Source organism: Somniosus microcephalus, chromosome 7 (assembly GCF_052327205.1).
Source record: "Somniosus microcephalus isolate GS21.2 chromosome 7, FLI_Smic_1.0, whole genome shotgun sequence".
NCBI lineage: Eukaryota > Metazoa > Chordata > Chondrichthyes > Squaliformes > Somniosidae > Somniosus > Somniosus microcephalus.
The window spans coordinates 82,070,027-82,142,115 of NC_140993.1; positions in this window are offsets into that span (position 1 = coordinate 82,070,027).

The window sequence follows — 72,089 nt, forward strand, 5'->3', positions numbered from 1 at the left end:
ATGGTGGACTCCTTGAGAGACCGTGGGGCCCCAGACCTCATGACACGTGTCATGGGCGATGTGGCAGCAGCTATTGCAGCACAGGCAGAAGCCACGCAACGTCTTAGTGCTGTAATGCAGTCAATGGTTGCTGCTATCAAGTGTCAGGCTGTTCTCAGGCAGTCTCAGCTTGATGCTACTAAAGCCCTGACTGCTGCCATCATCGCTGGGTCCACCTCAGTCCACTGGGGATCTCACGGTGATGCAGCAGGCCAGCAATCTGTGCTGCAGCAGATTGGTGGGGATGCTGAGGTGCTGCCCCAGGGGAGTGGCAGTGTGTCAATGGAGCAGGAAGCTGCTGTCATCTCTCAGGATGACAGCATTCCTGCTCCCACCACTGCCACTCCGCCATTGCCCTTGCCGTTGCCTGTCATCTATCCAGCCCAGACTGTCGCCGCCCATCCTGAGGTGGCGCAGTGTAAAGTCGGGCCTTGCAGGCTCAGAGCTGGTTGAGGGCATCCTGCAAGGCCATCTGTATTCTCTGGCACTGACAGTCAGCAGCCTTCCACCAGCCCTGCTGCAACTACTGGGGATACGCTACGTAGGAGCAGTAGCTTAGGAAAAGGCACTGTAAAGAGGGCAAGTAAAGGTTTGCATAAGGGTTATTAGTTAATATTGTTGTTGTATATATGTGGTTACTGATTTTGGATACATTTAGAACATAAGAACATAAGAAATAGGAGTAGGAATAGGCCACTAGGCCCCTTGAGCCTGCTCTGCCATTCAATAAGATCATGGTTGATCTTGGACTCAAAGCCACTTCCCCGCCCGCTCCCATAACCGTTCACTCCCTTACCTTGCAAAAATCTGTCTATCTCCACCTTAAATGTATTTAATGACCCAGCCTCCATGGCTCTCTGGGGCAGAGAATTCAACATTATACTCCATCTGCCAAATGTTTGCCCACTCACTTAGCCTGCCTATATCCCTTTGCAGATGCTTGGGGGTGATTTTCATTCAGAAGTCGGGAAGGAGGCGGGACTATAACTTTCGGGGTTGTAGTCCCGCCTCCATCGAGATGCGGCCAATCCACACGATTTTAACTTGATTGACCTTGTTGAGCCCGCTAATTAAGGGCCACCCGGCAACAGGTAACATCACAGGCTGAAATTTCATCTGTCAAGACGTTTTGACAGATGAAATATCAGTGTTTCACAGCTGTTTGAAGCTGTGAAACACTGACAGTCTTACTTCTAACCTGAGCCATTCTACACAGACTCAGTTAGAAATCTCACTGGCACAGAAAGCTGCAGGCTGTCACTTTTGACAGTTCGCAGCCATTCTGCTTTCTGTGCCGGTTAGATGATGGACTCCTGAAAGCTAGAGGAAGGAAGGCTGAAAAGGTAAGTACAGGTAATTTAAACTTCTTTACACACTTTAGACACACCAAACACAATTAACTTTGCACTCATGCACCCATCACTCACCTGAACACCGACATCGCGACCCCTCTAAGTCCTTCAACCCGACGGCACGACTCCTCTAACTTGGCGTGGTTTGGAGCCATCGGGAATCCCACACTTCAAGCTTTAAAATAGGGATTAGGCTAAAAACTGCCTGTTAACTACCAGTTAACAGGCAGTTAATTGGCACTAATCCCTTCCCGCCTCGGGTAGGCGGGTCCCAGTGTGGGGCGGGTACCCGCCTCCTTTGAAACTTACATGAAGGCGGGTTGGGGGCGGGATGGTGCCGGGACCTCCGAATTCAGGACTTTAACCCCCTGCACGCCTCCAATCCCGAATCCATGGGTCAATGAAAATCGACCCCTTTGAGTCCTCTGCAAAACTTGCTTTCCCACCCATCTTTGTATTATCCGCAAACTTGGCTACATTAAACTCGATCCCTTCATTCAAGTCATTCATGTAGATTGTAAGTAGTTGAGGCCCCAGCACCGATCCCTGTGGCACCCCACTAGTTACTGTTTGCCCTCTGGAAAATGACCCATTTAGCCCGACTCTCTGCTTTCTGTTGGTTAGCCAATTCTCTATCCATGCTAATATATTGGCCCAGAACTTGGTGTCGGGGGCTTGCCGCGCGTGCAAGCCCCCGATCTGCACTCACCCTGCGCGCTGACATCTGAAGCCCGGGCCTGCTTGCATTTCCTGTGACAGGCCCGGTTCAGATGTCAGCGCGCAGTGCTTACCTGATCCAGCGGCGTAGTTGGTGCGATGTGTCGGCTGGGATCAGGTGAGCACTGTACAACCAATCAGGGGAGAGGAAGGTTCATTCATGAGTTTGAGAGTAAGAACTGTCAAACTCATGAAAATTATGGGGGCCCAAAACACTATTTAAACTTTAAATAAAAATTTAAAAAACATCCCAATCATTAAATTAAGTATGAATAAGTTTTAAAAAATAATTTAAACAATAATTTTTTTTTTTGAAATTTTTTTTAATAAAAAGGGTCTATTGTAGATTCTTTAAAATAATAAACCTGTGGGAAAAAAAATTCTAAATTACACTAAAACACCACTTACCTGTAAAAATAAATACTTACGTGTGCTTTTTACAAGCGTAAAGACCGGAGGCCTTTAGACATGCGCAAATCCCCCAAAACAGAGGAAATCCAAGACGCACGCGCTGCCCCCTACAGCGCACGCGCTAGCCTCTTCACCTCTTGGGTTAGAGGAGAGGAAATGCCGGTTTTCAGCGCATGCTGAAAACTGGCATTTCCTCCGGCCAGACGCGTGAGTACCCCTTCCGTACTCGCGCGTTTGGGGAGGAATTACTGCCCCATTACCCCCGATTCCGTGAGCTCTTATCTTATGCAGTCTACCGTGAAGACAGATACAAAATATTTGTTCCGAGTCTCGGCCATTTCCCCGTTCCCTATTATTAATTCCCCAGTCTCATCCTCTAATGACCAACGTTTACTTTAGCTACTCTCTTCCTTTTTATAAACCTGTAGAAGCTCTTACTATCTGCTTTAATATTTCTTGCCAGTTTACTCTCATAATTCATCTTCTCTCTTATTATTATTTTTTTAGTCATCCTTTGCTGGTTTTTAAAAATTTCCCAATCCTCTGGCCTCCCACCAATCTTGGCAACATTGTATGCCTTTGTTTTCAATTTGATACCATCCTTTACTCCCTTAGTTAGCCATGGATAATGTTCAATTCTCTTAAAATCTTTCTTTCTCACTGGAATACATTTTTGTTGAGAGTTATGAAATATCTCCTTTAATGTCTGCCACTGCATTTCAACTGTCTTACCATTTAATTTATTTTTCCAGTCCACTTTAGCCAGTTCTGCCCTCATGCCATTGTAATTGCCTTTGTTTAAGGTCAGGGCACTGGTTTGAGATATAACTTTCTCACCCTCCAACTGAATTTGAAATTCAACCACGCTATGAACACTCTTTCCTAGAGGATCCTTTACTATGAGATCATTTATTAATTCTGTCTCATTACATAGTATCAGATCCAAGATAGCCTGCTCCCTGGTTGGTTCCATTATATGCTGTTCTAGGAAACCATCCCGGATAAACTCTATGAACTTCTCCTCAAGGCTACCATGGCCAATTTGATTTGTCCAATTAATATGGAGATTAAAATCACCTATGATTATTACCATACCTTTTTTACAGGCCTCCACTATTTGTTGATTTATTATTGGAATGTTGCAGAAATGGTGCTGTGTTTCATTTCAGCTTTGGGGTGTGGTATGGAATGAGAAATTGATGGAATGATGGGGACTGGCTGAGCAACCGGGAAGTGGCCTTGAATTCATTGGAACTGAAGTCTGATGAGGTGGTCACAGACTGCCCTTCCACAAGGCCGATGGAGTGGCTCACTCCTCCGTCGCTGCTGTTCATGCTACTGTTCCTGATCCTCCTCCTCCTCCTCCTCCTCCTTCTCCTCTTCCCCCTCTTCCTCCTGAAGTGGTCCGGCTATGCCTGGTGGCAAGGTCTGCGCCCTCATGATGGCCAAGTTGTGCAGCTTGCAGCAGTCGACGGCCAAAAGGGACACTCGCTCAGCCGATTACTAGAGGCCTCCTCCCAAGCGGGCAAGGCAGCAGATCCATTGCTTGAGCACTCCAATGGTCTGCTCAATGATGTTCCTGGTGGCAGCATTACTCTAATTGTATGAGTGTTGGGCAGGAGTGTTGGGATTGCAGAGGGGAGTCATGAGCCAGGTGGAGAGCAGATAGCCCTTCTCTCCCAGCAGCCATCCGCGAGCTTGATGTGGTGGCTGGAAGAGTGTTGGCACACTGGACTGATGCAGGATGATGGCATCGTGGCTGCTGCCAGGATAGCGGGCATTGACAGTTAGGATTCGCTGTGTGTGGTCGCACATCAACTGCACATTAAGTGAGTGGTAGCCTTTGCGGTTAGGGAATACCTCAGCACTGTTATGAGGTGCCCGCAAAGCGACATGAGTGCAGTCAATGGCACCTTGCATGATGAGGAAGCCCGCTATCCTGGCAAAGCCAAATGCACACTCGCGCTGCTTCTCTCTGGTCATGGGGAAGGAAATGTGGTCCATTCTCCTTCTGTGACCTCGCGGATGCAAACTGCGATATGGTGGATATGTCTCCTGTTGCACCCTGGAAGAATCCGCTGGCATAGAAATTGAGGGTGACGGTGACCTTGACTGCCACTGAGAGAGATGTGGTGCTCCTGATGTGAGGCTCGAGGTCTGGCTGCAGGAAGAGGCAGAGCTCCGTGACGACGTCCTTGGTGAAGAGGAGATTTCTAAGACACTGCTCCTCAGTGAGACTGATGTAGGAGAAATGCTGCCGGAAGACCCTGGGAGGATAAGGCCTCCTGTTGAGAGCCCTGTTGGCCCTCCTCCCTCTGGCCACATTTTGCAATCTTTCTCTCTGCCTCCACTGCCTCAGATAATGACGCTGGAGGGCGAGGTCCAGTGCCAGTACAGACCCCATTAAATTATGGAAATGTTGCACTTGAAAATTTCACCAAAATCAAAGAGATTCATTTTTCTGAGGCAGAAGACTCCTTCAAGTGGAAAATGCTGAAATTGCTCAAAACGCTTGTTTGCCTATGTCAAACTGACAAGGCAGCATTTTTTGCCGACTAAAAATAAACCGGATCTTGATGCCTTTATATACCGTTTCCCCAGTGCTCATCTGACTGCACACCGCCTCCTCTACCTGCTGTTGCTAATGGCATGCGCTCAGGCAGGGGGCGGGAGTGAATTTCAGAACGGGGCACTACCGTGGTGCTGCGCAGCCAATGACATCACGATCTCCGGGCGCAGGAGATCGTGGCGCTAATGGTTACCGCAGCCCCAAACCTCCACCTCAATTTCACAGGCATCGGTACTGTCGCCGCGCCCGGTCGCCGTAACTGAAGGCGCTAAGGTACTGAATTTCTCCCCTTAATTGTTTGAAATTCTTCAACTTAAGGAGAAGAAAAATGGTTAAATCAGTCTTGCCCTGCAGAAGTTCACTTTGTGTCAGATAATTATCATAAGGTAGTCTGTTGGGTCAGGTCATTCATGTAATTACTGCTGACGGTGGGAAAACCACACATATCCTGTTGCTGCCATTCTCTCATGGTAAAAGTGCATATTTTTTGTATTCGTTTCTGGGATGTGGGCATCGCCCATATCTAACTGCCCTTGAGAAGGTGGTGGTGAGCCACCTTCTTGAACTGCTGCAGTCCCTGCAGTGAAGGTACTCCCATAGTGCTATATATATAGGGCACCACTGACAGTGCTGTGAAGGAATCTGTGTGCACTGAAGGAGAAAGGCATGATAGGTGGATTACAGCAATGAAGAATCTAAATGAGGAACCCAGGTTAACATGGTCATCAAGGAGATTAAAATTTACGCTGTCGGACAATTACTTGAAATTTGCATGTGGGATTTTCTGTATTTATTAGGGGGAGATTTTAGCCACCTCCGTCCAGTAGAAAGTGAAAGACTCATGAATACATGTAACTCGTGGGCCTAATAAAACTGAATTCAATGGGGATCAAGAGGAAAACTCTCCAGTGGCTGGAGTCATACCTGACACAGAGATAGTTGTGGTTGTTAGAGGCCATTCATTTCACAGATATTGCTGCAGGAGTTCCTCGGGGCAGCGTCCTAGGCCCAACTATCTTCAGCTGCTTCATCAATTACCTACCCTCGATCATAAGGTCAGAAGTGAGGCTGTTCTCTGATGATTGCACCGTGTTCAGTTCCATATCATAATTTCTTAGATACTGAAGCAGTCTATGCCCACATGCAGCAAGATCTGGACAACATCCAGATTTGGGCTTATAAGTGCCAAGTAACATTCGTGCCACACAAGTGTCAGGCAATGACCATTTCCAACAAGAGGGAGTCCAACCACCTTCACTTAACATTCAGCGGCATGAGTCAGAAGGTTGTGGGTTCAAATCCCACTCCAGGGACTTGAGCACAAAAATCTAGGCTGACACTCCAGTGCAGTGCTGAGGGAGTACTGCACTGTCAGAGGTGCTGTCTTTTGGATGAGACATTTAACCGAGGCCCTGTCTGCTCTCTCAGGTGGATGTAAAAGATCCCATGGCACTATTTCAAAGAGGAGCAGGTGAGTTATCCTCGGTGACCTGGCCAATATTTATCCCTCAATCAACATAATATAAAACAGATTATCTGGTCATTATCACATTGCTGTTTGTGGGAGCTTGCTGTGTGCAAATTGGTTGCTGCATTTCCTACATTACAACAGTAACTACACTTCAAAATACTTCATGAAAAGCGCTATATAAATCCAAGCCTTTCTTTCTTTCTTTCTTACCACCACTGAGTCTATCACCATCAACATCCCAGGGGTCACAATTGACCATAAACTCAGGAGTTGGATATTCTGCAGTGATTGGCTTACCTCCTGACTCCCCAAAGCCTTTCCACCGCCTACAAGGCACAAGTCAGGAGTGTAATGGAATACTCTCCACTTGTCAGTGTTGGGTCTGTGTTTTCAAATGCAGTTATACTGAATAACAGGACACAGACGACAGAAGTAAGTAAACAGGTCTTTAGTGATTGAGGGTCAGGGTTGAACTGAGATACACTTTGCTCCGCAGGGTTTATATACCGGTGTGGTCACCACCGGTACTACAATGTACAGGAGCCATCAAAAAGTAGTCCATCACCTTAAGGTATCCTCTTAAGGTGGTACAGGTTACATACACTACAATTCCTCCCCTTTTAGCTTAACAGCGTACACCCCAATTTAAACATTACATGGATAACATATATACAATTTACGCACAAGAATTGTTCAAAGATTCAGTCTCTGAGGAGGCCTCCAGATCCGGCCCGGATAATGCCTTTCAGGGGTCTCTGGTTCTCGTTGCTGGGGTGACTCATCCACTTGATCTCCTATGGTTTTAACATCATCATATACATTAGAGTCTGAGGTAGATGCTACAGGCTCAATAAGTTCTTCAACTGGTGTCTCTGCCGTAGACATGGGGTTGACCCTTGTTCTCGATTCCACAAGTTGGTCAGCATGACGTCGTATTACGTTCTCTCCAACGTCTACCGTGTACATCAAGGGTCCTTGTCGTGCACGAATTGTTCCAGGTTGCCATTTATCATCCCTATAGTCCCTGGCCAACACTGGTTGTCCTATTTCAAAACTACGAGTGGCCTTCTTATTTACATGTTGGAATTGCTTGTTTTCGACTTCCCGTCGCACATTGGGTTTTAACAAATCCAACCGGGACCACAACCTTCTGTTATAGAACATTATGGCAGGGCTTTGATCTGTCACTGCATGCGTGGCGTTTCGATACACCATCAGGAAATTGTCCACCTTGTGTTGTAGTGGAATATGATCTTCACTCATGGCCTTTATCGCCTTTTTGAACGTTTGTACAAATCTCTCGGCCAACCCATTTGTAGCCGGATGATATGGGGCAGATGTATAGTGTTTCACCCCATTCTTTTTCATGAATTTCTGGAATTCTTCTGACACGAACTGTGGTCCGTTGTCTGAACATATTTGCTCCGGCAACCCATTCCTTGCAAATATGGTTCTTAGAACTGCGATCGTCTTCTCAGAGGTAGTGGTCGACATCTTAATCACTTCTAGCCATTTAGAATGTGCGTCTACTGCTATCAAAAACATGGAATCCATGAATGGACCTGCAAAGTCGATATGCACACGTTGCCATGGGGCTGAAGGCCATTCCCACGGATGCAGCGGTGCAATTGGAGGTGCATTTTGAACTTTCTGGCACCCTGAGCAGCTTTTAGTCAGATCCTCTATTTGTTTGTCGATACCTGGCCACCACACATAAGCCCTAGTAAGGCTTTTCATCTTAACTCCCCCCAGATGACCTTCGTGCAATTCTTTCAGAACTCTCTCCCTTAATTTAGGAGGAATAATCACCCTTGTTCCATACATCAATGTTCCTTGACATACGGACAGCTGTTCTCGTCTGGCTGAGAATGCTGGTAACAGTGGTTTGCCATGTGCTGGTCATCCCTTCACTGTCAAGTCGTAGACCCGAGACAGTGTCGGGTCGTTTCGGGTCTCTCTCTCAATACCCGCATTGGTGACTGGTAAGCATTCGATGATGGTCGAGTGAAATATCTCGACAGGATCAACTGCCGGTGCCTCTTCCGCTGTAGGTAGTGGCAGGCGCGACAGCCCATCAGCATTACCATGTTGCTTTGTACCTTTGAATTCAATATCATATTGATGTGCCCCTAGGAAAAGGGACTATCTCTGAAGCCTCTGCGCCGTCATTACCGGAACACCCTTCTTAGGGTTGAAAATGGAAACCAACGGCTGGTGATCTGTCAGCAGCGTAAACTTTTGGCCTTGCAGGTAATGGTTAAATTTCTTAACTCCCCACATGAGGCTGAGAGCCTCCCTATCTATCTGAGCATAGTTGCGCTCAGCGGAGGTCAATGATCTGGATGCGAAAGCGACTGGCCTTTCCGAGCCATTTGGAAACTTATGTGAGAGCACTGCCCCGATACCATATGGAGAAGCATCACAAGCTAAGCGAATAGGCAGCGTTGGGTTAAAGTGAGCCAACACTTCCTTTGAGGTGATCAGTGCCTTGCTCTTTTGAAAAGCCCGCTTACAATCATCGCTCCACTTCCATGGTATTCCCATTTGCAAAAGAGTGTTTAGCGGGTGTAACACCGTGGATAAATTTGGAAGAAACTTGTGGTAATAGTTAACCAACCCGAGGAACGACCTCAACTGGGATACATTTTCCGGTGCAGGAGCTTTTACAACAGCTTTGATCTTGTCAGGTGACTTATGGAGCCCCTCCCGGTCAATGACGTGGCCGCAGTACGAGATTCGCTTTTGAAAGAACTCGCATTTCTGGCGATTAACTCTGAGCCCATATTCTTTCAATCTGATGAGCACCTGCTCCAAATTCGCGAGGTGATCCTTATCGTTATCTCCTGTAATCAGGATGTCATCCAGGTAGCATTGTGTGCCTGGGATTCCCTGCAATACCTGCTCCATGGCCCTTTGCCAAATCGCTGGAGCCGATGCCACTCCAAAAACCAGTCTATTACACCGATATAAGCCCTTATGCGTGTTGATCGTGAGATACTGACGTGACGCTTCATCAACTTCCATCTGTAGGTACGCCTGCACCAGGTCTATCTTAGTGAAGTGTTTCCTGCCAGACAGCGAAGCGAAGATATCTTCAATCCGTGGAAACGGATATTGCACCGTGTGAAGAACCGGATTAACAGTGATCTTGAAATCACCACAGATGCGAACCTTCCCAGGTTCCCCCGGCTTGTTGCTCAACGAACGCTTCATGACAGGAACAATGGGTGTAGCCCATTCGCTCCAGTCCACCTTGGACAGTACCCCTGAACGTTCTAGCCCTTCCAGCTCTGCTTCCACAGCAGGCCGTATCGCATAAGGCGCCGGCCTGGCTTTGAAAAATTTTGGGTTTGCATGTTCTTCAACCTTGATGGTTGCCGTAATTCCTTTCAGTGTTCCAAGTCCCTGTTGGAAAACCTCCTTAGCATCGTTTAAGATTTTGGACAGTCGTTTAGGTTTGACGTCGTCCTCCTTACAGGCATCCACAGTCAGTGCTTGTATGGAATGCAGTCCACATTTATTCTCCGGATCCATTCCCGTCCCAGTAGTGGCGGACCTCCATCAGGTAACACATACAAGTCCATTTTCTGACTTTCTTTACCATTGTAGACCACATTTACTTTTATCTTTCCTTTGGGGTATACTATTTGCCCCGTGTATGTTTTCAATACAATCTCCGTATCCCTCAGGGGAATGTGCGAGAATAACCTTTTGTAATCTTGCTTATTCATGACTGTTAATGCCGACCCAGTGTCCAATTCCATCTTCACTTGGACTCCTGCTATCCGAAGCATGACCCAGATAGTTTGGTGGTCTGCTGTGTTACACACATTATGTATTTTCAGACAACCCAGTTGCTTACTGCTGGAGTCTGAATCCGTCTTCTGTTCATCCGAACTGTTCTCTGTCACCTTGTATACTTTTTGTACTTCTCCTGCGGTGACTTTTTGCTGCTGGTCTTCTTTCCTGACCGGCATACTCTCGCTATGTGACCAAGTTTGCCACATTGCCTGCATTCTTTATCTTTGAACCAGCACTGGTTCTGGTCATGCGTTGTCCTTCCACAACGATAGCACTTTACTGTGCCCAATGCCATTTCATTGGTGCTGAATTCCAATGGCCTTTGCTGTCTCTCTGCAGCTCCCCGTGCTGCTGCCTCGTGGGATGCTGCAATGCTGAAAGCTTTGTCCAGCGTAAGGTGCTTTTCCTCTAGCAGTCGCTTCTGGGTTCCTTCCTTTAGGAGCCCACACACAAACTTATCTCTCAGTGCGTCTGCTAGTCCTGTACCGAACTGGCAGTACTTTGATAACTTGCGCAGTTCTGTAAGGAATTCCGCATTGCTTTCTTCTTTAAGTTGAATTCTTTTGTAGAATTTAAATCGTTCCGCTATCAGCAGCGGCGTGGGGTTTAAATGCTCTTGCAGGATAGTAACAATATCCGCGAAACTCTTCCCTACCGGTTTGTCTGGTGTTACAAGGTTCCTTAATAACCCGTACGTCTTCGCACCCATCGAGTTTAATACGGTTAGTGCTTTCTTATCATCCGGTACCTCATTCGTTGTACAGTAAACTTCGATGCGTTCCACATAAGTGGCCCAATCTTCCACATCGCTATCAAAAGCAGTGATGTTACCCGTTTTTGGCATCTTTGCTGAGTTTCTCCTTTCCCTTCGGATATTATTATTATATTATTTTTTTATTTTTTTTAAATTTAAGATGGCGGCTTTTCCCGCACTTGGCGGCTTTTCCCGCGCTTGTCTTCTTCCCCCGCCGACTGAAAATGGCGATTCCCGCGCTGTTGCCGTCCACGCCTCCCAGCGGTCCTTTATTTTCCCCTGCGCTGCTGCTCTTGTTCCCCGCCGCTCCCGCGGTCCTTGTGGCCATAAACGCTTTCTGGCTGCTGCGCGTCTCTGTCCCGATTGCAGCCCGGCCCCTGACATCGGCTGCGGTCGTGTTCTCCACCCTTTTTGTCGTTTTCCCTCCTCTTCTCCCACTGACAATTCGGCCGACTTCCCCCCCATGCCGCTCGATCGGGCTTAACGCCGCTGTCGTCGAAGGGATGATCACTGATGTTTGACTTCGTGGCCAGAAACCAACCCGGGTTCCCGATGGCCTCCCGTGCGATGCAGTGCTCAGCAGGATGTTGAGGTCGGATGCCCTTGTTCGACGCCCGTTTCTGAGGACGAAGCTTCCTTTGATGCAAAACTGCCGCTCGGTAAGATCAGACTCGTCGCCACTGTTGGGTCTGTGTTTTCAAATGCAGTTATGCTGAATAACAGGACACAGACTACAGAAGTAAGTAAACAGGCCTTTAGTGATTGAGGGTCAGGGCTGAACTGAGATACACTTTGCTCCGCAGGGTTTTTATACCGGTGTGGTCACCACCGGTACTACAGTGTACAGGAGCCATCAAAAAGTAGTCCATCACCTTAAGGTATCCTCTTAAGGTGGTACAGGTTACATACACTACAGTCAGGATGAGTGCAGCTCCAACAACACTCAAGGAGCTCGACACCATTCAGGATCAAGCAGCCCGCTTGATTGGCACTCCATCCACCACCTTCAACATTCACTCCCTCCACCACCGGCGCACTGCGGCTGCAGTGTGTACCATCTACAAGATGCACTGCAGCAACTCGCCAAAGCTCCTTCAACAGCACCTTCCGAACCCGCGATCTTTACCACTTAGAAGGACAAGGGCAGCAGACGCATGGGAACATCACCACCTACAAGTTTACCACCAAGCCACACACCATCCTGACTTGGACCTGTATCGCCGTTCCTTCACTGTCGCTGGGCCAAAATCCTGGAACTCCCTTCCTAACAGCATTGTGGGTGTACCTACACCATATGGACTGCAGCAGTTCAAGAAGGCGACTCACCACCATCTTCTCAAGTGCAATTAGGGATGGGCACTAAATGCAGGCCTAGTCAGCGACGCCCACATCCCAGCAATGAATAAAAAAAAGGCCCATCACCACCTTCTCAAGGGCAAATAATATTGGCAATAAAATGCCAGCCTAGTTGGCAATACATCCTGAGAATGAATTTTTAATAACAGAACCCCAAAGCTATTTTAACCCCCATTGGGCAGAGCATCTGCCGCAGACCCTACTTGTAGTGTATGTAACCTGTACCACCTTAAGAGGATACCTTAAGGTGATGGACTACTTTTTGATGGCTCCTGTACATTGTAGTACCGGTGGTGACCACACCGGTATATAAACCCTGTGGAGCAAAGTGTATCCCAGTTCAGCCCTGACCCTCAATCACTAAAGACCTGTTCAATTATTTCTGTAGTCTGTGTCCTGTTATTCAGCATAATTACATTTGAAAACACAGACTCAACAGTGGCGACGAGTCTGATCTTACCTAGCGGCAGTTGCATCAAAGGAAGCTTCATCCTCTGAAACGGGCGTCGAACAAGGACATCCACCCTCAACATCCTGCTGGGCACTGCATCACATGGGAGGCCATCGGGAACCCAGGTTGGTTTCTGGCCACGAAGTCAAACATCAGTGAACATCCCTTCGATGACAGCGGCGGGTAAGCCCGATCGAGCGGCACGGGGGGGAAGTCGGCCGAGTTGTCAGTAAGAGAAGGGGAGGGAAACGACCAAAAGGGCGGAGAACACGACCACAGCCGGTGTCAGGGGCCGGACTGCAATCGGGGCAGACACGCGCAGCAGCCAGAAAAGCGTTTATGACCACAAGGACCGCGGGAGCGGCGGGGAACAAGAGCAGCAGCGTAGGGGAAAATAAAGGACCGCTGGGAGGCGTGAACGGCAACAGCGTGGGAATCGCCATTTTGAGTCGGCGGGGGAAGAAGACAAGCGCGGGAAAAGCCACCAAGCGCGGGAAGCCGCCATTTTGAAAAAAAAATAAAATAAAATAAAATAAAATAATAATCATATCCGAAGGAAAGGAAGCTCAACAAGGATGCCAAAAACAGGTAACATCACTGCTTTTGATAACGATGTGGAAGATTGGGCCACTTATGTGGAACGCATCGAAGTTTACTGTACAACGAATGAGGTACCGGAGGATAAGAAAGGACTAACCCTATTAAACTCGATGGGTGCGAAGACGTACGGGTTATTAAGGAACCTTGTAACACCAGATAAACCGGTAGGGAAGAGTTTCGCGGATATTGTTACTATCCTGCAAGAGCATTTAAACCCCATGCCGCTGCTGATAGCGGAACGATTTAAATTCTACAAAAGAATTCAACTTAAAGAAGAAAGCAACGCTGAATTCCTAACCGAACTGCGCAAGTTATCAAAGTACTGTCAGTTCGGTACAGGACTAGCAGACGCACTGAGAGATAAGTTTGTGTGTGGGCTCCTAAGGGAAGGAACCCAGAAGCGACTGCTAGAGGAAAAGGACCTTACGCTGGACAAAGCTTTCAGCATTGCAGCATCGCATGAGGCAGCAGCACGAGGCGCTGCAGAGATACAGCAAAGGCCATTGGGATTCAGCACCAATGAAATGGCATTGGGCGCAGTAAAGTGCTATCGTTGTGGAAGGACAACGCATGACCAGAACCAGTGCTGGTTCAAAGATAAAGAATGCAGGCAATGTGGCAAACTTGGTCACATAGCGAGAGTATGCCGGTCAGGAAAGAAGACCAGCAGCAAAAAGTCGCCGCAGGAGAAGTACAAAAAAGTACACAAGGTGACAGAGAACAGTTCGGATGAACAGAAGATGGATTCAGATTCCAGCAGTAAGGAACTGGGTTGTCTAAAAATACATAATGTGGGTAACACAGCAGACCACCAGACTATCTGGGTTATGCTTCGGATAGCAGGAGTCCAAGTGAAGATGGAATTGGACACTGGATCGGCATTAACGGTCATGAATAAGCAAGATTACAAAAGGTTATTCTCGCACATTCCCCTGAGGGATACGGAGATTGTATTGAAAACATACACGGGGCAAGTAGTATACCCCAAAGGAAAGATAATAGTAAATGTGGTCTACAATGGTAAAAAAGTCAGAAAATGGACTTGTATGTGTTACCTGATAGAGGTCCGCCACTACTGGGACGGGAATGGATCCGGAGAATAAATGTGGACTGGCATTCCATACAAGCACTGACTGTGGATGCCTGTAAGGAGGACGACGTCAAACCTAAACGACTGTCCAAAATCTTAGACGATGCTAAGGAGGTGTTCCAACAGGGACTTGGAACACTGAAAGGAATTACGGCAAACATCAAAGTTGAAGAAAATGCAAACCCAAAATTTTTCAAAGCCAGACCGGTACCTTATGCGATACGACCTGCTGTGGAAGCAGAGCTGGAAGGGCTAGAACGTTCAGGGGTACTGTCCAAGGTGGACTGGAGCGAGTGGGCCACACCTATTGTTCCTGTCATGAAGCGTTCGTTGAGCAAAAAGCCAGGGGAACCTGGGAAGGTTCGCATCTGTGGCGATTTCAAGATCACTGTTAATCCGGTTCTTCACACGGTGCAATATCCGCTTCCGCGGATTGAGGGTATCTTCGCTTCGCTGTCTGGCGGGAAACACTTCACCAAGATAGACCTGGCGCAGGCGTACCTACAAATGGAAGTTGATGAAGCGTCACGCCAGTATCTCACGATCAACAAACATAAGGGCTTATATCTGTATAATAGACTGGTTTTTGGAGTGGCATCGGCTCCAGCGATTTGGCAAAGGGCCATGGAGCAGGTATTGCAGGGAATCCCAGGCACACAATGCTACCTGGACGACATCCTGATTACAGGAGATGACGATAAGGATCACCTCGCGAATTTGGAGCAGGTGCTCATCAGATTGAAAGAATATGGGCTCAGAGTTAATCGCCAGAAATGTGAGTTCTTTCAAAAGCGAATCTCGTACTGCGGCCACGTCATTGACGAGGAGGGGCTCCATAAGTCACCTGACAAGATCGAAGCTGTTGTGAACGCTCCTGCACCGGAAAATATATCCCAGTTGAGGTCGTTCCTTGGGTTGGTTAACTATTACCACAAGTTTCTTCCAAATTTATCCATGGTGTTACACCCGCTAAACACTCTTTTGCAAATGGGAATACCATGGAAGTGGAGCGATGATTGTAAGCGGGCTTTTCAAAAGAGCAAGGCACTGATCACCTCAAAGGATGTGTTGGCTCACTTTAACCCAACGCTGCCTATTCGCTTAGCTTGTGATGCTTCTCCATATGGTATCGGGGCAGTGCTCTCACATAAGTTTCCAAATGGCTCGGAAAGGCCAGTTGCGTTCGCATCCAGATCATTGAACTCCGCTGAGCGCAACTATGCTCAGATAGATAGGGAGGCTCTCAGCCTCGTGTGGGGAGTTAAGAAATTTAACCATCACCTGCAAGGCCAAAAGTTTATGCTGCTGACAGATCACCAGCTGTTGGTTTCCATTTTCAACCCTAAGAAGGGTGTTCCGGTAATGACGGCGCAGAGGCTTCAGAGATGGTCCCTTTTCCTAGGGGCACATCAATATGATATTGAATTCAAAGGTACAAAGCAACATGGTAATGCTGATGGGCTGTCGCGCCTGCCACTACCTACAGCAGAAGAGGCACCGGCAGTTGATCCTGTCGAGATATTTCACTCGACCATCATCGAATGCTTACCAGTCACCAATGCGGGCATTGAGAGAGAGACCCAAAACGACCCGACACTGTCTCGGGTCTACGACTTGACAGTGAAGGGATGGCCAGCACATGGCGAACCACTGTTACCAGCATTCTCAGCCAGACGAGAACAGCTGTCCGTATTTCAAGGAACATTGATGTATGGAACAAGGGTGATTATTCCTCCTAAATTAAGGGAGAGAGTTCTGAAAGAATTGCATGAAGGTCATCTGGGGGGAGTCAAGATGAAAAGCCTTGCTGGGGCTTATGTGTGGTGGCCAGGTATCGACAAACAAATAGAGGATCTGACTAAAAGCTGCTCAGGGTGCCAGAAAGTTCAAAATGCACCTCCAATTGCACCGCTGCATCCGTGGGAATGGCCTTCAACCCCATGGCAACGTTTGCATATCGACTTTGCAGGTCTATTCATGGATTCCATGTTTTTGATAGCAGTAGACGCACATTCTAAATGGCCAGAAGTGATTAAGATGTCGACCACTACCTCTGAGAAGACGATCGCAGTTCTAAGAACCATATTTGCAAGGAATGGGTTGCCGGAACAAATATGTTCAGACAACGGACCACAGTTCGTGTCAGAAGAATTCCAGAAATTCATGAAAAAGAATGGGGTGAAACACTATACATCTGCCCCATATCATCCGGCTACAAATGGGTTGGCCGAGAGATTTGTACAAACGTTCAAAAAGGCGATAAAGGCCATGAGTGAAGACCATATTCCACTACAACACAAGGTAGACAATTTCCTGATGGCGTATCGAAACACCACGCATGCAGTGACAAATCAAAGCCCTGCCATAATGTTCTATAATAGGAGGTTGCGGTCCCGGTTGGATTTGTTAAAACCCAATGTGCGAAGGGAAGTCGAAAACAAGCAATTCCAGCATGTAAATAACAAGGCCACTCGTAGTTTCGAAATAGGACAACCAGTGTTGGCCAGGGACTATCGGGATGATAAATGGCAATCCGGAACTATTCGTGCCCGACAAGGACCCTTGATGTACACGGTAGACGTTGGAGAGAACATAATACGATGTCATGCTGACCAACTTGTGGAATCGAGAACAAGGGTCGACCCCATGTCTACGGCAGAGACTCCAGTTGAAGAATTTATTGAGCCTGTAGCATCTACCTCAGACTCGAACGTACATGATGATGTTCAATCCAAAGGAGATCAAATGGATGAGTCATCCCAGCAATGAGAACCAAGGACCCCTGAAAGGCATTATCCGGCCCAGATCAGGAGGCCTCCTCAGAGACTGAATCTTTGAACAGTTTTGTGTGAAAATTGTATATATGTTATCCATGTAATGTTTCATTTGGGGTGTACACTGTTAAGCTAAAAGGGGAGGAATTGTAGTGTATGTAACCTGTACCACCTTAAGAGGATACCTTAAGGTGATGGACTACTTTTTGATGGCTCCTGTACATTGTAGTACCGGTGGTGACCACACCGGTATATAAACCCTGTGGAGCAAAGTGTATCCCAGTTCAGCCTTGACCCTCAATCACTAAAGACCTGTTTAATTATTTCTGTCGTCTGTGTCCTGTTATTCAGCATAACTACATTTGAAAACACAGACTCAACACTACTCTCAGTAAAATCTGGTGGGCAAGATATGTTACGTGCAGAAGTTATTTTGTGGGGCCAGGAGGAGCAAAGAAAAGTTTAGGCACTAGAAGGCTAAACCCTTCCACGTTCGTGAAACCCTCCTAAATCCACTTTTTGTGGTATATATCAATGATTTAGACTTCAATGTAGGGGGAACGACTAAGAAGTTTGCAGATGATACAAAAATTGGCCGTGTGGTTGATAGAGAGGACGAAAGCTGTAGGCGGACAGAAAAGTGGCGAATGGAATTCAATCCCGACGACTTACCTGACTGCCAGCTGAGCGGCCTCTGGGCTACCCAATATTTGCTGGCCAGAACCCAACGAGTTGCCTCTGGAAGCCCATTTCAGGTGGGCATCTCGCCATGCCTATGTTAGGAAGGCCTGTTGTTAAAATGGTCAGGGCCTCTTACAGCACTTCCCAGGTGACAGGCCATGACTTTCTAATGACCGACCGCCCAGGAGTTAAAATTCCTCCTCTTATATTTCATAGCAAGTCTGTGTATGGACCATTCATTTTCAAAGATTTCTGTCTGTGTTATTGAAGATACTTTGTGTCCCTTCATTACAATTTATTGGAATCTACTTTTCACATATATGTGTGTACTCGAAGATGGTTTAGAAACACCAGTTGAAATTATTGCCCCTTCGTGGCGTACAGTCTATGCCCAGCTATGCCCAGCAAGTACTGCTTCAGATTACAAAAAGTATAAAGTACAAAGATATGCAAACAATTTTATTACCACCATAATTAAAATAAGATTATCATTTTCACAGACCAAATTTGGAAGCATTTTTTTTGTTTTCAGCAACCAGTCTTCAAAATCCATTGAAGTGATGATCTAAAAAGGTGCCAATATCACAGTAACCCGATTGATACAAAAAATAAAACTGATACATATCTAGAATGTTTCAATTGGAATTGCTGATTTAGTGGCATACCTTTTACAATGCTAAATATAATGTTCCCACTAACAGTATGAGTTCTCAACATTTAATAGCACTGGGATTGTACACTTTCATAGTTGATCTTTGAAGCTTTCAGTGTTAGTCATGCATGACGAGATTTAAAATGACACTGCTGTTTGTTATTGCTAAAATAACGGCACCTCAGTATTTTCATGTTTGTTTGTGCTTTTTGCATTAAAAAAGAGATTTGCAAAAAGCAATCAAGAACCATAGAATGTAGACGGTACTGTAAATACTCCTGAGTAACTAGAAATGTTGAAATAATTAAATGCAGGATGCATGTCAGGATATGAAGAATAAATTATTGAACACCAAATGCATAATTGAAATAAAGACAGAAAATGCTGGATATATCTAGACTGTCAACATCTGAAAAGAAAAATCATAGAGGTAAGAACCTTCATCAATTCTGTCAGCCATTGTCATATCTGGGATTCATGGCTACCCACATAGCCACTCATCCCGGTCGCCTAGCTTTTCAGATACCATTAAAATTAATTCTGGTTTATTGTGCTTTTTCTCTAGTAGCATCCTGAAGTTGCAGATGGAAGGGGAAAGTTTGTTAGTGTTGATGTTGTGGTCTGCATTTAGTTGCACAGCTCACATTAGGGAGTTCAATAAAATAGAAAATAAAATTGACAGCAGCAGGAAAGGGGGATAAGTAGAATTATTGAGAATGAGAGGTACGGACCCAAATTAAAACAAACACATGCAGCTGGGGAGAAAGTATAGCTCCGATTTAAACTCAGGGCTGGGGTTCATGTGGACGGAGGTCGAGGCAAACAGCAAACCATCCAGACCTCTAAAGCATGAGACCTGGGATATTTTAACCCCTGGACCTCATCTGCATAGGTCCTGCCTGAACACAACGTAAACTGGCAATTTGCCAGTATGGGAGTGGGATATCAGGTGGCAGGCCTGAAGGATCTGTGCCCGGTACTCAGTTAAGTGGTTTGGAGGGGGATTGTGAGGGCCTCATGGTCCAGGAAGGGGGAAGTCCGGGGGTGGGGGGCGGGGGGGAAGGCAGAGAGGGGGCATCAGAGGCCGAAACTTTCCTTGTGGGCTGCGGAGGAGCACTCCTGCACATCCCTAAAACCTCTTCTTCCACTTTAACAGGCTGATACCTTTCCATGTCACTTGGCACACACTCCCCAACTGCCCCTCATTTACTCTTTCTTCTTGCAAGAGAAAGTGGCATATAATTCCCGCCAGAGATAGGCTGCCGGAGGGGATATTCTTACCCTTAAACTCTACTTTCTGCTTTTGCCCTCAAACATGGCAAGGTCAGCGGCATATTACCAGTGCCAGGTTAGTGATTGAACACCTACACTGTCTCCGTATGAAGAACCACATAGACACAACCTTCCACCCTCATCTTAATCTCAAGGGGGTAATACTTACCCATTCTTAGCTTCTACCCTCCTTATTGCAGATCCATCACAGCATCATCATCTCCTTGTTCATCATCATCCTTGTGATCATTATTGTTGATGAGGAGGTAGTTTAGTCTCTGTTTTCCTCCTCATCATCATCAGTATCATCATCCTCCTCCTGCTGTAGTGGGCACAGAAGCATCCACACTAATTGTGCTTGCCGTTAAGCCACCAACTAGCAGGTCTTGACATATCTACCTGTCAGTGACCAAGTAAATTGCATCTATAGGCATCATGTCAGCAAGGAGTCAGTTGAAGAGCATTACCATCTGTTGGAAGGTCACCTGTAGCTAATCTGCAGCATAGGCACGGTACTGCCAGTGGCAAGCATGGTCACCATCACCCTTAACTTTGTGCTTCTGGCTCATTCCAGGCTAACACTGCTGTCCTAATGTGTTGACCACACGTGTAGCAAACAGGACTGATGCATGTCTAGCACATTCATCTAATTTTCTACTCAATAGTACCTGGGGTAAGATGTGGTAGACAAATTTCACCACACTACTAGATTTGAGAAAGTTCATGAAGTAACTAACATGGCCATCCAGCTAGAAGTTCCTTCTCCTTCTCTGTCACCACCGTTTGCTATTCCTCACCTGTGCACTATAATTCACTCTGTGCTAACCCCTCACCTCCTCCAAGAGATTCAAGGACTTGAGATTCCTAGCACTCTCTCCAGTTTGGATATGGTCCTTGTATTATGTGCAATCTTGTTTTTCAAGCAGTGAAGTATTCTTGAGATATTGCAAGTTGAAAGGGAACATGTACAGTGACAAACCTGTGCCCAATCAACAGCCCATCCTGTATCCATAAAGTGACCATGTAGTAAGCAGCTAGGTTGAATTATAGTGATTTTATGTGTGAAATGTGAGTGTGCCAAGGTTTTCAATTGTAAGGTGCAGCTTGAATGTGTGCCCTACTGAAGTATAATATACTATGCAAGAGCTGTAAGTTTGTACAAGGGTTTAGCATGGGTGAACAGTAAATGTGAAATAGATTGATAGGCAATACTTTGCAGCATGTAATCTCGGGCCACCGACTTAATACATGGTACAGTTGGGTAGACTTACCTTGCTAAATTCCTTAAATTATATCATCTTCTTCCACATCTGTTTCCACGTCCTGCAGGTAAAATATGTAGCATTGGGCTTGGGCACCACCACCCTATTCAGTCATTTACCTTTAAGTGGCCACATCCCATAAAATTCTTCCAGCATCCATAAAGGGCTCAGTTACATTGGATAATCCATTCACAAATCAATCATGCTCCTTGTGTTTGAGTCAATGTGTGCAAGGAGCATATTGCATTTATTTAAATGAGCTGACTGTAAAACTTAAACAAGATCAGTTTCTATATTCGTTGTGTTCTGTGCAGACTTTGCAATGTGACTTATTACAATTTTAACCTGGAATGCCTCAGCAATAACATTTTTAATATCAATAGTATAATTTGAAGCCATTTTCAAAGGCGACTACCCTAAGCCACACCAGCCACTTCATACATATGGCATACCTTTCCATGTGAAACAAAAAATATAATTTTTGCATACTTAATTATTTGTAGAAAAAACAATCCTAGTAAGTAGTGGTTGGGCCAAATAGTCTGTTTCTGTGTTGTAACTTCTATGTATGTATGAGTAAAACTGTTGTACTATTACCAACCTATCCCAATAAGTACTACTAAAACTATGGTGGAGTTTGGGTCAGTTAGGCAGGCAGTGCTTTGTTTTTTTGTTCAATGCTGAAATTGGTTCGGCTGCTGCCAGTGTTTGTAATTGATGCTAGAGCAACGTCTGAAGCTACCTCCAGTGCCTCTAACTTTGGGAAACCCATCCAAAAAATCAGGTTTTATTTTAAATCACCTTGGAATTTATGCCATTTATAGTGGCAAACTGAAAACAAGTTATGCATTCATTCATCTCCTGTTAGCAGTTATAAATTGGTTACTAAATTTTATGCATTAACCCAGCTCCCTCACACTGTCAGATTCAATAACTACTCCAAGAAAGTTTGTCCTCATCAGTATTAACTGTTTAATCAAAAAATATTCCAGAAAAGTGGTGGCATAATAATCTTTTGTAGCCGATTATTTTTAAAAAGGGCACTTGCCTTTCTAATAATATGCCATAATTTTCTTCAACATTAGAAACTGTAGGAAATATAAAGACATAGAAATAGTTAATTGATCAATATTTATTGCTGTCGACCTTAGCGATATGCACCAATGCACATTACAGATTAAGATCATCTGTTTTAATTCAGTAGCCAGATACAAGACGATAGCAATTAGAAACTCGCTGCAGTCTTTTCATCAGATTACTCTAACCTTCATTGTCAGCTTGATTGATCAGAGTCTTGTAGAGAGTCATATACCATTTGACACAAGACCGATAATCTTATGTCTTTTTGAATGGTTGATAGCCTTACCATTGCGCTATAAGAATCAGCATTCTCCATTCCTACTAAGCATTCAATCCATGTGAATTTTTTTAGAAAATAAACTGAGAAAGCTTTAAGAAGCAACAAGAAAATGCAAACCAGTGGAAGAAAAAATCACTGTGCCATGCGGCCAGGGCACCTCGAACACAGTTTACACAAATTTTCAAAAAAGATGATGATTTTTTCCCATGAGGCCTTTGGTCTTCCATATGACCACCTTCACACAGTGAAGACAAGTGATCCAGCCTTGAGAATTGTCTGCTACTGTTTGCACTAATGTTGGGTGGTTCGCCAAGAGGAGGCATGGTCGTTGAAGGGTAAGACAGTTAGTGTCCATTTTTATCTTCATTGAGATGAATAACTCTGCTTCCACAACATGCACCTGCTGGTTTCCTGGCTGAAAACTAGTGAAACATATTGCAACTACAGCAGATGGATCTGATTTATATCTATGATCAGGAATGTGCATCGGATGGGGTCGCAGGAAAAGACAGACTCTTCAAAAAAAATTATGACATCCTACAATCCTTCTAAAAAAAATTCTAAAATGCATAAAATGTATACGTTGTTCAGAAATATTTTAGAGAAGCATATTCTTATTGCCATTGTTGGGGAGGGAAACAAGAGAGGGGATTATGGCAATATAATCATGAATACTAATTCGGTACTTGGCTCTGAGGCATTTTTCGCTGAACCTTGCTACCTTCCTATCTTCCTTTGTACTGTACAATCATTATGTTTTACTAATGTTTTGGGTTTTAGCTTTTGCTAAGCACAAGGTTCAGTTATAGGACATTTATTATGTAAATTTGCTGTCTATAACAAGTCCCAGTGTTCCTTTTGCTTGAAAAAGTCAATAATGTGATTGTTTGAACAATACAACCCATTAAATATGTTGGTGTGGTTTTTAACAATTCTTTGATGGCTTTATCTGATACAGTCTTGGCACCAGTCAAGTTACAGCACCATCCTGAGTCCCAGAGGCCCTGGGATTAATGGTTGCAGCTTTCTGTTGTAGTGAGCTGATACTGTTTTACAGAATGTATTCACACATCTGGCGTACCACAGTTCCCCACTTGGCACGAATGCCAAGCTTTCACTATGCAGCAGTAGAATCTCTCACCAGTGCCTAGTTAACTGTTTCCATCAAGGGAACGAGATAGAGCTAGCTACTAACACTCACTGTGCCCGCTGGATGTCACTGTAGTCGTCCTTATTTTTGCTTCTCGGGGGTCTTCCCATTTTACACGGAAACATTACATTTAAGCAATAACTGTAAAATATACACAGTTCTTAAATAAGGAGCTATTTGCATAGGGTTTCTCATAACTACTTTAATTACACTTCTTGCTGTAATTTTACTTGGAAGCTGCAAACGTCACATAGTAAAACAAGCAAAACAACAGTCCTGAAATTCTGGCCCAGATTAAGGGAGGAGAATGGAGAGATTGGCCGCCTGTAGCCAAAATTTGGGTAAGAACCTGGTTCCATTTGGATTTCACCCAACTTTTTGCTTGCAGCCATTTTTCAGCAGGAATCTACTACCTGCAACCCCCACATCTAGGGGGCATGCATCCCTCTGAGGCCTGTATAAAGCCCTCAAACCTTTAGCTGGGGAAAAGTATTCGATCCTAGAAGGAATCAGTTATCTTTCTCAAGAAGCCTGCTTGCTCCATTAGGAACAAAAGTCTAGAAGAGGCCACTTCTCTTCAGGACCTTGCTGGTCTTCTCGCTGCTGTTGGAGTGCCATGGGGCCGCTCCAACTTGCTGTCAGTGGTTTAGGGTGTGTGCACTGATGTGCCCTCGCAGGTGGCCGACCTTGCCCATGCAGATGATCCGCCCCTGGAGCTAGAGTGGGCAGGTGTTCCGCTCTACTTTGCGCTAGTGGACCAGACACACAGGATTTTCAGCCCAATTATTTGGTGATCAATTCTGCCATATCAATATTTTAGGAACATAAGATGGAATGAGTCAAATTTGTGAGTGTCAGTTTGGATTTTGAAAGGCTTAGCCTATGGCCAACAATATTGCAGATGTTTTAAGGGATAACATTTAATATCAGATTCAATTTTGGGTTAGACCACATTTCAGACTACTATTTATAATAAGAAACAAAGTATGCAAAATTGTAATTTTTTTAAACTATAGAACATACAACATGAAAAACAGTCTTATTGTTATTGTTATGGTAACTGGATCACTGAAATTGCTGTACTAGTGTGCTTTTCTGTTTTATATTTCTTAAAATTATCCAGCTCACTACACTATTGCATGCATGGGTACCTCGAAACACTTTGCCAGACAAGCTGGGGCAAGCTTGTGATATCTTCTGAATAGTACATTTCATGTTTTGCCTCCCAAATGCCTCATCCCAGATGCGGTCTGGAACATTTGTTCCCATTTCCAATTAGTAAAATATCCATGTGGTTTATGATTGGGGTGATGGATCTGTCGGTGAGCAATGGAGGCGATTTCTCAACTCCTCTGCATTCCCATAGGCATGCAGCATTTGACAGATTGGACATAAGTACCATGGAGGAGTCTGACACAGATGGTGTAATTAGAAAATGCGAAGTGAGGGTGTGAAATTTATCTTTGATCAGCACCTTCTTGCCAGATTGTCATCTATGTTAATATTAAGCAGTTTCTCAGATATATAAAAAAAGCAGCCTTGAGGAAGAATATATACTATTGTGATATGCTTTTGAGTCACAAAATGTCATTCATTTTGTCAGATTTGTGTTCTTCGTGACAGCTGATTATTTTAACGAGTCTAAAAAAATTGTCTTATGTTTTATGGTAAATATTACTGAATGAATAATCAGAGAAGATGCAACGGGAAGTGTTTAATTGTTCTCGCTGTGTGAGTACATTTTAAACGAAATCCATAGCATATAAAACTGGGAATTTAAATAAATGTTTTTCCCTGAAATCTGTACCCCAGAAATGTTCTTTAGTTTGTACTTATAGACACCAGACAATCACATTTTAATGTTCATTATTTACTTGATCCAAATATTTAGTTTGCTTGAGAAAAATAGCATAATAAATTGTTGGTCACATTTTTAGATGTTCCAGTATGTAATTAACATTACAACATTCTGATGTAGCTCTTCTCTCTTGTAATTGCTTAAGGGTGCAGAAGATACATGAGGATGTTTTTCCCTCTGCTGTACTGGGTAGAGAGCAGCTTTTTGTCAAAATAAGCCATTAGCTATAATGGCATGTAGGTGTAATGGAATGTGCTTTAAACATCTGTGCTGAGAGCAGGGGAGAAATTGCCGCATGCAGACCTGGGCCTTTGGGGAGCATGATTAAGGACTGCTTCAGAGAACTTGAGATCTGGCATGGGATGCAAAAAATGAAGAAAGAAAATAGTGCTAATAGAATTATAGACGCTCTGCAGGGAGAACAAAAAATTTAACATTTTTTCTGTGTGTGTGCTGTTGTTTCTGCTACATCAAACCTTTTGTGAAATAGATGATCTTACTGACAGCGATACAATATGTTGAAGTTCATATGATGCTATACTGTGTTTAACAAAGAAAGCAATTTGATGGTTCTGTGACTCCTATATTCCTGATACCGATTTAGATGAGTGACTGCATTATCAGTATTTCATTATAAAATTGTATTATATAAACAATAAATAATTTATTATTTGCTAAATACCATAATCTGATGTGCAACTATCTCAGCAGATCTTCAAGACATCAGACTGAGCATTGATTAATATGTGTTTTCCGTACTGTAGAATGTGATGTGTCGACTGCTGTATGTATTCTTTAATGCTCAATCATTTTTCCCTTAATAGATTTGGAAAGCAATGACCCAGTCAGTGGTAGCAATGAGACTTATAGGATTTTGCTTACTCACAAAGGGAGGGAATAAATTGCCTAACAGGAATTTTTAATTATCTGATCTAAACATATCAATAGTTACATATATTTATATATATATAGCACAGTTGTATACATCATTCAGTGGGTGTAGAGATAGCCATTTAATTAATGTCAGGTGCTTTACTATTGCTTTTGTTTTGTTGCCAAAATAGGAAAATGTACCAAGTAACAGTCAGAGTTATTGCCAAAGAATTTTAAAAATTGCTTTGTTGCAAAAGATAAAACGAGTGCACAGCAAATGTAATTCTGAGATCAAATCTACATGCCCATTTTAATTTATTTTTGGGCTCACCTGCATTTGATCTAGGCCTGTGAGTTACTATACCATTGATTATTATGCGACACTGAAACAACGACAAGCAATTATAAACTAAATTTGTCTGACAAAAAGTAGTCGTGGTTATTAGATAAACCTGTGAAACTATTTTATGCATCAATATAAAATGCATGTCCTGTAGATAATAATTTCAGTTGCAACAATATATCCAGGTTGAGGAGGTGTATGGAGTTTCCATTGTTAAGATTTCACATTTTTCTTTCACCACCAACAGCAGTATGGGGAAAGGTAAAGCTTGAGTTTGTATGTATGCATATGTCCAAAATATAACGTGAAAATGCTTTGAGCTTATAGGATGCTGTGCATGTAAAGAAACCATAAATTAATTTAAAAGGTGGAAATAGTAAGATACATAATTTTAACAGTAATATGATTGCTGTCCATTAGTTATTTATTAAGATTATTAAAAATGTAAGCAAAATTTGGATGCCAGTAAGTGAAGCTCTGCCCATGTGTGCAAGCAGAACACTTGCACAGAAAACCTCCATTTTCCTCTCTGGCAGAGAGCATCAACAACAACATGCATTTATATAGCACCTTTAACGTTGTAAAACATCCCAAGGCACTTCACAGGAGCGCTGTCAAAGAAAATTTGACACCGAGCCACATAAGGAGATATTAGGGCAAATGACCAAAAGCTGGTCAAAGAGGTAGGTTTTAAGAAGCATCGTAAAGGAGGAAAGAGAGGTAGAGAGGCGGCAGAGAGGTTTAGGGAGGGAATTCCAGAGCTTAGGTCCTCGGCAGCTAAAAGCACAGCCACCAATGACAGAGAGATTAAAATCGAGGATGCGCAAGAGGCCAGAATTGAAGGAGGGTTGCAGGGCTGGAGGAGATTACAAAGATAGGGACGGGTGAGACCATGTGGAGATTTACCAGAATGGTTCCGGGGATGGGGGATCTTAGCTACAAGGACAGATTGGAGAAGCTGGATTTGTTTCCATTAGAGCAAAGGAGGTTGAGGGGTGATTTGATAGAGGTATACAAGATTATGATGGGTTTGGAGAGGCTAGACGGGGAAAGGCTGTTTCCACTAGTTGATGGTACAAGGACTAGGGGACACAGATTTAAGGTTTTGGGCAAGAGATACAGGGGGGATGTGAGGAAAAACCTTTTTACACAGCGAGTGGTGATGACCTGGAATTCACTCCCGACGGAAGTGGTGGAAGTGGAAACACTCAATGTTTTCAACTGGAGACTGGATAAGGAATAGAGGGAAATAAACTTGCAGGGCTACAGGGATAGAGCAGGGGAATGGGAGTGACTGGATTGCTCTACAGAGAGCCAGCACGGACTCGATGGGCCGAATGGCCTCCTTCTGTGCTGTTATGAATCTATGAGCTGGATTTTCATTCAGGTGCGGGTTGGTGTCGTGTAATCCGCATTTCGTGTTATCCACACAAATCTAAATGGAAGTGGGAGATTGATGCAATTTTAACTTAATTTTCCAATTGATTTCCAACGTGCGGGAACCCATCGCAAAAGAGTTTCTTCTGACTGAAAGTTGCCTCTGATGACGTCATCATTGTTGCTGCATTGAAGGGCTACAGCAAGCCTTGCTTTTTCTGCAGACTGCCAAGCTTTTTGACTGTGGTGTGAGAGGGACCTGGAGGCACCATGAGCAGCGGGAGACCCAGATCAGCTTCTCGTTTTGACGAGGTGGCCTTGCAGGCTTTGGTAGATGGGGCTGCAGCCAACAGGGAGGTGCTCTTCCCTTCTACAGGGAGGAAGAGGCCTCCCAAGCAGACCAACGCAGTGTGGATGCAGGTGGCTGAGGAAGTCAACTCCTTGGGAGTCACCCACAGAACTTGGATTCAGTGCCGCAAGAGATTTCATGACCTTCTCCGCACTGGAAAAGTGAGTATGATTTTCCCATCACCCTCATCTGATCCCCATTGCCTTTCCTCACCAGCACTCAGCTTCAGCAATCTCTTCCTCCACATCCCACTTGACACTGACATCCATGCACCCTTACCCATTCCCTTTCTCTCTATGGTCACATTCACATAACTATTCGACTATGCAGCCCTCACACTCCCTATCACTCTGATGCTTTGAAAACAACTGACAACACACAGGGAGGGCCCTTGGTCTTGCCACCTTACTCCATCTTTGTCTCCTTATAAGTATCGATGCTATGGAATCTCTACACTCACTCCTTCATTCTCACTTTGTTGCAGCATTGCGCAGATGTCACTCACTACCTCTCACGAAAGTCGGAGCCGCCTTTGGCACTGCTGCTCAGACATGTTGATGTAGCTGACCCTGTGTCTGTAGACCCTGTTTGGGGGGTATCTCCTGCGCAGCCAGGCTTCCAAGCGCTGGCCCCTTCTGGCCTCTGCAGCTACAGGTGGGTGAGCAGCAGCCTGGCGCTCCTGTTGCTGCTGCTGCTGTTGGTGCTGCTGTTGTTCCTGGCTCTGCTGGTGCCACGGCTGGTGCTCGAGCTCCTCTAATGGCCAGAAGGGAAGGAAATAAATGGCTCCCATGTGTGGTGTATGTAACCTGTTCCACCTTAAGAGATGTACTACTTTCTCTTGGCTGCTGTATACTGTAATACCGGTGGTGACCACACCGGTATATAAACGTTGTGTAGGGATTTGCTGGGCAGTTCAGCCCTGACCTCCGAATAGTAAATACCTGTTAAAGTTATTCTTGTGGTCTGTGTCCAGTGATTTATAATAAGCATAACTGGGACACACAGACTTAACAGTGGTGACGAGTCCGATCTTACCCTGCGACAGTTTTACATCCAAGGCAGCTTCGTCCTCAGAACGGGCGTCGAGAAGAGGCATCCGCCCTCATCATCCTGCTGAGCAACATCGCACGGGAGGCATCGAGAACCCGGGTTAAAAAGAAAAATTCTGACCACGAAGCCCTCCATCAGCGACAGTCAGTGATCATCCCTTCTACCACGGTGGTGGGTAAGCCGATCAGCGACACGAGCAGAAAGTCGGCCGCGTTGACTGTGGAGTGGGGGAGGGAAAACGGAGGAAAAAGGGCAGAGAACTCGACCACGGCCGATGAAAAGGGCCGGGCTGCAATCGCGGCCGAGAGGCGCAGCGACTGGGGCAGCTTAAGGCACGAGAGCCGCGGAGAACTCAAACGCAGCCGGTGTAAAGGACCGGGCTGCATGCGGGGCTGAGAGGCGCAACAGCAGGGGAAGCGTGAATGCCCACAGGAACCGCGGGGGAGTAAAAGCAGCGTCGGGGAATTGAGAACCGCTGGGGAGGCGAGAACGGCAGCAGCACGGCAATCGCCATTGCAGCCAGCGGGGGAAGAAGGCAAACGTGGGAATCCGCCATTGTAGTCGGCGGGGGAAGAAGACGAGCGCGGGAAAGACCGCCAAGCGCGGGAAGCCGCCATTTTAGTAGGCGGGGGAACAAGACAAGCGTGGGAAGCCGCCATTTTGAGAAAGAGAAAAATTTAAAAACTTGCAAGGATGCCTAAACATGGGAACATTAATACCTTTGATAGCGATATCGAAGATTGGACCACGTATGTAGAACGCATGGAAGTTTATTGTAAAGCAAATAAGGTACCAGATGATGAGAAAGCACTAACCTTATTAAGCTCAATGGGTGCGAAGACATACGGGCTATTGAAGAACCTTCTATCACCAGATAAACCGACGGATCAGACTTTCGCGAATATTGTTACTGTCCTGAAAAATCATTTAAACCCCACGCCGCTGATGATAGCGGAACGATTTAAATTTTACAGAAGAACGCAGCTGAAAGACGAAAGCAACGCTGAATTTTTAATTGAACTGCGTAAGCTATCAAAGTACTGTCAGTTTGGAACAGGACTAGCAGATGCGCTGAGAGATAAATTTGTGTGTGGATTGTTAAAAGAAGGAACACAAAAGCGACTGCTTGAGGAGAATGATCTTACGCTTGATAAAGCTGTCACTATTGCAGCATCGCACGAAGCCGCAGCGAGAGGCACTGCGGAAATGCAGCTACGGTCACCGGAACTCAGCACCAATCAAATGGTCTTGGGTACAGTAAAATGTTATCGTTGTGGAAAGACAACGCATGGTCAGAACCAGTGCTGGTTCAAAAATCAGGAATGCAGAAAATGTGGCAGGCTTGGTCACATAGCTAAAGTATGCCGGTCAGGAAAGAAGACCAGCAACAAAAAGTCACCGCAGGAAAAGTACAGAAAGGTACACAAGGTGACAGAGAACAGTTCGAACGAACAGAAGTCAAATTCAGACTCCAGCAGTAATGAACTGGGTAGTCTAAGAGTACACAATGTTGGTAATGAAGCAGACCTCCAAACAATCTGGGTCACACTTCAGATAGCAGGAGTCCAAGTGAAGATGGAATTGGACACTGGATCGGCATTGACGGTCATGAATAATCAAGATTACAAAAGGTTATTCCCACATATTCCCCTACGGGATACGGAGATTGTATTGAAAACATACACGGGGCAAAGAGTATACCCCATCGGGAAGATAGAGGTAAAGGTGGTCCACAAGGGCAAAGAAAGTCGAGGAATGGACTTATATGTGCTACCTGAGGGAGGTCCACCACTACTGGGACGGGAGTGGATTAGGAAAATAAATATGGACTGGCATTCCTTAAAAGCACTAACGGTAGATTCCGGTAAAAAAGATGTCAAACCTAAACGATTGTCCAGAATATTGGACGATGCTAAAGAGGTGTTCCAACAGGGACTGGGAACACTGAGAGGAATTACGGCAAACATCAAGTTGAAGAACATGCAAACCCGAAATTTTTCAAAGCCAGACCTGCTGTGGAAGCTGAGCTGGAAGGGCTAGAACGTTCAGGAGTACTGTCTAAGGTAGACTGGAGTGAGTGGGCCACGCCCATTGTTCCCGTCATGAAGCGTTCATCGAGCAACAAGCCGGGGGAACTGGGGAAGGTTCGCATCCGTGGTGATTTCAAGATCACTGTTAGTCCGGTGCTTCACATGGTGCAGTATCCGCTTCCGCGGATTGAGGATATCTTCGCTTCGTTTTCTGGCGGGAAACACGTCACCAAGATAGACCTGGCGCAGGCGTACTTACAGATGGAAGTTGAGGAAGAGTCACGCCAGTATCTCACGATCAACACGCATAGAGGCTTGTACCGGTATAATAGACTGGTTTTTGGAGTGGCATCGGCTCCAGCAATTTGGCAGAGGGCCATGGAGCAGGTATTACAGGGAATTCCAGGCACACAATGTTACCTGGACGATATTCTGATTACAGGAGATGATGACGAGGAACACCTTGCAAATTTGGAACTGGTGCTCACCAGATTGAAAGAATATGGACTTCGAGTTAATCGCCAGAAATGTGAGTTCTTTCAGAAGAGGATCTCGTACTGTGGTCATGTCATTGACCAGGAGGGGCTTCATAAGTCTCCTGACAAAATCGAAGCTGTTGTGAAGGCTCCCGCTCCGGATAATGTATCCCAGTTGAGGTCGTTCCTAGGGTTGATTAACTATTACCATAAGTTTCTGCCAAATTTATCCATGGTGCTGCACCCGCTGAACGCTCTTTTGCAGAAGGGAGTACCATGGAAGTGGAGCGAGGACTGTAAGAGGGTCTTTCGCAAAAGCAAGGCATTGATCACCTCAGAGGAAGTGTTGGCTCACTTCAACCCAACGCTGCCTATTCGTTTGGCTTGTGATGCTTCTCCATATGGTATTGGGGCAGTACTCTCACACAAGTTGCCAAATGGCCTGGAGAGGCCAGTTGCGTTCGCATCCAGATCATTGACCTCCGCTGAGCGCAACTATGCTCAGATAGATAGGGAGGCTCTCAGCCTTGTGTGGGGAGTAAAGAAGTTTAATCATTACCTGCAGGGCCAAAAGTTTACGCTTCTGACAGACCACCAGCCGTTGGTATCCATTTTTAACCCTAAGAAGGGTGTTTCGGTGATGACAGCACAGAGACGCCAGAGATGGTCCCTTTTCCTAGGGGCACATCAATATCAGATCGAATTCAAAGGTACAAAGCAGCATGGTAATGCTGATGGGCTGTCGCGCCTGCCACTACCTACAGAGGAGGAGGCACCGACGGTTGACCCTGTTGAGTTATTTCACTTGACCATCATCGAATGTTTACCAGTCACCAATGCAAGTATTGAAAGAGAAACCAGGAACGACCCGACACTGTCCCGGGTCTACGAAGTGACAGTGAAGGGATGGCCAGCACATGGTGATCCACTGTTACCCAGCATGACGAGAACAGCTGTCCGTCTGTCAAGGAACATTGATGTATGGAACAAGGGTGATTATTCCTCCTAAGTTAAGAGAGAGAGTTCTAAAGGAACTGCATGAAGGTCATCTGGGGGGAGTCAAGATGAAAAGCCTTGCTAGGGCTTATGTGTGGTGGCCGGGTATCGACCAACAGATAGAGGATCTGACGAAAAGCTGCTCAGGGTGCCAAAAAGTGCAAAATGCACCTCCGATTGCACCGCTGCATCCATGGGAATGGCCTTCAACCCCATGGCAACGTGTACATATTGACTTTGCTGGTCCATTCATGGACTCCATGTTTTTAATTGCGGTGGACGCACATTCTAAATGGCCAGAAGTGATTAAGATGACTACCACTACCTCGGAAAAGAAGATCGCGGTGCTAAGAACGATATTTGCAAGAAATGGATTGCCAGAACAAATATGTTCAGACAACGGACCGCAGTTCGTGTCAGAAGAATTCCAGAAATTCATGAAGAAGAATGGGGTGAAACATTATACCTCTGCCCCATATCATCCGGCTACAAACGGGTTGGCCGAGAGATTTGTACAAACGTTCAAAAAAGCAATAAAGGCCATGAGCGAAGATCAGATTCCACTACAACACAAGGTGGACAAATTCCTACTGGCATATCGAACCGCCACTCATGCAGTGACAAACCAAAGTCCTGCCATGATGTTCTATAACAGGAGGTTGCGGTCCAGGTTGGACTTGTTAAAACCAAATGTGCGGAGGGAAGTTGAAAACAAACAGTTCCAGCATATAAATAACAAGACCACTCGGAGTTTCGAAATGGGACAACCAGTGTTAGCCCGGGACTATAAAAACGAGAAATGGCAATCTGGAACAATTCGGGCCAGACAAGGACCCCTGATGTACACGGTCGATATTGGTGAAAATGTAATACGGCGTCATGCTGACCAACTGGTAGAATCGAGAACAAGGGTCGAACCCAGGGTTACGGCAGAGACAACCGTGGAAGAAGTTAGTGAACCTGAAGCATGTACCTCAGAAGTGAATGTACCTGATGATGATGTCCAATCCATAAGAGATCAACTAGATGAGTCACCCCAGCAACGAGAATCAGAGACCCCTGAAAGGCGTTATCCAACTCGAATCAGGAGGCCTCCTCAGAGACTGAATCTTTGAACTGTTTTGCATGACGTTGTATATATATATATATCTATATGTTATTATGTTATGTTAAATGGGGATATAACTGTTAAGCTAAAAAGGGAGGATTGTGGTATATGTAACCTGTTCCACCTTAAGAGAACTACCTTAAGAGATGTACTACTTTCTCTTGGCTGCTGTACACTGTAATACCGGTGGTGACCACACCAGTATATAAACGTTGTGTAGGGATTTGCTGGGCAGTTCAGCCCTGACCTCCGAATAGTAAAGACCTGTTAAAGTTATTCTTGTGGTCTGTGTCCAGTGATTTATAATAAGCATAACTGGGACACACAGACTTAACACCATGCTTCTGGTATATGCCTCAGTTGAGGAAGCGCTCAGTGAGGGTGGCGAGAGGGGTTTCCCAGGAGGTCACATGGGAGATGGGTGTCAGGCTCCAAACTTCCACAGCTATGGTTATGCCTTCTAAAAGTTTCCCCCAGACCTGAGACAACAAAGTCCTGCCACCTGCAAATGATGGCTGATCAAATCTCTTCTTTAATGGTTGACCTGCAGCTGATAGTCAGCAATCCAATAGTGCTCCAGCCAGGTTTCACCATCGTGTTTCCCACCAGGCGTGTTTCACATGGGAAAAGGGTTAAATTCGCAAGGGCCTTTCAAAATAGGATTATAGAGACTATTCAGTGCTTGTTAAGGGCCTTAACGACTTATCCCACCTGTTGGAGGCGGGAATGAGTCGGGACCATTAGACACGACTGAGTTAAAGTTGCTCGGAGTCGGGAACCAGGCAGGGGGGGTCCCGACCGCCAGTTTTGCAATTTTAACCCCCCGCACGTCTCCAATCATGCCTCCATGGCCCAATGAACATCCTGGCCTATGACTCTATGAGCTGGATTTTAACTGCTGAGATGAATTGGGGGCGGGACTGCTGCCTTCTGCCCCAGCAATGTCCGATGCACAGATGCTATTTTCCCCTGATTGGCCTTGTTAAGCCCACCCTGTGGGCTTGCTGGCCAATTAAGTGAAAGCTGGTGTCAGATGATGTCAGTTGATGACGCTTCATCTGCCAGTTTTCTTAAAGGGACATGAACCATTTATTTTTGACAGATTATTTGACAGTGTTTGACAGCATTGAGGTGCTGTCAAACACTGACAATCACTGTACAAAGGTGAGCCCTAGCACCCAGCCTCTCCAATGACTCTCTCCTTAGGATAAAACAGATGGCAGCTGCAGGTGAGGGTACAGAAGCAATCTGTCACTTCTCCCAATGAGGTGAGGCCACACAAACACTTCAAAGCTTGTCACCTACAGAAAACTCTAAACACATTAAAAATGACTTTCCCAACATTTCCCTATCTCTGATACTCACCAGTGTCCCATTGCATCCTTCACACCACTTCTGCATCTGTCATCTATACACAAACATTATAACAGACCCACAGCACGCCTCACTTACACTGGCGGTGTTCCCTGACATCAGGAAACCCACCTGTTAACAGGCAGTTAAGTGACTATAATCCTCTTTCCACCGCTAGGCGTCGTGTCCCTGCACAAATCGGGTACCCGACTCCCGGGAAGATTGGTTGGAGGTGGTTTGGGAGCGGGTTCGGGACCCGCTCCCATTCTTTTTGATTTTCCCAGCAGTCCCACCTCCAGTCCTGCCTCCAGCCCTATGATTCTAATGGGGAGAAATTTGTTATCGCCACGTTTGGGGCGCAATTATCGGCCAGGCGCAAAGTTTAGCGTCTGCCGTTAATTATCGCCTCCAACTGCAATCTTGACTTCTATCGGCCCTGGAGGTGATTGGAGCGCTAAATCTAGCGCTACACACCTCTTTTAAAGCACTAAGGCCGAGGAGCGAGGTGCTGCATCAGCGCACTGGCGAAGCTCATGTGATGTCTGTCAGCAATGGAACACAGACACACTGGCACCAGCCAGTTCTTAAAGGGGAGGGTCAATCTTGCTCTCCATCCACACCCTGCTCATTGCAGCCTTGAATCTCGGCCTGGAGAGACCTGTACATCAAATCTGCTGGAAAGAACAATGGAGAGGCCCAGGGAAAGAGCTCAGAGTGCAGCCCCCATAGTCTCTTCTAAATCGATGCAAGGAAGGTCAAATCAAAATGAACCTGCAAAGTGCTGCTCAGTACCCAAAACTCCTTCACACAGCGTTGAAACTCTCCAGAAGTCTCTTTCTCTCTCTCTCAGAATGTGTGGTGCAAAAATGTCGCTGACAAAAAAAGGCAGGAAGCGGTCGTCTTTAAATAGCGCTCCCCTAGTCCCTTCCCGACTGCAAAACGCTCGCCTCAACCTGTCATTGCTAGCGGCAGGCGGTAAGGCAGGGGGCGCCACTCAATATAAGGTCCGGGGCGCTACCGGGGCGTTGCACGCTCAACTGACGTCATGATCTGTGGGCATAGGAGATCATGGTGGTAGTGTTTAGCGCCACTGCAAAATGTCTGGTCAATTTTGCGAGCGGCACAAACATCGTCGCGCCTGGGTGCTAGTTGCTTTGTGCCCAATTAACACCCTCTTAGGGCGGTAACGGGAGGCGCACAGCAACTGAATTTTCCCCCCTAAATGTTACTTGCCACTCATCAGCCCAAGCCTAAATGTCATCCAGGACTTGCTGCATGCGGGCATGGACTGCTTCATTATCTGAGGAGTTGCAAATGGAACTAAACACTGTGCAGTCATCAGCAACTATCCCCACTTCTGATCCTATGATGGAGGGAAGGTTATTGATGAAGCAGTGATGTCCTGGGGCTGAGATGATTGGCCTCCAACAAACACAACCATTTTCTTTTGTGCTAGGTATGACATCAGCAAGTGGAGAGCTTTCCCCCAATTCCCAAATTTACTAAAATTGTCTTTATAACTTACGGAATGCTTGTATTTGCAACAGAAAATGCTGGAAACACTCAGCAGGTCAGGCAGCATCTCTCCACAGATGGTACCTAAGCTGCTGAGTGTTTCCAGCATTTTCAGTTGTTATTTCAGATTTCCAGCATCAGTATTTTGCTATTTTACAGAATGCTTGTGTTTGATTATCGGAGCTAACCTATAATGTGATGATAAAGTATGAAAAAGGATTTCCTATGATGGCTCTTATATCAATTTTTTGTCCAAGTAAAGACTAAGGGGGGATAATTCGATGATGCCCGCTTTGGGGCGCTAATGTCGCCGGGGCACTAATTTTAGCGCCCCAAAAAAGTTAGCACCACTGCGCCGTAAATTCAGTAGTAGTGCCCCAGGCAGGAGACGGGGCGCTACTGGAAGCGCTCCCCCTCCTTCTTGGGCTGCTACCAGTGAATTCCGTAGCACTACGTGCAACAGTGCCCCGCGCGTCGGCACGTTAGCGCCATGTCATTGCAGGCCTCCCTCCCCTGATTAAAGGGGAGGGGCCTAGAGCTGCACGCACTAGAGCCCTGCTGGACCACCGGGGAGCAGGGTGCCGGGAAAAGAACCCGGTGCTCAAGAGGAGTCCCGGGCTGAGCGATCATGGCCGGCACCCTGATGAAAAAAAGGGAAGGGGGCAGGTGCTGGCAGTCAGTCAAAAAAAATGGCCGCCCGACACCTGATCTTTAAGTAGCGCCACCGCTGCTGCAAAAACGCCACCCAGACCCTTTCGGACATATCGTCTGGTGATAGGTCAGGGGGTGCAACCCAAGTTTGCGGCCGGGGTGCAAGCGGGAGGCTGCGCACGGTGATGACATCATTGTTGGCAGCGAAGCGCCACAGGGCGCGACCGGCTACTGCCGCCGCTAACCTCCTGCTGAATTTCGCGGGAGGTGTTAGCGGCGCCGTGCCCCTGGGGGGCGCTAACGGGAGGCACAAAGCAACCCAATTTTTCCCCTATCCACTGAAGCTGAGAATATCAATGGGAAAGCATCAAAAATGAGTGCTGTAGAACTCTTGCTGTTGCTTGTGTATTATAAGGAACAGTTGCATGGACAGTTGGATTTCTGAGTTAGTTTACAGTTACATCCAAATAATGGTGACTGATAGTTTTACTGCCAACAACCAAACCAAGTACTGTAAAATAATTACGGAATGCATGAAATTTAAAAATAAATAAATGTGTTTTGAAAATACAGAAAATGCATTAGGAAATTTTTACACACGCACTAAAGAAAGAAAGAACTTATATATTTATAATGCGACTTTCATGACCTCAGGACACCCCGAAGTACTTTTAAAGTGTAATCACTGTTCTAGTGTAGGTAAGGCGGCAGCCATGTTGCACACAGCAAAGTCCCACAAACAGCAATGTGATAATGACCAGATAATCGGTTTTAGTGATGGTGGTTGAGGGATAAACATTGGTCAACCACTGAGCCACAGCTGACATACATTTCAAATATTATGAATACGTCACTGATGTAGTCAGCTGAGGTTCAGGTTGTTGGGGAGAATACTTAAAAGATTATGGCCTAGAAATTCAGTATAGCCACGTTTGGGGCACTACAGCTGGGCGTTCGCTAAATTTAGCGCCCGGCGCAACTTAGCGCCACCTTCGCCGATATTCAGTTGCATCGCCCCAAGAGTTTGCTGCTGCGCTAAAGCAGGCGATGCACGACTATCATAAGGTGCTAAGCCGGCGAGCCGGGGCGCTACCACCGAGGGCGGGCGCAGCGCAGGTGCGGCGAGTTGCTGATTGAAGGCAGACACGCTGGCGCTGGTCAGCTCTTAAAGGGGGAGGGTGGATTTGTTTGGCTGCCACGCCCTGCACACTGCAGCCCTGAATCAAGGCCTGAACATAGCTGTTTCAACAGTTCAACGCCCATGACTATGGAGAAGGCTAGGGAGCGAGCGCAGCGCTTCAGCGAGTGTGCCCTGAAGCTACTGGTTGGCGCAGTGGAGCGCAGGCGACTTATCCTCTTCCCTGATAGTGGCAGGAGGCCGCTGCCCAGCGAGTATAGAAAAGCCTGGAGGGAGGTGGCAAACAGGGTGACCTCCAACAGCATGGTTGGCAGGTCTCCTGTGCAATGCAGAAAAAAGTTCAACGACCTCACTCGGGCTGTCAGGGTGAGTACCCTTTCCAGTATCCTCCTCATCCCTGCATGTGCACCTCACTTTATGGCCAAAGGGACCTGAAAGCCCCAATGCCCAGCCCTCATCCAGCAGCTATGGGACTGTCATGAAAATCACTTGCACATTCAGCACTTTACACACTGTCAGGGCTATTCCACCATGGGAGGCAGTGCAGGCAAGATGAGGGCTTGACACTGTCAGGGCTATTCTACTATGGGAGGCAGTGCAGGCAAGATGAGGGCTTGACACTGTCAGGGCTATTCCACCATGGGAGACAGTGCAGGCAAGATCAGGGCTTGACACTGTACTTAGAGGCCGTCCTTTCTCTTGCAGGGCAAGCTGGCCCAGAACCGCAGGCAGCAGCAACGGACCGGGGGAGGCCGTCCTGACCTCAAACAGCTCAGCGACCTGGAGCAGCGTGTGGAGCACATTATGGCAGGCCGGCTGATTGGCCCCGTCGCCAGTGGAGACGCCGACCCTGTTCTGGGCAGCAATGACCTCTCTCTTTCCACTTGCGCCTCACACCAGCATCCTTTGCCACTATCGAACCAATGCAGTGCATAGCAGCACTCATGCCTCCCTCGCTGCCACCCTGTCCTCACTCTAAAGCAACTCTTGTGCCTCACTGCTTTCAGATGCTGAATTGCCAGGTGAGGAGGCGGGCCCTCAAGCTGGCACTGTGTCTGATTCTGAAATCGAGGAGGAGGAAGAGGAAGTCGGCCCATCAGTGCCACCCTCAGCCGAGGCAGCCCATGGCCATGATGGGGGCACGTCTTCCCTGGAGGGGAGCAGGGGGGAAGGGTCTGAGGAGAGTGAAGCTCCGGGGCCCAGCGGGCTGCAGCAACGCGGGAGGGGTGGGGAAACTCGGCGGCCTTCTCCCCGGAGGGAGAGTCTGGCCTCGAGTCCTGCTACGGTGAGCGCAGAGGAGGTGCGGCTCCTTGCTGAAATGGGCGCCCAGGCTGAGCGCAGGCACACTGAGCTCATGGCTGCAGTGGCAAGGATGCCTGACTCCATAGAGTCACTGGCAAGGAGTGCTCAGGAATTCAGGGCAGCACAGGCCAGGAGTCTGCAAGAATTCAGTGCAGCACAGGCAAGGAGTCTGCAGGACTTCGCGGCAGCACAGGCTAGGAGTCAGCAGGACTTTGCTGTATTACAGGCGGCTTCCAGCCAAGTGCTCAGTCGTGCCGTGCATTCACTGGCTGGTGTCATGCAGACACAGACCAGGGCCACACGGGCACTAACTGCTGCCACCCTTGCTGGATTGGCCAGGCATCGACGGGGCCCTCGCCGCGCCGCAGCAGCCCAGCAGTCCGGGCTTCAGCAGATTGCTGCATATGCTGCAGTGCTGGCCCGTGCGAGTGCCAGTGTATCAGCCAACCAGGGAGTGCCTATGCTCTGTCTGGTTGGCAGCATTCCTGCAGACAACACTGTCAGTCCTCCACTGCAGCTGCCACCACCCGTAGGACAGACTGCTGCCACCCAAGCAGAGTTGGAGCAATCAGCAGCCGGGCCCTCCAGGCCCAGAGCTGGTCCAGGCCGTCCCCTAAGGGCATCTGCCGTCTCACCATCTGACTCTCAGCAGCCTTCCCCCAGCCTTGCTGCAGCCACTGGGGTCGCATTGAGGAGGAGCTGCAGGCTGGGAAGGGGCCACTCGCAGAAGCGAGGCGGATCACCCTCGCAGGTGAAAAAGTAGAAGGTGTGGCCAAATGTTTTCTTTATATATGAGGCCGAGAAGGTTTTTTTATATATGAAGGCCGAGACTGTTGTGTTTTTTGATATATGAAGGCCGAGACTGTTGTGTTTGTTTTTTATGAAGGCCCAGACTGTTGTGTTTGTTTTTTTATAAAGGCCGAGGATCATGGTCATTTTTGTTTAACTGTTTTTTTCAGTTTCTGAAGGTTGTGAGAGCCAGTTATGTCTCTGACTGTTTTTTGTGGGGGTTTATCTGAATTAGTTTGTCAAGCGGGAAGGGCACAGAGTTTGCACAGTAAAAAATTTTCTTTAATCACATTGTCCATGTTTGCATTTTGAACTATTTGTTGCCTTGACTGGCTGAGGGCTTGCGGAGCGGCTCCATTCATCTTCTTTCATTGGCACAAGCCATTCCCTGAGAGGGGGCCTAGAACCGAGTTGTAATAATCCGCCGACGGACGGCCCTTGCACTTTGTGCCTCCCTCCCATCTTGGTGCTCCTCCTCCTCCTCCTCCTCCTCTGGTGGTCCTTCAATGTCTGCTGGCAGTGGCTGAGTCCTGAGGATAGCCAGGTTGTGCAGCATGCAGCACACTACAACGAAATGGGAGACTCGCTCAGGCGAGTACTGTAGGGCTCCCCCGGAACGATCCACACAGCGGAACCGTTGCTTGAGCACGCCGATTGTGTGCTCAATGATGTTCCTGGTTGCTTGATGGCTGTCATTGTATCGCTCTTCAGTAGGGGTGCTGGGCGCACGGAGCGGGGTCATCAGCCAGGTGCACAAAGGATAGCCTTTGTCCCCGAGAAGCCATCCTCGTGGGTGAGCCTGGGCTTCGAAAATGTCTGCCACAGAAGTCTGGCGCAGGATGAAGGTAATCCTCGGCATTCTGTAGAGGTGCCCGCAAAGCCACATGCGTGCAGTCAATGGCGCCCTGGACCATGGGGAAGCCCGCTATTGTTGCAAATCCCATTGCGCGCTCTTGCTGTTTGTCCAGGGTCATGGGGAAGGAGATGTACTGACGTCTCCTTCTAAAAAGGGCATTGGTCACCTGGCGGATGCAGCAATGTACCGCGAACTGGGAGATGTTGGCAATGTCCCCAGTAGCGGATTGGAAGGAGCTGGTGGCATAGAAGTTGAGAGCCACCATCACCTTCACTGCCACCGACAGAGACGTCCTGCTCCTCAGCTGTGGCTGCAGATCTCTGTGAAGCAGGTGGCAGATCTCAGTGACCACCTCCCTTCTGAATCGCAGCCTCCGAACACACTGCTCCTCAGACATGTTCAGATATGAGAACTGCTGGTGGTATACCCTGGGTGGGTAAGGCCTGCTGTGCCGACACCTGTTGGCCCTTCTCCGTCTGGCCATGACTGGCGCTCTCTCACGGCGTCTGTGAGCCCTTTGAATGCAATGCAGTAAGCCAACGTTTCCACCCATTGCAGCCCCCATTATATGTGGCGACTCAAGGCTATGGCACTGAAAGTTAAATCCAAGTGCAAAGCTCTGGTCTGAAGCCAGAAGTACCTGTGCGAGCACTGAGTCAAACCAGAAAGCTCTCTCCCTTTGTCTCTCTCCAAATATCCGTCTCTCACACAGGAGTGGAACAAAATGGCTGCCACTTATAATGCAGGAGGAGTCCCCTTTAATTAGCGCCCCCCGCGCCCTGCAGCGACTGGGAACCGTTCCCCTCTACCAGTCGCTGGGGGCGCCAGGCGCACAGAAGGGCGGCGCCACTGAAGTTCCGGTTCGGGGTGCACCAAGGGCGTTGCACCATGAAGTGACGTCAGGATCTGCACGCGCAGCTGAGCGGGCGCTGCGGTTTTGCGCCGCCGCTAAATCTTGAGTGAAGTTCGCGAGAGGCGCAGATCGCGCCGCGCCCGGGCACTAGCCACTTAGCGCCCCACTTCTCCTCCTCCTAAGGCGCTAGCGGCTTGCGCTAACAACTGAATTTCTAGGCCTATGAGATTAACATTAATTTTTAAACATTATATAAAGAAGTTAATTGCATTCATAGGAGCAGTCACAAGATATTGCTGTGCTCCTGGTCAAACACCATGTTGGCTACTAAAACCTTCGTCTTGTGACACGCAATCCTGTGTTTTATGCCAATCCTGTAACACTGTAGAGCAGACTCAATGCACAGAATGTAAGAAAGATATTTTTATAAAAACTCATTATAAGCATGTTAGAAGGTCTTTTCTTGTATGTCATCTAGTTTATGCAAGTTATGAATTCCTCGGTCACTGTCAAATTCAGAAGTTTAGGGTTAGTTTTAAAAGGAAAACCATTTTTTTTAATGCTCTTCATTTCTTTTCTCAGTTAGGTAAGAAATGTGATCAAGAAAGATATGTATTTTTTTATAAATTAATTTCTGTAGTTGAGCGATTAATGTCAGTTCAGAATTATGAAAAAATGCAGTCACATCAAATTTTATTCATAATTATTTGTTCCAAAAATATTTCTTGGTACAAACTATTGTCAGAAGCTGTTGCATGAAAATCTACTCTCTGAGCCATATAGGATAAAGACTTGGGGGTCCATTGTCTGATGTCGGAGGAGGCGGGAAGGCAGGAAAATCAGAATCAAAGAGGTCAGGTTCAGAACCCGCCACCAACCCACCTCCACGGGATTTTGCCGGTGCCGGTTTCGAGGTCGGGAAATGCTCCCGCACCTCTGAAATTAAGTGGCCAATCATGGGAAAATCGCAAATTTTTGAAACCTATCAGTGGAGGCGAGTTTCAAACCCACCCAAACTGAAACCCGCCTCCATCTTGCCTCCAGTGGGAAAATCGGCCCCTTGGAGCTGCTATTGATGCTATCTCTTGGGGGGCCTTAGGCAGCTCCACATTGCGGGCTCCGCAACACTTGCATGGTCAGTTTGTTGGCCAGAGTGAAAGGAGGCCAGAGATTCATGTTGAGGTAGCTCCGAGGAGGTGGGTTTGGAGGCGGGACAGTTGGCAAAATGGCAAAAACTGAGGGCAGTTTTGGAACTCGCCTCCAACCCGCCTCCACGCAATTTTGCCGGAGGCGGGTTTGATGGGTGCGATTCGGTCCCGCCTCCATCAGTCGGGAGAGGTAGTTAAGACCCTTAAATAGTAGTTAAGGGCCTCTATAATCCTATTTTGATAGGCCTTTGTTACGGCCCTCCTGAACCACGCCAGCTAATCCTGGTGGGTGGACAAATGGGTGGCCTCCTCACAGCTGCAGCTCCAGCATTAAAACGGAGCTTTCATCAGGGCACAGTTGCAGGTGGCAGAACTTTTGTTTCACAAGTCTTTCAGCACTTTTAGCAGGCCTACTGAAGCCAGAGGTGCTGCAGCTTCTATCTCTCAACTGTGGGACCTCCTTGGAAAACCCTCTCCCCACTTGGACTGAGCACTTCCCCAACGGAGGTATCTGCCAGCAGCATGGGAACCATTTATTTCCTTTCATCATGGACCTCAGATTCAGATGAGGAGCAGCCACGGCAGCAGCAGAACCAGGCAGCTCAGCAGCAACAGCAGCAGGAGCGCCAACCTCCTGCTCACCCACCTGATGCTGCACAGGGCAGAAGGCGCCAGTGCATGGAAGCACGGCGCCGCAGGAGATACCCCCTCTCAGGGTTTACAGACAGAAGATGAGCTACCTCAACATGACTCTCTGGCCTTCTTTCACTCTGACCAACAAACTGACCATGCAAGTGTTGCGGAGCCCGCAATGTGGAGCTGCCTAAGGTGAAATAACAGATGCCATCACGCCAACAGTTTGCCATCACCTCATTTTTATACATTCAAACAGAATGCAAGGGTTGTAAGGGCAAAGTGGGATGTGTAGGAGGAGGTTGACAATGTAGAGTGCTGGTGATGAGAGGAGAAGGGGAGCAGAAGGAGAGTCAAGCTGAAAGTATACTCACTTTGCCTGATCTTACAAGGTCATTGAACCTTTTATTGCACTGCAGCCATGTTCTGCTGCACACTGATCTGGAGGCGATGTCCCTTGCCAGCTGTACCCACACAGCCTTGGTTTCTTTGGGAGGCCTCTTCCTCCCAGATGAAGGGAAGAGCACCTCCCTGCTTGATGTGCCTCAATAAATCCGAGACTCGATGTTAGCGAAACTAAACAAGGCTTTTATTGACTTAGAAGGTAACGCACAGAGGAGAATGTATCTTCCATCCAGAGGTCTGCCGTACTGGATGTGCTGCAGGCTGGGCCAGCTTACATAGGAGCCAGGTATGGGCGGAGCCCTACACACAGTACAATACAATGGAAATGAAACTGAAACCAACCACAGTCACAGGCAGAGAAATACTGATGAGTGATGAATGGAATATTTCATCACACTGCTGGCTCTCGCCCCCTCAACCAGCATACCCAGCGCCTCATCGGAGAACCTTGGGGAGGCCCTTGCCTTGGAGTTGGCCATTCTTGAAGGAGATAACAGCTTGGAGGTGGTGCACCATCGACCAAATACCAGTGGAATGAGCCAAGGCAGCAAGCAGCCCTTAAATGAAGCTGGATATGTGACATCAGCAGAGGCGAGTTTCAGTCCCATAACACTAATTGGCCCTGGGGAACCCACACCTCTGAATTCAACTGGCCAATTAGGGGAAAATCGCAAATGTTTCCCACCTCTCAGTGGAGGCGGGTTTGGAACCCACCCAAACCGAAACCCGCCTCCAACCCTCCTCCATTGGGAAAATCGTGCCCTAGATTCCTGGTTTGGAGCAAGATATCTAAAAATTCAGCGCAGAATCAACTCAAGAAATCCAATTTAAAATTGTCAGGTACCCCTCCAAGACTCAACTTGGTATCTGCAAACTATAATTCTTACTATAGACTTGACATCAGCACTTTCTCAAGTTCTGATCATGTTCCGAGATTGGCCTGCTCTAAAATTGAATTATGTTGTCAAAATTGAACTGAATGTTAATGCTTAGAGGCATCCAGGGAGTTTTATCTGCTTGGCATTCGAGGAGAAAACCTGTCAGACAGTGGCATAGAGTACCATCTCGTTTTTCATCATTTTTTTCCCAGAAAGGAAAGTGATTTTATTAAAATAGAACTCTCTAAATCCACTCCTAATTCTGATATAGCTAAACATTTTGCTGGAATATCACACCTTGAAGATATTTCTGGATTATTTGGTCTTCATTTGAAATTTCTTTTACAAAAAGGATAACATTACTGAATAATAACGTAGATTAGATGGCTCGCTACGTTCTGCATGAACTTTATGTGTGATTCTCTAACATTCTTTACACCTTCACTGATTTATAATTTTACTTGTCATTTTGAATGAGGTGCCTAAAGAGAGTATTTGATTTGTTTTCTCCTTTGCAGTAGGAGACTATAGGTTAATTTTCTGAGTACATACAGGCAATGAGGAACCTTACCCTCCACTAGTGCTTATAGGAAAATCATGGGCACTCTGCCTGCATTTTCCAGATGTGCGCTGGCAGGAGGCAAGGTTCCTCAGTGCCAGTATGTACTCAGAAAATTTAGCCTTATGAAATGTATAAAGGAAGTATTTGATTTGTTTAGTCTTTATGACCAGGACATAAAAAAATTAAAATAGCAAATGGTGGATAGTCAGAATAAGACCACAGAAATGAAACATTGTTTCGTCTGGTTTCTGAATTAGTTCTGTCAGTTCTGTGAAAGATTTGCAATCAAATCTATGGCCCCGAAATTCCTTGGGTCACAACCCTGGCAGTTATGCTAGATCATTCCTGCTATTACCCTCCAGCGCTGGCCTTGCCGAAAGTTGCGGGGTCACTGAGAGGTCACTTCATTTCCATAGGATAAGCAAGCACAAGTGCGGAGTGGAAATTCAGGGCATAGGTAGTCCTAGCCCCGGCCACTATTTGCTTAATAAGAGGCAGATGGATGTTCCACCCCTCATAAGGCAAACAGGAAACGCCCAGAAACAGTGGGAACCCAGTGCAACTGGATTGCCACACTTTTCAGGAATTCTGCCAGTACAGGTAGACTATCCTTTATCCGAAAACCTCGGGACCAGCCGAGTTTCGGATAAAGGAGAATTTCGGATTTCGGAAGGTGGGTCGGCGGGGGTCCGCGGGGGGGTCGGCGGGGGGTCGTGCGCACGACTTACGCTGACGCTCAGCGTAAGTCAGTCGGGGTCGGCGGGGGTCGGGGCCGGCGGGGTACGCGGAGGGGGGTCGGCGGTTGTCGGGGCTGGCGGGGTCCGCGGGGGGGTCGGCGGTTGTCGGGGCTGGCGGGGTCGGCGGTTGTCGGAGCCGGCGGGGTCCGCGGGGGGGTCGGCGGCTGGCGGGGTCGGCGGTTGTCGGGGCTGGTGGGGTCCGCGGGGGGGGGGGGGTCGGCGGTTGTCGGGGCCGGCGGGGTCCGCGGGGGGGTCGGCGGTTGTCGGGGCCGGCGGGGCCCGCGGGGGGGGTCGGCGGTTGTCGGGGCCGGCGGGGTCCGCGGGGGGGTCGGCGGTTGTCGGGGCCGGCGGGGTCCGCGGGGGGGTCGGCGGTTGTCGGGGCCGGCGGGGTCCGCGGGGGGGTCGGCGGTTGTCGGGGCCGGCGGGGTCCGCGGGGGGGTCGGCGGCTGGCGGGGTCGGCGGTTGTCGGGGCTGGCGGGGTCCGCGGGGGGGGGGTCGGCGGTTGTCGGGGCCGGCGGGGTCCGCGGGGGGGTCGGCGGTTGGCGGGGTCGGCGGCTGGCGGTTGTCGGGGCTGGCGGGGGGTCGTGCGCACAACTTACCCTTTATCCGAACTTCCGCAACCGGAACCCTCTAAAAACCGAAGGTTTTTTCGTTCAGCGTAAGTCGTACGCACGACTTACGCTGAACGAAAAAACCTTCGGTTTTTAGAGGGTTTCGGTTTTCGGAAGTCCGGATAAAGGGTAGTCTACCTGTATTGCCCAGAGTTACAGCAGGAGAGCGGATCAATCCCAAGGAAATTTGGGCCCTAGGTATCAAATATGTCATCATTTATATCAGATGAAATAACGTGGAATGATATAACAAATTATTATTTATGAAATTAGTCATTTGCTTGATCAACAACATAGTGCATACTTCAGTATTGAATAAAGTGCTGCAGAAATTAATAGAAAAGCATTTCAGCAGTTCCCCTCCTCAGAAAAAAAAATGTCCAAGCGAGCAAGTTAGTTCCCATCAAAAACAATGGAAACTCATGAAATTTCCAGGTACCTGTCAGTCGAAAAAGCCAGCGTGAAACTGTGCTTCAAGTGCCATATCGGATTACCAAGAAAGATAAGTTGAAAGAAGACTATAGCTTTCAAATTTTAATCAGTAATCATTAATTAATAATGAAGCACTGAGTTATATTGGGAAGTAATTAATACAAGGAATTTAGCAAACTAGTGTATAGCCTGGAATCAATTATTTGAAAGTTATATGTTCTTCTAAGAAAACCACTGTAATTTGAACAACTTGTTGGAAATATTTAGATAAAGACTTTTCTTCATGTTGTTGTTAATAGTTTGTGTCAAATATTGTGATGGAAAATTGGTTTTCTGGTAGATCAAATTAGATTCCAGCTGGAGGGGAAAATTAGCTCGCGCCCCCTTCTGGGCGATAACTTCATCGGGGCGCTACTTTTAGCGCCCCAAAAAAGTTAGCACACCCGTGCCTGAAATTCAATGGTAGTGCCCCAAGCAGGAGGCGGGGCACTACTGGAAGCTCTCCTCCTCTCTCTTGGGGCGCTCCCATTGAATATCGTGGCACTACGTGCAGCAGCGCCACATGTGTCGGCACGTATAGCGCGGTATTGCAGGCCTCCCTCCTCTGATTAAAGGAGAGGGACACCAGGGCCCTGCTGGACCACTGGGGAATGGGGAGCCGGCAAAAGAGCCCGGCACTCGAGAGGAGTGCCGGGCTGACAGATCGCGGCCAGCACCTTGCAGGAGGAGGCCTGAGGGGGCAGGTGCTGGCAGGCGGCCCAAAAATAAAATGGCCGCCCGACACTTGCCCTTTAATTATTGCCGCCCCAGCCACAAAAATGCCCCCCCGACCCTGTCGGACATAGTGTCCAGCGGTAGGTCAGGGGATGTGAGCCAAGTTTGTGGCCGGGGCGCGAGCGGGGCGCTGCGTATGGCGATGACGTCATCGCCAGAGGTGCAGCTACTGTCACCGCTAACCTCCTGCTGAATTTTACGGGAGGCGTTAGCAGCGTCGTGCCCAGGCACTAGTTGCTTTGCACCCCATTAGCACCCCCTCACTAATGGGAGACGCAAAGCAACTGAATTTTTCCCCCCAGGTGTCCCGTTGATGAACAAATAATGTTTAACTTTTTGGCACCTGAGAGCACATGCACATTTCTCTTTTTATGCAATGCAACCATAGAACACGAAACGTTAGTACAAAGACACAGTCAACCTCATCCTTCTTTGCCTCTCATCACATCCCCATCACTCTGCCTTCTCTACCCTACTCATGCACATCTTTACTCACACCAACTTACCTTGCACCTCCACCCATCCCTCTCTATCTACATTATCACTTCCCCATCTCACTAGCCACCCCTCACACTCACCCTCATCCGAGTCCAATCATACCAACTAACAACACACATGGTAGGCACTTGGGTGTTTTAGCCAATGTTCATGTGAAGTTTCTGTTAATGTGCTGTCAAACATTGAAATCTTTATTTCAACACTTTGCATTCTTGGACAGATTTGTGTGCACCTCTGGAAGTGGCTTAGTGAGTTGCAGTGAATGGTGAGACAGTGTTTGCTGCTAGAGGAACTCAAGTTCCATGTTATGGAGCTTGAGACCGAGCTTCGGACACTGCGACACATCAGGGAGGGGGAGAAGTTCCTGGACTCTATGTTTCAGGAGATGGTCACACTTATGAAGTTAATTACTGCAGATGTAGTCCGTGGTCAGGGACAGGACGGTGTGACTACGAGTGAGGAAGGTACAGGGATCCAGGATGTAGTGTTGAAGGAGACGCAGCCCTTGTTCTTGTCCAGCAGGATCGAGGTTCTTACTCCTTGTGAGGGCGGGAGCGGGGACTGCAGGGAGGATGAGCAACCTGGCCACAGCACCGTGGTACAGGGGGCCATTCAAGTGGAGGGAGTAAAAAGAAATGTTGTAGTGGTAGGGGATAGTATCATTAGGGGGATAGATAGGGTTCTCTGCAGTCAAGAGCGGGAGTCCCGAAGGCTGTGTTGCCTGCCTGGTGCCAGGGTTAAGGACATCTCTTCTGGGCTGGAAAGAAACTTGCAGTGGGAGGGGGAGGATCCAGTTGTCGTGGTCCATGTTGGTACAAACGACGTAGATAGGACAAGGAAGACGGTTCTGTTAAAGGAGTATGAGCAGCTAGGGGTCAAATTAAAAAACAGAACCTCAAGGGTAATAATCTCTGGGTTATTACCTGAGCCACGAGCGAATTTGGCTAGGATAAATAAAATTAAAGAGTTAAATGCGTGGCTCAAAGACTGGTGTGGGAGAAATGGGTTTTGCTTCTTGGGACACTGGCACAGTACTGGGACAGGAGGGAGCTGTTCTGTTGGGACGGACTCCACTTGGCCAGTGCTGGGACTAGAGTCCTGGCGAATCATATAACTAGGGCTGTAGAGAGGGCTTTAAACTAATTAGTGGGGGGGAGGTTTCTAGAGAGCAAATAATAGAAATGACAACAGAGAAGGTCATAGACTTAGGTAGCAGTGGGGGAATTAAAAAACAGAATGTGTCAGGAAGGGACAGAAGGTATGGAGTAAAAAGTAAAGTACTAAAAAGGGAAAAAACAGGAACTAAGTGTTACAAAACATATTTGAAAGTTCTTTATCTGAATGCACGTAGCATTCGTAACAAAATGAATGAGTTAACGGCACAAATAATGACATATGGGTATGATCTTGTGGCCATTACAGAAACATGGCTGCAGGGTGACCATGACTGGGAATTAAACATACCAGGTTATTTAACAATCAGGAAGGACAGGCAGGAAGGGAGAGGAGGTGGGGTGGCTATGTTAATAAAGGAAGGAATCACTATAATACAGAGAAATGATATTGGGTCAAAGGAGCAGGATAGTGAAACAGTTTGGGTGGAGGTAAGGAATAATAAGGGGAAAAAAACACTAGTGGGTGTAGTCTATAGGCCTCCGAACAGTTGCAACTCTGTTGGACGGAGTATTAATCAGGAAATAGTTGAGGCTTGTAATAAGGGAACAGCTATAATTATGGGGGATTTTAATTATCATATTAACTGGACAAATCAAATTGGGCAGAGCAGCCTTGAGGAAGAGTTCATTGAGTGTATTAGGGATGGGTTTCTTGAGCAGTATGTAACTGAACCGACCAGGGGGCAAGCAACCTTAGATTTGGTCCTGTGTAATGAGACAGGATTAATTAAAAATGTCCTAGTAAAGGATCCCCTTGGAATGAGTGACCATAACATGGTTGAGTTCCATATTCAATTAGAGGGTGAGAAGGTTGGATCTCAAACAAGCGTGCTGAGCTTGAATAAAGGAGACTATGAAGGTATGAGAGCGGAATTAATTAGAGTGGACTGGGAAAATAGATTAAAGGGTAAGACGGTACATGACCAGTGGTGTACATTTAAGGAGTTATTTTACAACTTCCAAAAAAAATATATTCCACTGAGGAAAAAAGGGTGTAAAAGAAAAGATAGCCATCCGTGGCTAAGTAAAGTAATTAAGGATAGTATCCGACTAAAAACAAGGGCATATAAGGTAGCCAAATCTAGTGGGAGGATGGAAGATTGGGAAGTCTTTAAAAGACAGCAAAAAATAACAAAAAGATTGATTAAGAAAGGGAAGATAGATTATGAAAGTAAATTAGCAAAAAATATAAAAACAGACAGTAAAAGTTTCTATAGTTATATAAAAAGAAAAAGGGTGGCTAAAGTAAATGTTGGTCCCTTAGAGGATGAGACCGGGAAATTAATGGTGGGAAACATGGAGATGGCAAAAACACTGAACAATTATTTTGTATCAGTCTTTACAGTAGAGGACACTAAGAATATCCCAACACTGGACAAACAGGGGGCTCTAGGGGGGGAGGAACTAAATACGATTAAAATCACTAAGGAAGTGGTACTTGGTAAAATAATGGGACTCAAGGCGGATAAATCCCCTGGACCTGATGGCTTGCATCCCAGGGTCTTGAGGGAAGTAGCGGTAGGGATTGTGGATGCATTGGTAATAATTTTCCAAAACTCACTGGACTCAGCAAAGGTCCCGGCAGATTGGAAAACTGCTAATGTAACACCCTTATTTAAAAAGGGTAGTAGGCAGAAGGCTGGAAACTATAGACCTGTTAGCCTAACATCTGTGGTTGGTAAAATGTTAGAGTCCATTATTAAGGAGACAGTAACGGGACATTTGGATAAACATAATTTAATAGGGCAAACTCAGCATGGTTTCATGAAGGGGAAGTCATGTTTAACAAATTTGCTTGAGTTTTTTGAGGAAGTAACATACAGGGTGGATAAAGGGGAACCAGTGGACGTAGTGTATTTAGACTTCCAAAAGGCATTTGACAAGGTGCCACACAAAAGATTATTGCTCAAGATAAAAAATCACGGGATTGGGGGTAATATTCTGGCGTGGGTGGAGGATTGGCTCTCTAACAGAAAGCAGAGAGTTGGGATAAATGGTTCGTTCTCAGATTGGCAACCAGTAACTAGTGGTGTTCCGCAGGGGTCAGTGCTGGGTCCCCAACTCTTTACAATCTATATTAACGATTTGGAGGAGGGGACCGAGTGTAACATATCAAAGTTTGCAGATGATACAAAGATGGGAGGGAAAGTAGTGAGTGAGGAGGACATAAAAAACCTGCAAAGGGACATAGACAGGCTAAGTAAGTGGGCAGAGATTTGGCAGATGGAATACAATACTGGAAAGTGTGAGGTTATGCACTTTGGCAGGAAAAATCATAGAGCAAGTTATTATCTTAATGGCAAGAAACTGGAAAGTACTGTAGTACAAAGGGATCTGGGGGTCCTGGTGCACGAAACTCAAAAAGTTAGTATGCAGGTGCAGCAAGTGATTAAGAAGGCCAATGGAATGTTGGCTTTTATTGCTAGGGGGTTGGAATATAAAAACAGGGAGGTATTGCTGCAGTTGTACAAGGTATTGGTGAGGCCGCACCTGGAATACTGCATACAGTTTTGGTGTCCATACTTAAGAAAAGACATACTTGCTCTCGAGTCAGTACAAAGAAGGTTCACTCGGTTAATCCCGGGGATGAGGGGGTGGTCATATGAGGAGAGGTTGAGTAGATTGGGACTCTACTCATTGGAGTTCAGAAGAATGAGAGGCGATCTTATTGAAACATATAAGATTGTGAAGGGGCTTGATCGGGTGGATGCGGTGAGGATGTTCCCAATGATGGGTGAAACTAGAACTAGGGGGCATAATCTTAAAATAAGGGGCTGCTCATTCAAAACTGAGATGAGGAGAAACTTCTTCACTCAGAGGGTGGTAGGTTTGTGGAATTTGCTGCCCCAGAAAGCTGTGGAAGCTACATCATTAAATAAATTTAAAACAGAAATAGATAGTTTCCTCGAAGTAAAGGGAATAAAGGGTTACGGGGAGCGGGCAGGAAATTGGACATGAGTCTGGGTTCGGAATGGTCATGGCCCTGTGGGTAGTGGAGCGGGCCCAGGGGCCGTGTAGCCTTGTTCTGCTCCTACTGTGTTCTAATTCTGTTAGATTTCAGGAGATGGTTTTATTCCTGTTCCTGGCTGGGGTGGAGATCGCCTTTACAGAAGGTAAGTACTGTAGAAAATATAGGGACAGAGTGATCTCCTGGAAGAATTTCGATCGCCTAGATGGGTCGGAGAGGAATTTCCCAGATTTTTTTCTCCCAAATTGGCCATTGGGTCTTTATCTGGTTTTTCGCCTCTCCCGGGAGATCACATGGGTTCGGGTGGATGCAGAGTGATAGAAGATTTGAGGTTAGGATCAGATCAGCCATGATCTTATTGAATGGTGGAGCAGGCTCGAGGGGCCGATTGGCCTACTCCTGCTCCTATTTCTTATGTTCTTATGTTCTTATAACGGTACCCCCCGCAATGGCGATGAGTGTGAAAGGAATGGCTTGGGCATTGTAGGGATGCTTTATGGTGTTGGTGTGGGGTGGTGCCAACCTGGCGCATCATGTGGCAGCCAGGGTGTACAGTGTCAAGTGAAGTAAATCTGGCTATAGTGAGTCGAACCCTGGCCTCCCGGGCAGCAATGTGATCGGGTGCTAATGCCCTGTGTCCTGTGCAGCATCAGTTGATTGCGGAGAAGGTTGGTGTTATTGGTCTGCTGGTGTGCCTGGTGCTGCTGGTGTTAGGGATGATCGTGGTGGGATTCTGAGGACCAAGGTGAGAGAATATAGAGGGCACCCATGCTGATGGAATAGATGGCAGGTGAAATTGAGATGACAGAAGCGAACTTTGAGAGAGGTTGTTCTAATGAGATGACACTGGATACAGAGTTTGCTCCAAACACTTGCAAGCTGCATAAAACTCAATCTGTCTTCCAAATGCAGTAAGCAATAGCTTCTGACCTTGGAAAGTGAACAGCTATAAAATGGGAGCTTTTATAGCACATTTTCAGCTGTCAAGTTAAGAAATTATATCATGGTGACACAACTCCCGACCTGCTTACCTGACGTGATCCCCGAGCAGCGGGGAACCTGTGGCTGAACTCTTAAAATCTAAAGGTGAGATTAAAATAGTTTTTAAGTGCCTGTTAACAAGCTCTTAATAATCTAAATTGCCTCCTCCGCCGCTTGGTGTCAGGTCTGTTCAGCGATGACAGACCCGACATCTGGGAAACTAGCATGGAGACGGGTTGAAAATGTTTTTCCCACCTGACCCGCCACCAAACGTGCCTGCTGAAAATTCTCCCCAACTTCAAACTGAATTTTGCGGATAATTAACTAACTGAAAGAAGCAATGCTCCAAGCTGCAGAGCTATTAGAAATCATGCCTGCTGCCATTTCAACTCTTCTACATTCTCTCAGTACTCCAAATGGATAAAACCATATTCATGTTTCTTTTAATTTTTTTTTACTATATATAGGCCTTAGTCCTACTAAATATGACAACTGCTCATGTCAGCTGTCTGTGTATATGTATTAATACAAAATCACAATATATGGCCCACTGAGTGTTGCATCTTTCTATTTAATTTTGTCTGTGGTAACAATTCCCTCCATTGAGCTTTAACCACAGAAATTTCAACTATGATTTCTAAAAAAATTCTTCTTTTGTTTAACTTTTTCAGAAGTGATACAGAAATATTTCATAATAATATTTGATGAATCAGGGCTCAGCTATTCACAGGAAAGAACTGACTCTGGTATATAACTGACAGCTAATGAGATAATGACCAAATAATCTGATTTAGTGGTGTTGGTTGAGGGATAAATATTGGGCAAAATACTGGGGAGAACTCCCCAACTCTCCTGCAAAATAGCTCTGTGGGATCTTTTACATCCACCTGAGGCACTCGGTTTTAATGTCTCATGCAAAAGTTGGCTGTTCTGACAGTGCAGCACTCCATCAGTATTGCACTGCAGCATCAGCCTGGATTATGTTCTCAAGTATCTGGAGTGGGACTTGAATCCACAATCTTCCAACTCTGAGCTGAGAGTGCTACCAATGAGCCATAGCTAACTTCTGCATATGAAATATGAGCATAATGCTGCATAGAGATGCTGTAGAGCAAGTTTGGTTTTAACTGACCTTATTGGACACCTTTGCAAGTTCAGATTTCCCTGAGGAAATATACCATTTCCATGTTTTGATGAGGACCATATGAAAAGAATGTCTTTTTACCCAATCAGAAAAGCAGGGTAAATTTTCCAAGTCCTCGTTGTGAAAATTAGAAATTCCACAATTTTTTCCCATTGATTTTAATGGGCAAAAATACTCTCCTGAGGTATTCCCTGAGTGAGATGAGGTTGAGCGGTGGATGGCTGGGCTGGTGCCTCTGGAGCCTTAAGGATGCAGCTGCTCCAGAGGGATCAGCTTTCAATAGCCTTTCTGTTACAGTGACAAGAGGTGCCGGACCCATGTCTGAAGCTCCCTCATTTGTAGGGATTGTAGAGAAGCTTAAGACAGCAGGCACAATGCTACACTCCGGGGAGACAGCGACATCTGCACCCACACCTTGCAGCCCATTGCTGCTGAGGACAGGCTCAAGAGGTGTTACTGGTCCGTACCAGTATATACCTAATGGTTCCAATGAGGTCTTGGAAGTCCTGTGCCAGTGTGGCATTCAGGCTGACCCTCAGGATATTTATTGAAGCAATGGTAGTTGCTACTCCAGAAGCCATCCATGTTCTTATCAGCTGTTCCTGGTACCTTGATGCTGCTTAAATCTTCTGGGCTGTCACTACCTCCAGGTTGTTTGAAGGTTGTGGGAAACTTCTTGCAATGTGTTTCAGATGTGGGTAGTGGACTCTTCCCACTTGTCCATCATCTCATATGCATGGAAACTGCCTTGACCTGAGATCAATGCTCCCAATTAAAACTCTTTTGAAGACTGAGCCCCTGAGATCTGGGTTCCTGGGATCCTCAACCAAGGGCAGTAATTTTCCACCCTCTGTGGAGGAATTGCATTTTCTCCTTCTTCCACCCCCAGGTCCTCATTCTGACTAGAGTTTAATCCATGCAGCCATCTCCATTACTTTTGTTTAGACTCTGTTCCGCACATCCAGCAATCTGTGGGGAATTTTTTGTCTGATCTTTGGTCTCAGTTGAGGTTTTGAGTACATCTTGGGAAATGAATTAACAGAAGATAACAAAGTGAGTGCCTATGATTGCCTGAGATGTAATCACTGGCAGGTCATGAAATCACAACCTTTCTTTCATAGTGCAGATGAGCAGCATTCTTGTGTAGATGCTCTGTGCTCATTGCCACTTTAAACAGCTAAGTAGCAAACAGCTGATTAATCAGCAGCTTCTCTTCTGATGCCGATTCAGTCTTTTTTGACTTGGGAGCATAATTATTACTCATTGACAACTGTGAAAAAAAATGCTTGTTAAATATAGAAAAACATGACTCAAGCCTGAATATCATCAGTTTTAAGTTACCAGCACACTTAATAGTAGTGGTCTTTTTGTTTCATTATTTTATAGCCCAAACAGCCACTCTGGGATAGAAATGTGGTAGCACTAAACAGGCGCTATCGCATCAGCCGCCTGTCATACACCCCGCTTGATATACCGTTCTGTTGAAGTCGCTTTGCACTACCGCCTAAGATGAATTTTTACCTGTGACTGGACACTGCTCAATGCTCACCGGCACTTCAAACAGCCGCCGCCAGCCTCCCCGATCCCAAGCCAGCGCTCCCTCTGTCCTGATCGCCCCCTTACTGGTCGCCCCCCCTCTCTCGGTTTCCCCCCTCCCGGTTGCACCCCTCTCCCGATTATCCCCTCCCAGTTCCCCTCCTCTCCCAGTCCCTTTTAAAGATTTACCTGAGGGCCACTTCCGGCAATGCAGTGGGCTGATCGTCGAGGCCTCTTCTCCGGCGAGCTGCCTGGGGATGCCCATTAGGTGTCCGCAGCTCGCTGGTTTGATGATAATGAGGCTCGAGGCCCAATATTAGGTGCGCTTCAGGCCTATCTATTAAGAACATAAGAATATAAGAAATAAGAGCAGGAGTAGTCCATACGGCCCCTCGCGCCTGCTCCGCCATTCAATAAGATCATGGCTGATCATCGACCTCAACTCCACTTTCCCGCCCAATCTCCATATCCCTTGATTCCCCTAGAGTCCAAAAATCTATCTATCTCAGCCTTGAATTTACTCAAAGACTCAGCATTCACAGCCCTCTGGGGCAGAGAATTCCAAAGATTCACAACCCTCTGAGTGTAAAAATTCCTCCTCATCTTGGTCTTAAATGGCCTAGCCCTTATCCTGAGACTATGCCCCCTAGTTCTAGACACTCCAGCCAGGGGAAACAATCATTCAGCATCTACCCTGTCATTCAATGAGATCACCTATTCCGTGTGCCCACTGTACGGCTGGAGATGGGCGCGAACAAATTCTTCTCACTGTGTGTTTTGGTATGGTAACGTTTTCCCTCAACAAGGGTAATAAGTAGTTAGAATTTCCAGTGTTTTTGCATGGATTGACAGGTGGAGGAACCTCATGCTGTGAGAATCCAGTGGAGTGTGAAAGGTCTGTCTCTGGAGCAGAGGATATCTGTGCTCAATGGGCAATTGGTCACACCCCACAGCATCAGAGATGATAAGGGGGATTCTGGATTGAACTCTTCAGAATGTTGTAATTCATGAGGTTCAATACGTAGGTGTGCAGAGCACTGAGTTATTGGAACTGTCCACAGATAGATAGGACTCGATTTTGCCAGGACCGAGGAGGCGGGATTGGAGGTGTGTGAGGTGCTAAAATCGCAAAAAATGGCAGGCGGATCCGATCCCGCCTCCAGCCTGCCTCTGAGCAATTTTCCCAAAATCGGGGTTTCAGACCCCGTTTCCATCCCCTCTCCAAGAGGCAGGAAAGGCCCTTAAGGCCCTTAACAACCAGTTAATTGCCTCTATAATCCCATTTTGAGAAGCCTTTCTGAATTTATTACATTTCCCCCATGCTGAACATCTCCTCTGGAACACACCAGTTAATCTTGACGGCCTCACAAGTGGACTGCTTACTAACAGCTGCAGCTCCACCATTAAAAAGGAGTTTTCAGCAATCATCATTTGCAGGTGGCAGAACTTTGTTGTCTCAGGTCTGGGAGAACTATTAGCAGGCCTACTCATTGTTGTGGAAGTTTGGAGTCCCATCTCCAATGTGACCTCCTGGGAAACCCCTCTCCCCACCTTGACTGAGCGTTTCCTCAACTGAGGTATATACCAGAAGCATGGGAACCATTTATTTCCTTCGCTCCTGGACATCAGATTCGGATGAAGACCAACCGCGGCAGCAGCAGAACCAAGAACAACAGCAGCACCAACAGCAGGAGCAACAACAGGAGTGCCAAGCTGCTGCTCACCCACCTGAAGCTGCACAGGCCAGAAGGCGCCAGCGCATGGAAGCATGTCGCCACAGGAGATACCCCAACAAACGGGTTTACAGACAGAGGATGAGCTACCTCAACATGACTGAGCAGCAGTGCCAAAGGAGGCTCAGACATTCACAAGAGGTAGTGGGTGACATCTGTGCAATGCTACAGCAAGACCTGGAGCCCAGAGGAGCAGGTGGATACCCCTTATCAGTGGCCGTCAAAGTCACCACCGCACTCAACTGTTTTACTTCAGGCTCATTCCAGGGATCAACAGCAGTCATCAGCGGCGTCTCCCAGGAGGCTGCACACACTTGCATCACGCAGGTAACCGATGCCCTCTTTGCCATCGCGCACAATTATATCAACTTCTCCAAGGACCATATTTTCAAGACCCTGGTGACTAAGCTCCTCCATGGCCATAGCCATCCTCTCCTCTACTGTAGCCATCCTCACCTCTACGGTAGTCAGACTTACCATGGAGGTAGCCACCCTTTCCACGGAGGTTGCCATCCTTTCCGTGGTGATGCGTTCATGCGCCAATGCATCCGCAAAGGCTCTGCTCATGTTAGCAATGGACTCCTCCATTCACTCCACACTTGCAGCGATCCTGGAGACAAAGCCTGCCAGAGACTCCTGCACCTGTTCCTGGAGTTCCAGCACCGCTCTCCTTCTGGATGGACCTGGAGGCAGAGGGTTGACATGCAGCGGAGCCGAGCTGGGAGAGTCCTGCGCCCTCCGACGAGGACTCTCCACTGCTGTCCCTGTCTCCACCATCTGCTGATGCTCACTTGTGAGCTATAATACGCCAGGTGACAACTCTATCCCCCGAAGGTCCCACCGAGGTGCGAGTGCCTGCGCTGGTGCTGGGTGCGCTTAATTCTGCTGACACTGCACCCTCAGATGTTGCAGCTTCCTTTGAGGAGTCTGGGGGCTCGGGCTGTTCCTCCTGGACAGTGTGGAGGGGGGCTGTCGATGGTCCTGTGGGGGAGTAAAGGAAAGAGTTAGACATGTGAGATAAACATTGCATGCACTTTGAATTGTGCAGATGATCATAAGTCAATCTGTTAGAGCATCAGAATTAAGATCAGTCACTCATGCAATGTCAATGAGAGAGATGAAAAACTATTCTGTCACCAGCTTGCTCTGATGCGCCCGTCTGTCCATCCCCCACTTGCGCATCCTCCTCCACTCCCACGATCTCCAGGGCCGCCTCCTCTGCAGTGGTGAGCTGGCTATTGAGGGTGGCCCTCCTCTTGTTCTCACACTCTCCCTCTAATTGTGGGCTCTCTTTTCCTGCAATGAGGGAGACAAGTGGAATTTACGTGAGAATGAAGGAGTGATTGTAGAGAATCCATATCATAGATGCTTAGAAGGGCACAAAGATGGATTGAGGTGCCAAGACCAAGGGCACTCCCTGTGTGTTGTAAGTTGTTGTCATTGCATCACAGTGATAGGGAGTGTGAGGGCTGCATAGTCGAATAGTTAAGTGAATGTGAACATACAGAGAGAGGGAATGCTTAAGGGTGCAGGGATCTAAGGGTCAAGTGGGATGTGGAGGAGGAGGTTGACAGAGCAGAGTTCTGGTGATGAGAGGTGATGGGGATCAGATTGAGGGTCATGGGGATGGAATACTCACTTTTCCTCTGCGGAGAAGGTCATGAAACCTCTTTCTGCACTCCAATCAGGTTCTGCTGCACATTGAAATCGCATTCACCTCCTGTGCCACTTGCAGCCACACAGCTTTGGCCTGTTGGGGAGGCTTTTTCCTCCCTGAAGAAGGAAACAGCACCTCCTTATTAGCTCTTGCTCCCTCCACCAGAGCTTAGAGGGAGTTCTCATTGAAGCGGGGTGCACACTTTGGTCTTGTGCCTGACATGGTTTTTGAACTAATCCCTCAGAAGCAAATAGCAAAAGTTATATGGCAGAAAAAGAACCAAGGCTGCTTGCTGGCCTTAAAGGCAGCTGCATAGGTGACGTCATCAGAGGCGAGTTTCAGGACCAAAAGAGTCATTGGCCCAGGGGTTCCCACACGCTGGAAATCAAGTGCCCAATTAGGGCAAAATGGCACAATTGTCCCGCCTCACATCGGAGGCGGGATCCGGACCCGTCGACCACCTGACCCGACCCCAACCCACCTCCACTGACCAATTCCAGCCCATAGGGTTTGAAAATCCATGTGTTGCATCGCCAGTGGTTATGCAATAATCATGCTTGCTGTTGCCCTGCAGTACTGACCGTGCCGAAGTTTATGGGGTCAGTGGCAGGGCAGCTCATTACCGTGGGATAGGCAGGCCCACCTCCCCAACAGGGGGGAAATGCAAATAGTTATCCAACCCTATGCTTGACCCCAGCCATTATCTCCTTGGCCTAAACCTCACCGCCAGGGCTCACCCCTACTCTTGTGGAAACCACTGGGTGCATTGTCCTCCTCTGATACACTGGATCCTGACTGAGTATAAGGAGCAGGAACTCCTTCAGGAAAAGGATCATCAGGAAAGAAATTAAGTTTGTTATTTAAGTTAATCTATGGCACTCAATCATTACGATATTGTTTCGACATTCAGAGAGGACATTGGCCCGGATTTTGCAGTCGGCCGTGTTACATAGGATTACACCGCTGGCATCCAAACCGAATGCGCACTTACCTGCTGGGAACCCCCCTCCAGTAAGTTGCTGTCAGGCGCTGTGGAGTAGAAGGCAGAGTAGTGGCCCACGGATCCCAGGAGTGCACCGTGTGCGGAAGCCAACCTGGGATCATGTGGGCCGGTGCTCCAATCAGCGAACAGAAGGGGCTGGATTTTCATTGAGGAGTCGGGTAGGAGGCGGGACTACAACTTTTGGGGCTGTAGTCTCGCCTCCATCGAGTTCTAGCCAACCCTTGCGATTTTGATTTGATTGACCTTGTTGAGCCCGCCCAGCGGGCTCAGCAGGCCAATTAAGGGCCACCCGGCAACAGGTGATGTCACAGATTGAAATTTCATCTGTCAAGACCTTTTGACAGATGAAATATCAGCGTTTCACAGCTGTTTGAAGCTGTCAAACACTGACAATCTGTACTCCAGGTTAATTCCTTCCTCTCATGTTCTTGCCATGGAAAGAGTTCAGCGAAGATTCACCAGGCTGATACCTGGGATGGCAGGAATGATGTATGAGGAGAGATTGGGTCGATTGGGCTTGTACTCACTGGAGTTTAGAAGAATGAGAGGGGATCTCATTGAAACTTATAAAATTCTGACAGGACTGGACAGACTAGATGCAGGAACGATGTTCCTGATGGTCGGGGAGTCCAGAACCAGGGGTCACAGCCTAAGGATAAGGGGTAGGCCATTTAGGACAGAAATGAGGAGGAATTTCTTCAACCAGAGAGTGGTGAACCTGTGGAATTCTCTACCACAGAAGGCAGTTGAGGCCAATTCATTAAATATATTCAAGAAGGAGTTGGATATATTTCTTAAGGCTAAAGGGATCAAGGGGTATAGAGAGAAAGCAGGGACCGGGTACTGAAATTGGATGATCAGCCATGATCGCATTGAATGGCGGAGCAGGCTCGAGGGGCCGAATGGCCTACTCCTGCTCCTATCTTCTATGTTTCTATTTTTCTATGTTTCTCAGGATGGTTTAGAGATCTCCTCGGAACAGAAAGCAGAGGCTGCAGATTTTGACAGCTGGCGGCCATTCTGCTTTCTGTGCCGGTGAGATGAGGGACTCCGAGACCTGAAGGAAGGAAGGCTGTAAAGGTAAGTAAAGGTTAGTAGAACTTCTTTAAACACTTTACACAGACCAAACACACTTACCTCTGCACTCATGCACCCATCACTCACCTGAACACCGAACATCTCGACCCCTCCAAGCCCTTCATCCCGACAGCCCACCTCGCTAACATGGCGTGGTTTGGAGCCATCGGGAATCCCACATTTCAACAATAAAAATAGGGATTAGGCTAAAAACTGCCTTTTAACTACCTGTTAACAGGCAGTTAATTGGCACTAATCCCCTTCCCGCCTCAGGGAGGCGGGTCCCAGTGCGGGGCGGGTACCCGCATCCTTTGAAACTGGCATGGAGGCGGGTTGGGGGCGGGATGGGGTCGGGACCCCCGATTTCGGGATTTTAAACCCCCCACATGCCTCCAATCCCGACTCCACGGCCCAATGAAAATCCAGCCCAAGGTCTCTCATTAATACTATTACAGATCGTAGGGCTATTCTCCACTAGACTTCAGTGCTTCAAACATATACTTACATTTGTGATTTTTGGGTCTGGGGTGTTTCGAAAAAAATTATGGATAGCTCGAAATTGTGGTGCTACTTTGCTTTTAACAAAAGTACTGATTTAGAGCAAGTTACATTTCCAATAGTTTAGATTCAAAATCACCACTATCCTTCTGGGCTACACACAACCAAGTGTTCTCCGGTTAGAATGCTTCCATCGAGAGAGGACTGACCCCAGACCTGCGAGTAGAGCTGGAGAGGTTTTCTCTCTGCAAAGCAAATTTGAAGTGCAGCTTTCTTATGCACATTGGAATTCCTATAGTCTCTGCAAACTATGCTTGATCTTCCATAATATGCATTTCCAGAATTAGAGTCATAGAGTCATAGAGTTTTACAGCACAGAAAGAGGCCCTTCGGCCCATCGTGTCTGCGCCGCCCATCCATCCCTGTCCAGTCTAATCCCATTTTCCAGCATTTGGTCCATAGCCTTGTATGCAATGGCATTTCAATTGCTCATCCAAATGCTTCTTGAATGTTGTGAGGGTTCCTGCCTCTACCACCCTTTCAGGCAGTGAGTTCCAGATTCCAACCACCCTCTGGGTGAAAAAGTTCCTCCTCAAATCCCCTCTAAATCTCCTGCCCCTTACCCTGAATCTATGCCCCCTTGTTATTGACCCCCCTACTAAGGGGAAAAGTTCCTCTTTATCTACCCTATCTATGCCCCTCATCATTTTGTACACCTCAATCAGGTCCCCCCTCAGCCTTCTTTGCTCCAAGGAAAACAACCCCAGCCTGTTTAGTCTTTCTTCATAGCTGAGGCGCTCCATCCCAGGTAACATCCTGGTGAATCTTCTCTGCACCCTCTCCAAAGCAATCACATCCTTCCTATAGTGAGGCGACCAGAACTGCACACAGTACTCCAGCTGTGGCCTCACCAGCGTTTTGTACAGCTCCATCATAACCTCCCTGCTCTTATATTCTATGCCTCGGCTAATGAAGGCAAGTATCCCATATGCCTTTTTAACCACCTTATCTACCTGTTCCGCTGCCTTCAGAGATCTATGTACATGTACACCAAGGTCCCTCTGACCCTCTGTACTTCCTAGGGTCCTACCACTCATTGTGTATTCCCTTGCCTTATTTGTCCGTCCAAAATGCATCACCTCGCACTTTTCAGGGTTAAATTCCATTTGCCACTTTTCCGCCCATCTGACCAACCCGTTTATATCGTCCTGTAGCCTAAGGCTTTCCTCCTCGCAATTTACCACCCCACCAATTTTCGTGTCATCTGCGAACTTACTGATCATACCTTTTACATTCTCATCCAAATCATTTATGTAGATCACAAACAACAAGGGACCCAGCACCGATCCCTGAGGTACCCCACTGGACACAGGCTTCCAGTCACAAAAGCATCCTTCGACCATCACCCTCTGCCTCCTGCCACTCAGCCAGTTTAGGATCCAACGCGCCAAGGCACCCTGGATCCCATGGGCTCTTACCTTCTTGACCAGTCTCCTATGCGGGACTTTGTCAAAAGCTTTACTGAAGTCCATGTAAACCACATCCACAGCATTTCCCTCATCCACCCCCCTAGTCACCCCCTCGAAAAATTCAATCAGATTTGTCAGACATGATTTACCCTTGACAAAGCCATGCTGACTATCCCCGATTAATCCTTGCCTCTCCAAGTGGAGACTAATTTTGTCCCTCAGAATTTTTTCCAATAATTTCCCTACCACAGATGTTAGGCTCACTGGCCTGTAATTCCCTGGTTTATCCCTACTACCCTTCTTGTATAATGGTACTACATTAGCTGTTCTCCAGTCCTCTGGTACATCCCCTGTGGCCAGAGAGGTTCTGAAAATTTGTGTCAGAGCCCCTGCAATCTCCTCCTTTGCCTCCCACAGCAGCCTGGGATACATCTCGTCCGGGCCTGGGGATTTATCCACTTTTTGGCCTGCTAAAACCGCTAGCACCTCCTCCCTCTCGATGCTAATATGTTCAAGTATGTCACAGTCCCCTTGCCCGATTTCTATGTCTGCATCGTCTCTCTCCATAGTGAACACAGATGCAAAAAATTCATTTAAAACCCCGCCTACATCATCTGGCTCTACACACAGATTGCCACTTTGGTCCCTAATGGGCCCTACCCTTTCCCTGGTTATCCTCTTGCCCTTAATATACTTATAAAACATCTTAGGATTTTCCTTTATTTTGCTCGCCAGTGTTATTTCATGGCCCCTCCTCGCCCTCCTAATTTCTTTTTTAATATGCCCCTGCACTTTTTATACTCCTCTAGGGCTTCTTCCGTCTTTAGTCTTTTGTAACTGCCAAAAAAAACCCTTTTATTTCTAATGCATTTTTGTATATCCCTTGTCATCCAAGGTTCCCTTTGCTTGTTGGTCCCACCCTTGACCTTTACAGGAACATGTTGGCATTGTACTCTCTCTATTTCCCTTCTGAAAGTCTCCCACTGTCTTGATGTGGATTTTCCTATAAGTAGCTGCTCCCAGTCCACTTTGGCCAGATCCTGCCTTATCATATTAAAATCGGCCTTCCACCAATTTAGAACCCTTATTTCCGGGCCGTCTTTGTCTTTTTCCATGACCACCTTAAATCTCACCAAATTATGGTCACTGTCGCCAAAATGCTCTCCTACTGACACTTCCACCACTTGCCCGGCTCCATTCCCCAGGCTTAGGTCCAGTATCGCCCCCTCTCTTGTAGGACTTTCGACATGTTGGCTCAAAAAGCTCTCCTGGATGTACTTTAAGAATTCTGCACCCTCTAAACCTTTCACACTCTGACTATCCCAATTAATATTGGGGAAGTTGAAATCCCCCACTATTATTACCCTATTATTTTCGCACTTCTCTGAGATTTGCCTACATATCTGTTCCTCTATCTCCCCCTGACTGTTTGGGGGCCTATAGTACACTCCCAGCAAAGTGCTTGCCCCCTTTTTGTTTTTAAGTTCTACCCATATGGCCTCATTAGAGGAACCTGCTAATATATCCTCCCTCCTTACAGCAGTAATTGACTCCTTAATTAATATTGCAACACCCCCTCCCCTTTTAAACCCCCCTCTGTCTCGCCTGAAGATTCTATACCCCGGAATATTGAGCTGCCAGTCCTGACCCTCCCTCAACCATGTCTCCGTGATAGCAACAATATCGTACTCCCATGTGTTCAACAACAACTTCAGTTCATCCACCTTATTTGCAAGACTCCTTGCATTAAAATAAATGCCTTCCAGCCCAACCATATTCCCTTTTGCCTTCACATATTTGCTCTGCCTTGTTTTTTTCTCTGTATTTGGCTGTAAATCACCCCCTGCTATAGCTCCACTCTGTACCCCATCCCCCTGCCAAGTTAGTTTAAACCCCCCCCAGCAGTGCTAGCAAACCTCCCCGCAAGGATATTGGTTCCCCTCTGGTTCAGGTGTAAACCGTCCGACTTGTACAAGTCCCACCTTTCCCAGAAGCAGACCCAGTGATCCAGGAAACTAAAGCCCTCCCCCCTGCACCATCCCTTTAGCCACGCATTCATCTGTTCTATCGTCCCATTCCTATACTCACTAGCACGTGGCACCGGGAGTAATCCAGAGATTACAACCTTTGAGGTCCTGCTCTTTAATCCTTCACCTAGCTCCCTAAATTCTTGCTGCAGGACCTCATCCCTCTTTTTACCTATGTCGTTGGTACCAATGTGGACCACGACCTCTGGCTGTTCACCCTCCCCCTCCAGAATGCCCTGCAGCCGCTCAGTGATACCCTTGACCCTGGCACCAGGGAGGCAACAAACCATCCTGGATTCACGTCTACGGCCACAGAAACGCTTATCTGTTCCCCTTACTATAGAATCCCCTACCACTATTGCTCTCCCACTCTTTTTCCCCCCTTCCTGGGCAGCAGGAGCACCCCCAGTGCCAGGAAGTTGGCTGCTGCTGCCTTCCCCTGGTGAGTCATCCCCCTCAACAATATCCAAATTGTCTAAGCAAATCATTTATTTTTTTCATGTACAAATTGGAAAGCTATTTTCACCACTTCATATTATTGTTTAACCTTCCTTTTTAATTAATGGAGTGCAATTTCTTAAATATCTTGTCAGGAGGTATCCCCTTACGCTGTGCAAACAGGCCCTGTGCCTGTTTGCACCAGCTGTAAAATTTTCATACGTAATTGCTGGGCAGTTGTTGGGCAATTCACCCAACTCTGCGGCAGCAATTAGGATTTCAATGTCAGTGCGGATCAGCTGTCAAGATAGATCGCAAGTTTGGGATTTAGCGCAGCACTTCCCGAACTTGCTGCCCATTTCAAAGGCGGTATGACAGCGTACTCTGACAGTGCACTGTCATACCAACCGCAAATTCTGGCCCAATGTCTTTTAACTGCTACACTCATGTACAATTGAGATGGTGGGCCTGAGTTTGCGATCGGAGGCTTCCTGCGGGAGGATGCCTCCGATCATCAAATTTTCTACGCATTTATATGGTAGTCCGGGATATACGGAGGCTTGCGATCCTGGGCCTCTCCTGGTAGAAATGCGTCGAGGCCCACGTATCCCTGGGGCACATGCAGTTCACAAGCGCCCCTGGGATCACATGGGCTGGCCCAGCCAATGAAAGAAAGGAATCCCCATTCACACTTGTGGGGTTTCCGTACATACAGAACTGTCATAAGTATGAATGGGGATGACTTAAAAAATACACTGTAGGGGGTGGTGTGTGGGCACCCAGTCAGCTTCGCCTCTGACTGTTCCTTTGAGTGGTTCGAATCGCTCCCACACCCCTGGGTTCTAGACACCGGACTTAGGTACAGGCGGCGATACAGAAGATCGAGTAGACAAGTGGTTTGGTATAAGAAAACCAAGATTTTATTAAAAGCAGAATACAACAATCTTATGAAAATTACTGGTATGAAAATACAGGCATAAAACAATTACACTTATATGAGAATGGGAAACATATGGCACATTGAGGGAAAACAACTACATTAACAATCCCCTTATCCTTATCCTACCCCTATACCTAACTAGATTAAGCTATGAGGGGCCAGGAATTCATGCTCACCAATCCAAAACTTGTTGCTTTAACGGTTGTGAGTTTTGAGGTCTGTTCTCCCTGTCCTTTGGGGTACCCTGTCGCCACGTGGTCTCAGGGCGCGGCGCTGAAGTTGTTGATGCGAAGCACCCTCCCTTTTCCTCAGCTGCCGTCGTCGTCTCGTCATGATGGGTTTTCTTCTTCTTCTCCCTCGGGCGGTCGTCAGCGGTAATGTAACAGTCAGGGGTTGGTTGGCGGGCCTCACCGCTTAGATGATTTTACTACCCAGGCTTCGAACGCTGGTTTATTCGTCGCGGGTGCTGCCACCCACGTTTAACGCCAGCTTATTCGCAGTGTTCAAACGCCAACTTATTCTCACTGTCCATACATACACTGTCAATTTCTTCCCCAAACGCCAGCTTATAACTAGGCGTTTGGTTTTTGCCAATGCGTCTTTCGCTGCCCTTCTCTGCTCTTATCGGTTTACCTTCTTCTTCATCTCATCTCGTCTTGTCTCGTCTGCCCCTTTTGTGGCCTGTGTGTCCTGTGTGGCTTTTGAACTCGGGTCTCGTTCTCCTCCCGTGTTTGGCCCCGGTGTAATGGGTGTCCTCGGCTGTTGAGCGGTGCGGGGAGTGAGAAGAGAACCCGCTACGAGGCCAGGGTGTGAGTACGAACGGCAGCAGGCCCAAGGCCATGGACGAGAGGTCAGAGTCAAGAGAGCTAAGAGAGCGATTGCTACTGATGGGCCTACAATTATACCCGTTCTTCAACTCCTTATCTGCGTGCCAAATCAGGTCAGTCCATTGTTTAACTTTTGGCGGGCTTGTTTAAATGATTACAACCATTTATTTTAACGATTTTTGGAGTGGTTGTCTCTGGGTCTAATGGCCCCGATGTCCTGGTTGTTTGTCATGGATAAGACTTAATTGTTCCCATCCTAACTTGATGGCTACTCTGAGCTGTTACCGATTAAACATGCTGAAACCTAATGGCCACGATTATAGGCCCATTCTAGCTTCACAGAATCACAGAATCACAGAAACCCCACAGTGCAGATACAGGCCATTTCGGCCCATCGAGCCTGCACTGACACATTATCCCACCCGATCCCTGTAACCCCTACATCAACACATATCCCACCCTATCCCCGTAACCCCATGTATTTAATCCCCCTAACACTAAGGGTCAATTTATCATAGCCAATCAACCTAACCCGCACATCTTTGGACTGTGGGAGGAAACCGGAGCACCCGGAGAAAACCCACGCAAACACGGGGAGAATGTGCAAACTCCACACAGACAGTCGCCCGAGGCCAGATTCGAACCCGGGTCGCTGGCGCTGTGAGGCAACAGTGCTAACCACTTGATTTGATTCAAGTCGAATGAATGCATATTCTGTGTTTACTTTGTCTGGCTGGCTCCAGAGAGTCCTGGTTCACAGATTCCTGCATTTTAAGTTTCATCTCCGGGCCTGCTTGTCTGCAGAGCCTTGCTTTTAAAAATCCTGTCAGTTTTGGTCATGAGGTTTACAGAAGCCATTTTGGGTACCCTGCTTTTAATAACTTGTCCAAAACAGGGTCCCTTGATCCATAACTTGGGGAGTGCGGGAATTTTGAGAACCCTTCAACTTACAACACAAACACATGAAATAAATTTTTAAAAAACCATCACATATATAAAATTAATTAAAATAGCATTTAATTAAATATTTTAAACAAAAACTTAATTTTTTGAAAAAACAATTATATGTTTTAATGGAGCTAAAAATAAACTTACCTTATTGGACAGGGTTTTTAATGTATAAGTGAGTGATAAAATTTTATTTTTCTATTTTTTAAAACTCTTACGCTGGTAAAAGCAGGCCTTACGCCTGCTTTTACCAGGTGTAAAAATTCCACAGCCTTTCAGCGGGCGGAAGTTGGGTAAATAGCGCAACTCTCCACCCACAGAGGCCCTTCTCCCAAGCATGCGTGCGATCTGTCAAGAAGATTCTTGATAGATCGCAAGTGTCGGGTTTTAGCACATGCGCTTCACATGCCTAAGCCCAGCACTTGTGCGGCCCCTATGGGCGCGTACACTCCTCGTACGCACCCGTAGGTGTCGCAAAATATGGCCCAGTGTGTTTCAGAATTGACCAGTGGCCAATTACATAAATGGAAAACATACATGTTATTATGTCCGTGGAAAATTGAGACACGGATTGCATGAGTTGATTATAACAAGTCTTTACTGAATGGAGACAACCTGGAAACTGAAACTACAGAAGCCTGCTAGGGCCTTTTATACAGGGGTGGTCACTGCCGGCACTGCAGTCTGAGACCAGTTATTCCCTTAAAGGTACATACACAACAATTCCTCCCCTTTTAGATAAACAGTACATAACGTTCATTTAACAACTAAATAATAACTAATTACAATTACAATTACAGTTGCTAGATACATTGGTTGAAGTTAAGCAATTATAAGTTCAGTCTTTGAGGAGGCTTCCTGATTCTGTCTGGATAACGCCTCTTTGGGATATCAGGTTCTTCTGGCAAGGTTGCGTCGGGATCAATGTCGTTGTTTGGTTCGTCTGCTTCCAATATCACCGATTCTGCGGTAGATGCAATTGGTACTTCGGTTTCATCGCCAGGTGTATCAGATCGTGGTGTGGAGTTGACGTTTTCCAGTGACTCTAGAATCTGGTCAGCATGGCGTCTTACAATGCTCTCTCCAACGTCCACGGTATACATTAGAGGTCCTTGCCGTGTACAGATCGTTCCTGGCTGCCATTTCTCTGTGCGGTAGTCCCGGGCCAAAACTGGTTGACCTATCTTAAAACTCCTGGTCGGCCTTTCATTCATATTCTGAAACTGTCTGTTCTCCACATCTCTTCTGACGTTTGGCTTAACCAAATCCAAGTGGCATCGTAGTCTTCGATTGAAGAACATCATGGCTGGAGTTTGGTTGGTAACCGCATGTGTCGCATTCCGGTAGGCAAACAAGAAGTTATCCACCTTGTGTTGTAGGGGTATACCTTCATTACACATTGCCTTGATAGCCTTCTTGAATGTTTGAACAAACCTCTCAGCCAATCCATTAGTGGCTGGATGATATGGGGCGGATGTGTAATGCTTAACACCATTGTTCTTTAAGAACCTCCGGAACTCTTCAGACACAAACTGTGGTCCATTGTCAGAGCAAATCTGTTCAAGCAGCCCATTCCTGCCGAATATGGTTCGTAAGACTGTGATAGTTTTTTCTGTGGTGGTTGAGGACATTTTTATTACCTCTGGCCACTTTGAATGTGCATCCATCGCAATTAAAAACATCGAGTCCATAAAGGGACCAGCAAAATCAATGTGCACCCTTTGCCATGGAGATGAGGGCCACTCCTATGGATGTAAAGGGGCTTGTGGTGGGGCGTTTTGGACCTTCTGGCATCCTGTACAGCTCTTGGTCATCTCTTCGATTTCTCTATCGATTCCCGGCCACCACACAAACGCTCTGGCTAAGTTCTTCATTTTTACCCCTCCCAGATGACCCTCATGAAGCTCATTGAGCACTCTATCCTTCAATTTGGGTGGAATTACTACTCTGGATCCACACATCAAGGTTCCTTTGCACACTGACAGCTGTTCTCTTCTCGGTGAGAATGCTGGCAGCAGTGGTTCGCCATGTGCTGGCCATCCCTTCACCGTTAAATCATAGACCCAGGAGAGTGTCGGGTCATTTCATGTTTCCTTTTCTATGTTTGCATTCGTCACAGGGAGACATTCGACTATAGTCGAGTGGAATAACTCCACTGGATCCACTGCAAGTTCTTCTTCCACCGTCGGCAACGGTAGGCGCGACAATCCATCAGCATTCCCATGCTGTTTAGTTCCTTTGTACTCGATGTCATATTGGTGTGCCCCTAGGAAAAGGGACCACCTCTGTAGCCGTTGTGCCGTTATTATCG